We start from the raw sequence: 60,948 nt of genomic DNA, 5'->3' as shown, positions 1-60,948 counted from the left end.
CCAGATTTATGGAGACTCCAAAAGACACACATTTGAGTGTAGGAAAAAGAATTCTGAGATACATAGCAGGAACTAGAGATTGTGGCATAATGTATGCAAGCACATAAAATAAAGATTTGATTAGGTACACAGACAATGATTTTGCAGGTAGTTTAGATGATAGGAAGAGAACTTCTAGTTTTGTGTTCCATCTTGGTTCAGGTGTGATTTCATGGGCATCTAAGAAGCAGTCCATTGTGACACTTTCGTCAGTAGAAGCAGAATATGTAGCAGCATTAGTAGCATGTCAAGCAATGTGGTTAAGAAGAGTATTTGATGGACTCAAGCAAAAACAACAAGGATCAACAACAATATATTGTGACAACACCTCAGTAATTGCACTATCCAAGAATAGTGTGTTTCATCAAAAGAGCAAGCATATTGATACTAGATATCACTTTATTAGAGAACTTGTAAGTAATGGAGAAGTTCACTTGAAGCCTTGTAAATCTAGTGATCAATTGGCTGATATATTTACTAAGTCATTAGCAAAAGATGTGTTTGAGTTTCATAGAAGAAACTTGGCTGTTGTAAGCCGAGCTGAGACATAAACCAAAAGGCATTTTTGAGTTGTCATAAGTCATGTTTTAGTTTAGCAATCGTAATTAAGGGGGAGTGTTAAAATAAGATAATTACTCCCGCATGAGGAGTTGGCTAAACTTAGAGAGTCAGTTAACTGAGCATTGAGGGTTGAGTATTTGAGTGTTGAGTCAAGTCAAGTTAAGTGATAGATGACTTTTAGTGTGTGGTTGCATGTCAAGATATTTTAGGCAAGTCACTAGTTGGAAAAGGATAAATACCCTTCACTGGGTTCATTGTAAGCATCAAGTTTTGTGTGATCAATAGAAGAGCCGCAACTCGTGTGATTTGTGTGTGAATAAGTGTTTTGTCTCCTCTGCCTTTCCAACATTTACTTCTTCTTCTTCTTCTTCTTCTTTTCCTAGATATTTCTATATTTTTAGTAGTTGGGAATTTAGAAAATATCTCCTTATAATATTGATAATAATAAAATGTAAATTATAATATAAATATATTTATTTATATAATTATTAACTTCAGAGACATCATTTTACGTCTCTAAATTTATGAAAATATTATTTTTATTATTATATTAGTGTTAATATAATAATAATAATAAATTATAATATTAATTATATATTTTCTAATTATTATATTTAATTTTTAATAACAAATCTAAATAATAATAATAATATGTATTGGCACCTATTGAAGAATTTCAACGACATTTACCAATTTGATTGTGGATGTGATTGTTGATTCATATATGCTTATTGGTGTATACCAACCACATTTGTTAAAATAAGTGTGTTTTTGCTAGTATATTTTTAATATCAAATTTATTCATTAAATTTTAATAAAAAAGATATAACATATTAATATTATAAATTTTTATTTTAAATATTTGATAATTATTTTTTATTAATTTTTTATAAATCATTTAAAAATTAATTTACCTTAAATACTATAATTATATTCTTTGTCAAATAATATAATTATATTCTTTATTGAAGTCTTGTGCTTTATTAATGTCTATGCCCCTACCAACTACAGTGATAAAGGAAAATTCTAGGAATCCTTAATAAGGTTAAAGGAAGAGCAGTAGCACACTCGACTGTATCGTCAGTGGCTATTTCAATACTATTCTTCTCTCTTCTGAGAAGCGAGAAGGTTTTTTCATTCGGGATCCTTTCCACGAAAGAATGGAAGACTTTATAAGTGTCTGGGACCTTTTAGACATTGCTCTGAAAAAAGGCAAATACACGTGGACAAATAGGAGAAGTGGACTAGGACATATAGCAACCAAGCTCGATGGCTTCCTTATTCACAGGAACTAGCTTGTCAAAGGTATTGAATTCTCCTCTTCTATGTTGGCAATAAGATATTTTGACCACTGATCAATAGAGTTAAATATTGACTGCCCAAAACACTTCGGTCTAATCCCATTTCAATTCAACCCTGAGTGGCTCTAGAAAGAGGGAGTTCTAGATTTAATTAAGCAAGCCTGAGCTTCCCTAGTCAAGGGCTCCCCAACCATTTTTCGGGAGAGTAAGTTGAAATCCATAAAGACTAAGCTTAATTTCAAGCCTCGAGGACATGAAAATTTTGAATTACTAAGGCAACTAGAGATCCACCAAGCTTAAATGGAGTCAAGCCCAATCACAGAGGATAATATCGAAAAGGAAAAGCAAATAAGAAGTTAATTATATACCCTCAACAGGCAGGAGGAAGAGTATTGGTGCTTAAATTTGAGAAACCTTTGGTTAAAGGCAGGGGATCACAACACATCCTTCTTTCATAAACAAGCTAGGGTTCGGGAGACTAGAAATTGGGTTAAGGAAATAATTCTGGAAGGTAAACAAAACATTTACACCAGTTTCTTGAAATCAAGCATGAAGCATTTACCTTCTTCAAAAATTTATATTTTGAGGATAAAGGGAATGAGCTTGGTGAGGTGTGCTTATTCATATCTTTTATGCCCTCCATGGTCTCTGATCTTGAAAACCTCCAACTTATGAAGTGGATATACGAGGATGTAGTCACTAAAGCCATCTGGTCTCTTGATATGGACAAAGCCCTTGGTCTAAATGGTTTCCCAATATGCTTTTACCAATCTTGTTGGGCCCTCATCAAAATAGATCTAATGAGTATGTTGAATTCTTCAATAAGAAAAGGGAAGTTAGGTGGGAAAAATAATTTCTCATGTCTCGCTTGTATCCCAAAAGAAGCTAAGCCTTCTTCTTTCTCTCGACTTAGGCCATATCCCTATATAAATCATCCTATAAGATCCTAACCAAAAGCATAGGCAGTAGGATCATAAATCTTCTTCCTTCAATTATTTTAGAAAATCAAGGGGTTTTTTAAGGAATAGACAAATTATATATTATGTCATTCTTGTTAAAGAGGTCATTCAGTCCAGTAGGAAAAGTGGTGAACTTGGCATGGTTATAAAACTTGATATGATGAATGCCTTTGACTAGTTCTTACACTCTTTCCTTTCTTCATCTTGGAAAATCTTGGATTCAGTGGGGATTTCATCAATTGGATTAAAACATGCATTGGTAGACCCTACATTTCCCCTCTTGTTAATGACCACCCTTGCCATTTCTTCCCTTCCTCAAGGGGCCTTCGACAAGGATGTCCCCTTCCCCCCCCCTTTACATTCTTATTGCTAAAATTCTCAGTAGAAATATGGAACTCACCAGGTCTGAATGAAGGTTGAAAGGCCTCAGCATTGCTAATGACATCAAAGATGTAAATCATTCCCAAATTTCAAATGACACTCTCTTAATGGGAGGCGCATCCAACCAAATTGTAGGTTGGTTCAAACAAATCCTTAACAAATATCTAGATCTTTTAGGAGGCTTTATTAACAAAAAAAGGGGCTAGTAGTATGATTTGAACTGCCTCCCCCCCCACAGCACACACACATCCTGTCGGGGATTTCCAAGCTTCTATAATTCTCTTTAGTGACTGAGTGGCATTACTTTAAGTATCTCGGAATCTAGATCTCTCTTGGTTCTTCAAATTTTGATTTCTAAACCGATATCCTGAACAAATTTAAAAATAAAATGCAAGCCTGGGGTGCCTAATGGCTCTCAACAACTGGTTGGGCTATCTTAGTCAAATATGTTCTATCCTCTCTTCCAATCTACCTTTTCTCAGGTCTGCTAGCTTCTAAATCAGAGCTAACTCAAATGAGTATTTTAATTCGCATATTCCTTTAGCAAGGAGATAAAAACAGTGAAAAGAAATTCCATCTATTTCAGTGGAATATTGTTCGTCTTCCAAGTGCAAATGGAGGTTTTGTAGTGAGAGACCCCCTATATATAAATATGGCTCTTGGTGAAAAAATTATATGGAGTTGAATCGCCAATTCAAAAGAATGGTGGAAAATGGCATCTGTCCGAAAATATTTCAACAAAAATTGCTTGTTAAGGGTGTAATCAACTTCATGGGTTGGTCCTGGTTCTAAAATATGGGCCTTATGCAAGGAATCTTCCCCCCTTATTGTTGACATTCTTAGTTGGTGTGCTACAAATGGTGCTTGTATCAACATTTGGAATGAAAAATTCTTTCCTATGGGCCCTCTTAGATGATCTTAGATATCTGACACAATGGATGAAAGGAAATGGGTATCGAAAGCTAGAAGATAGATCAACATGGGACGAATAGGGTCAATGGAAAGGTTGGTTTAGGCTTGATATTCCTCCTCAATTGGAGTACTAATGGCTCAATCTTATACATCTTCTAAAAATCATGGCTCTTATCTAAGTTCATTTGAAGGATCATTCCATATGGACTAAAAGCCCTCTCCAAGAAGTCCCACTTTTCTCTATTCTTTGATGGGGCATCAAGAGGAAATCTGTCGGAGGCAGGAGTGAGATGGATCATTCTTGGTCCTGATGAAAAAATTGTTTCCCAATTCGTTTGGGGCCTTGAAATAGCTACAAACAATCAAGCATAATAGTTAGCCCTATGGAAGGGATTGGAGCTTGCAAATGAACACAAAATTTCTAGGATAATTTTTTTCAGGGAATCTATGCTTTCCATCTGCTAGTTTACGAAATCCAAGAAGGCCATCAGTTCTGAATCCTCAAAATTAAGTCAAAGAATCTATGCTTCAATATCTTAGTTTGAGTAAGTGGATTTATTTCATGTTTATACACATTCAAACTAGGTAGATGACGAGCTTGCTAAGAAAGGTGCCACTATGACCCAAATTATAATTGAAATGAATCAGAGGTTGGGCCTCTCCCCAATTCCTTAATAATGATGGGCTTATCAAGTTATATTATGATAAATTGAGAGAGATGTTCCCTCTCTTTTCTCCTCCCTCTGAACTCGATGGGATTCTCAAATAGTAATCAATTCCAACTCAAAGTGGATCTGTGGGCCCATCTCCATTTTTCTCTCTAGTCGACCTTCTCTCTTCTCTGACCTTGGATCTGCATGGTCTGTTCTTGGTGTTAATTGTCCTTGTATAGGTGGCATCACACTTAGGTGCCTCTCCTTCTCGGCGATCTTGCCGATTTATTCTTCCTTATTCTCGAGTTATAGTTGAACTCCTTGACTGTGACCTTCAGTGCTCTATGTTTGATAATGGAGTTAGTTATCACGTCCTTCCTTTCTCATGGCTTATTTTTCCTGTACTAGTGAGATTATCATGGAGATTTGGGTTTATACGCTACAAGATGACTCATTCCAGGGTCCTGGTTCAATTATATATCAAATCTCTTAGGCCTTTTGTCCTTAATCTGGCCTTACCTGGTCTCAAAAGACTCCTTTGAGTTTGGTTGTTGGTCTCGACTCCTCTACTCTCGCATTTTTTACGCCTGGTTTTAGAAGTTGGTGGAGTTAAATTCTTTTTGTTAGGTAGCATGGATTAGGGCCCTCTTTCTAATATGGTAAGCGACTCTTACCCTTAGGATAATCTCAATGCATTTGCAGTGATTGATATACTTTTAGATGCAACCCATGCCTTTCTTGCTTCAATTAAAAAACTTGAAGACACGGTTGAGAGGCAAAGGTGTTCCTTCAATCTCTTCTTGGAGGTTAAGTTGTTATCCCATCATATCAATATGGAGAATTCAATGGACGGGTTGAGAAAGGAAGTTAAATTTCTCAGTGCTTGTGTGGTTGCATTGGAAGTCTCCTCCACTCCATTTGAGAGGCTGGCAATTAGAGGTTATGGCTCTAAGAATCCTATAGAAATAAAGAGGACTTGTCACACCAGGGAATGTGAAGTGGTTAATCTTGGTCCATGGTGATCTTTAGCCTTGTTTTTTGAAGAGAGTTTCTGATATTTTGTGATTAATCAAGTTAAAACTATCATGTTATTATGATACTATGTAAACTTTGCCTCCTCCTTGGGTCCTTTTGCAGAGTATATAGTGGTAATCTTTTCTGTCTGAAATGGTTATTCAACCCAAGAGGTAGTAAATATTTTGTTTACTATGTTGAAGATTTACTTTTTGTCTCAGAAAATTGATATAGTGTTTTGGACCCAATCCCAACGTCTATTAATACAAACACTCTTACTTATTTCATTAGAATATATATATTCTCCATCAAATAATATAATTATATTCTTAATTCAAATTTAGTAATTTTTTTATTGATTATTTGTAAAACATTAATTTGAGCCAACAATTGGTTCTGTTACAGTCACATATCCAGATCCATATTTGAGTGAGAGAGTAGGCTGACCTATCCATGGTTAAAGCACTGGGATGGAATTGTCGTAGTAGTGGTATCCCCCGGGGGGGAGGTGGGGGCATTAGTAGTAGGCGAGATTGAAGGGACCAGAAAATATCCTTGTTGCTCCTTACTTCACGAATAAAGTTACCCGTCATACGACTTACCAATTTCACTTGCCCCTATAATGTTAGGTCGGCAGGCTCAGGTGGGATATCCCTGAGCTAGTAAGGTCCTGAACAACCACTTCTTGAACCATAGCACATTATACCACTAGCTTGGATGACCACATCTTTCATTATGATAAAGACATCCTAGAAACCATAACTACTCCTAACTACCACATGCATCATCATCCCTACTTTTGCCAAGCAGCAGGAGTGTCCCCTTCATTTCTGTATTGAATAATCCTGGGAACTTACCTACAAGCTACCCCTCATACAAATTACCAATTTCACTTGCCCCTATAATGTTAGGTCGACGGCCTCAGGTGGGATCTCCCTGAGCTAGTAAGGTCCTGAAAAACCACTTCTTGAACCATAGCACATTATACCACTAGCTTTGATGACCACATCTTTCATTTTGATGAAGACATCCTAGAAGCCATGATTGCTCCTAACTACCATTGGGATGATATGCATCATCATCCCTACTTTTGCCAAGCAGTAGGAGTGTCCCCTTCATTTCTGTAATGAATCATCCCGGGAACCTACCTACCTTTTTACAAGTACCTTACCTACCTTCTAGCTCAGGCTTTAAGGAAATAAGCAGCATAAGAAGGGCCATAGGCGTGCGTAACGAACCCTGGACAAAAGTCCTTCATTGTCTGGGCTTGTCAATGCCTATGTTGAGATAACTCTTACTTCTTCATAAACAAAGTCCGCTGCTTCTCTCGCTCAGCCACATGCGCTCTTTTTCTATCTGCGACTTATACAATAGGATCAATAAGTAGAATTGGTGGGGATAGCATGTCTTAAGGTATGTATTCTCCATAATATACATAACCCTATCAATGTTATGAGTTTGGTTGTTGGTCTTGACTCCTGTGCTCTCACATTTTTTACACATGGTTTGTGAAGTTGGTGGAGTTTAATTCTTTGTTTTAGGTATCATGGATTCGAGCCCTCATTGTAGGATGGCAAGGGACTTTGACCCTTAGAAGAATTTCAATGCATCTGCAATGATTGATAGACTTTTAGATGCAATCTAGACCTTTCTTACTTCAATTCAAAAACTTGAAGACATGGTCGAGAGGCAAAGGTGTTCCTTCTAGCTCTTCTTGGAGGCTAAGTTGTTATCCCATCATGTTGATATGGAGAATTCAGTGGACAAGTTGAGGAAGGAAGTTCATTTTCTCAGTGCTTGTGTGGCTGCGTTGGAAGTCTCCTCCATGCCCTTTGAGAGGCTGGCAATTGGAGGTTCTGGCTCTAGGGCTCCTGTAGAAAGAAAGAGGACCCGTCGCACTAGGGGGTGTGAAGTGATTAGTCGTGGTCCATGGTGATCTTTGGCCTTGTTTTTTGGAGAGAGTTTTTGTTATTTTGTGATTAGCCCCCTTGTTATTATTATAGTATGTAAATTTTGCTCCTTGTTGAGTCTTTTTGCAGAGTATATAGTGGCCATCTCTTGTGTTTGAAATGTTTATTCAACCCAAGAGACAATAAAGATTTGGTTTACTATATTGAAGATTTACTTTTTGTCTCACAAAATCGATATAAAAATTATAGAACCAATCCTGACTTTTATTAATACAAACACTCTTACTGATTTCATATATATATATATATATATATATATATATATATATTCTTCATCAAATAATATAATTGCTTTTTTAATTCAAATTTTTACTCAAATCATATATATATTCTTAATCAAATAATATAATTATTTTTTTAATTCAAGTTTAATAAATATTTTATTAATTAATTATAAATTAATATATATATATATATATATAATTTAAATAACATAATTATATTCATCCGCAAAATTCATAAGGCTCAAAAACTCAAAGGAAGATGCCAAATTTGAAAAGTGACCCCGAAACGATACAGATGTTTCCATTAGATATAATGTGTTCAACTCCGTAATCTTCGCCATCAAACGTTTATATATATTATTCTCTTCGCATACACAAATTATATATCTAAAAGTGGTTGTCTTTAGTTTTTCAAAGATTCTATCATGGAGATTTAGAACATTTCATTTGTACAACCTTTATTTTTAACTTTAGTTTTCCTTTTTTAATATACTTTAAAAAAGGCATTTATTAATTATGTATGTTGATAATTTAAAAATTAATAACGTTAAGATTCGCTAATCCACTATTAACTCGAAGGAGGACAAAGCTGGTTTCCATGGAGGGAAGGGTGGTGTAAGGTATAGCTCATTATAATGGAACAACTTTGTCACATTGCCCATCCCCGCTGAATCATGACAAGCACCCACGTATTACGAGAGGACCCACACGAGGGAATATTTGACTATAACACCGCAAAGTGTTTTTATATTTTCTTTTAAACTTATAAAAAAGTTTCTTTAGTTTTAAGAGTTAGTAACATTGATGAGTTATTTATTTATTAATATATGTGGTCGAGAAGAAGATATTGCAGATCCAAATTTAAATAATCACAAGTACTTCTTTCCAAACCGAATACTTGCTATTCGCTTCAATCTTTAATGAATATATGATTGCAGCAAAACAATTTCTTAGTATGTCCAACCAAAACTCCACGGTACATATTTTTTTTAATATGTCTGACCAAAATAAGTAAAGAAAATTTCTTTTAATACCTTTGTAATAACATAATTATATTCATCCACAAAATTCATAAGGCTCAAAAACTCAAAGGAAGATGCCAAACTTGAAAAGTGACCCCGAAACGATACAGATGTTTCCATTAGATATAATGGGTTCAACTCCGTAATCTTCGGCATCAAACGTTTATATATATATTATTGTCATACGCATACACAAATTATATATCTAAAAGTTGTTATCTTTAGTTTTCCAAAGATTCTACATGGAGATTTAGAACATTTCATTTGTACAACCTTTATTTAACTTTAGTTTTCCTTTTCTAATATACTTTAAAAAGGGCATTTATTAATTATGTATGTTGATAATTTAAAAATTAAAAACGTTAAGATTCGCTATTCCACTATTAACTCGAAGGAGGACAAAGCTGGTTTCCATGGAGGGAAGGGTGGTGTAAGGCATAGCTCATTATAATGGAACAACTTTATCACATTGCCCATCCCCGCCGAATCATGACAAGCACCCACGTATTACGAGAGGACCCACACGAGGGAATATTTGACTATAACACCGCAAAGTGTTTTTATATTTTCTTTTAAACGTATAAAAAAGTTTCTTTAGTTTTAAGAGTTAGAAACATTGATGAGTTATTTATTTATTAATATATGTGGTCGACAAGAAGATATTGCAGATCCAAATTTAAATAATCACAAGTACTTCTTTCAAAACCGAATACTTGCTATTTACTTCAATCTTTAATGAATATATGATTGCAGCAAAACAAATTTTTTAGTATGTCTAACCAAAACTCCACGGTACATATTTTTTTTAATATGTCTGACCAAAATAAGTAAAGAAAATTTCTTTTAATACCTTTGTTTCATCATAATACAATTAAAAACAATATCAAAAAGACAACCCTTTCTCGCTTACGACATATGTTTAAGATGAGAAATAGAGCCATTATGAAATAATCATTCCTTATTATTAGAGAAGAAAAACACAATAAAATATTTTTAATACACACAAAATGACGAGATATGTTTAAGATGAGACATAGAGCCATTATGAAATAATCATTCCTTATTATTAGAGAAGAAAAACACATAATAAAATATTTTTAATACACACAAAATGGGTGGCCAAATGATAAGGTTGCTTCTTGGAAACATAATGTTGGGGAATTCAAGATTGTTAAATTCTATTTTATGCGAATAAACATGAAAAATTGGCCAATCATATTTTTTTATTGGCTAATCATAGGAGCTTGGTCGGGAAGTAATTTAAACTGAAAATATTATTTCTATAAAATAAAAAGAAAGTTAATAAAATAAAAAAGTAAAGTTAGTTAAAATAAATTTTAATTAGGAATTAAATAAATATAGTATTACTATTACCACAAATTCCAAATTCCTTGCCGAAGGAAATTTCCAAAATGGGTTGGAGTATGCCTCCTTTCATACATAAGTTAAAAAAAAGCCTTTCAATAATTTTTTTAATCAAAGGAGTCAGCCATAACATGTATAGATTATAAGTATAGCCGCTAAGACAGATAATAATTAAGAAGCTTGAAAATAACTCGATGTTCGTGAGAAGAGAAATGAACCGCCGTACAAGTTACACGGTGGGGACCCGTGAGTATAAGTTACAGCGCTTGGATTCGGGCCCTCGTTCTAGGATGGCAAGCGACTTTTATCTTTAGAAGAATCTCAATGCATTTACAGTGATCGATAGACTTTTAGATGCAATCCAGGGCTTGCTTACTTCAATTCAAAAACTTGAAGATATGGTTGAAAGGCAAAGGTGTTCCTTGAGCTTTTCTAGGAGGCTAAGTTGTTATGGAAAATTCACTGGACGTGTTAAGGAAGGAAGTTCATTTTCTCAATGTTTGTGTGGTTGCGTTGAAAGTTTTCTCCAATCTATTTGAGACGCTGACAATTGAAGGTTCTGGCTCTAGGCTCTTGTAGAAAGAGGACCCATTACACTAGGGAGTGTAAAGTGGTTAGTAATGGTTCATGGTAATTTCTTACTTTACTTTTTGGAGAGAGTTTCTGTTATAATATTGGGAAATTCAAGAGTGTTAAATTCTATTTCATAGAAGTAATTTAAACCAAAAATATAGTATTACCATTACAACAAATTCCTAGACGAAGGAAACTTCCAAAAGAATGGGTTGGATTATATGTCCTTTCATACCTAACATAAGTTTAAAAAAAGGCCTTTCAATAAAAAAATTTAATCAAAGAAGGATTCAGCCATTACATGTATAGATTATAATTATAGTCACTAGGACAGATAATAATTAAGAGGCTTGAGAAGAGACATGAGACGCCGTACAAGTTACATGATGGGATCCGTTAGAATAAGTTAGAGCACATGGACCCGTGAGAATAAGAATCATAGTGTGCCCCTCCGACATCTTCCTAATCACGGCAGATTTCAAAATTATAAATGATACGAACACAAAATATTTGATGAAGGATACATATGTAATGCGGTGATGAACTATATTTTTAAGATATTTTAAAATACAAATATCATATATATATAAATTTAATTTGAATTTTAAGATATCGGAATTATATGTTTCTAAATTAAAATATCATTTTTAAAACATAAATGTCTATTTTTTTTAACATAATATCTAACTAATAATATAAACATTCTCACCGCATGAGCCTTCTAGGTTTTATTATGTGATACATAAATCCGAAAGAAAAATATTAAAAAGCTGCGTGAACAAGCTTCTTGATAAGTACGTTTAGAGAAGACGTTCCTTAAACTACACTGTCAGGTTTCCCTCCAGAGTATACGCCTTCTAAAAAATAATGAAGTTTGAATTATATTTTCTTTAAATTAGTTTTATTATTAATAATGTTAAGTTTTTTAAGTGTTAAAAGTGGGATAATTTAAGTGTTTTTTTGGCGTTAAAAGTGGAATAATTAGTAATTTGTTTTGAGTTAGTAATATTTAAGGTTTTGATATTATTGGGAATTTGATAATTATAAATATAATAAATTAATTTTAATTGATATATATAATTGGTGTTTTTTTTGTTTTATCTCTTTCAAATTAGTTAAATTTTTTAAAATCAAAATTATATATATAGATATATTATAAAAGATGATGGTTTAGTTTATTTGGGTTGAATTTGTGATATAATTTGTTCTTAATTGTGATTTTTTTGTTATTTAAAATATATTTTTGAATATATAAATGGATTTAATGTTTTAAAAGTTCCAGAAACAGAAATTTGTGCAAATTACATAACTCAAATTTACAATTTTCAGAAACCAGTGGTCTATTTTTTGGAAGCTTTTGCGGTGGGTTTATCCGTCTAATTTCTTTAAAATCCGGCAGAAATTTATTGAAATCATAAGTTTGATGAGTAACCCCCGCACAATCCAAGTGCCTATGAGTTTCTCAGGGTGCTGAATCTATATATATAGAGTAAAAAAACCAGTTTAAATAACACAAATCAGAATTTCATCTCAAATTTTTCCATCCAATTCCGACACTAAAAATCCAAAAAAACACACTAAACCAACTCCTTTAAGAAATCCCTTATAAATCTCAATAAAAAAATCATTTTTCCCATTTAAAATAAATGACAGCGTTAAAAAAAACTATTTTACCCAATTTAATGAAATGAAACTATTTTAATTCCTTGGCCGTTACCATGTACTTCTAAATCCAAGAAGTGAGAAACCGCTCTATTCGAAGAAGCAAAGTCTGCCCACATAACAAATCTTAACTAAATACTTTGACTAGACAATTTTTAGTGAATATAACTACGGAAATCACCATTTAAACAACATAGACATGTGTGATTGGATTTATGTTATATATATATAAAGATTACATAAGGATATCAGCACTAACGCTTAAATGCCGGTCACTGTCCACTGAATCGAAGTCCACATCGAGCTGTATAAACATGAGAAAGGTGGCAATTTTATCACTGATGCAACAATATTAGGACGCCACGCAGAGTACGGGGGAACAGCCCAAAAAGACACTTTTAAATATTCAATATACAATTTTTATATTATATATTTCAGTGTAATAAAAAAGGAATTTCTTGACGTCAAAATTTTGCTTAACCCTTAAGGACAGAAAATTTATGAGGTCACTTAAATTTTTCTGTAAAAATCTATCAGAGATTTTCTCTGGTATTCATGCCATTAACTGTGTTACAACACCACACTTACTCCCTCGCCATTAGGAGCCCTAATTAGTGCGGCCAGCGCGGACCTCAGGTTAGGTATCTGACTGCTGTGCCGCTTAAATGGGTGTGAGTCATAATTCGACGGGAAGTTAATCACTTCTTTACCGTTCGGCTGAATAAAAATCAGAGCGCACGTACAACGCAAAGCACACGAGTGTGTGCATACAAGCCCACCCAAGACTGTGGTTACAGTTTACCGTGGTGCGGTTAGTGCTTGAGTGGGAGAGTCGGTGAAGTTCCGGGCATCTCTCCCACGATTTATTCCAATCTGCATTATAGATTCGGCTGTTTGCTGGTCTCGGATTACACCAAACCCACAATCCATACATAGCCTTCAATTTCATATAAATTCTGCAACCCCTATGCATATACACGCATCGATTTAGAATTTGTCCGAGTCTACCCATTGCTGCGGCCCATAGAAGAGAGGATCCATCTACGTCTCTTAACACGTTAAGGTTCTTCGAGATAAGTTGAATTATGGAGGTGGGTCAGGAAGCTGGGCATGGCCGGCTGAGCTGCGACAGTAACAAGCTCAGCTACCAGATTTTCTCGGCGTTGGAGAACAATTTTTTGTTCGGCTACGACTGGGAAAAGGAGAGATTGCCTGGTGGAAAGGTCCGCATTCTGAGCATCGATGGTGGGGGAATGCGAGGCATCGTAGCGGGGCGCACACTGGCGTATCTGGAAGAGGCCCTGCAGAAGAAAACCGGTGATTCCGAGGCCCGAATTGCCGATTTCTTTGATGTGGTAATTGGCACCGGCGTCGGCGGACTCATCGCCGCCATGCTCTTCGCCAATGACGGCAGCGGCCGCCCGCTTTGCCGGGCGGAAGAAGTGTGGATGCTGCTGGCGGAGGAGGGGCGCCGGATGTTCAAGCCAACGTCGGGAGGGATCTTGGCTAAATTCCGGCGGAAGGGCGCCAATTTCTCCGGCAAGAGCATGGAACGTGTCCTGAAGCGCCTGTTCTCCGCCAAGGACGGGCGGAGCTTGACGCTCAAGGACACGCTGAAGCCAATACTGATTCCCTGCTACGATCTGTCCAGCGCCGCCCCCTTCCTATTCTCCCGCGCGGATGCACTCGAGACCGACAACTTTGACTTCCGTTTGTGGGAAATCTGTCGGGCAGCGGCGGCGGTGCCTGGTTTCTTTGAGCCCGTGCAGTTGAGCTCGGTCGACGGTCAGACAATCTGTACCGCGATCGACGCGGGATTGGTAATGAGCAATCCCACGGTGGCGGCCATAACGCATGTTGTGCATAACAAGCAGGAGTTTCCGTTGGTGGGAGGCGTTGAGGATTTGCTGGTGCTGTCCGTGGGAACGGGGCAGTTCGATCGGGCTTACACTTACGAGAAGGTGAGGAGATGGGGTGCCGACCAGTGGGCTAAACCGGTCATTACAACTGTGGGAGATGGAATTTCCGACACTGTCGATCACGCAATCAGCATGGCATTCGGCCAAAGCAGGCGCAATTACGTCCGGATTCAGGTAACCTAATAGTTGACAGTCGGGTATAAATTTTGAGGTTAAAAGGAAAAATATAAAGTGCATTGTAACTTTTTGTCCGACACGACAAAATTCAAGCCTGCACTTTGCAATGGCTTGTGCAGTCCATTTTTCTATTTATCCCCCCTTTTCCCTTTACTGAACAATATGTCGGTTATGGGATATACAGGGCAACGGATTCACGGAGAAATGCATGGGCGACACGGATGATCCGAGCGAGGCAAATGTGAAGATGCTGATGGAATTTGCAGATATGATGCTGAAGCAGAAGAGCTTGGAGTCTGTCCCTTTCGGAGGAAAACGAAAACTGTCCGTCAGCAATGCAGAGCGACTCGAATGTTTTGCGGACGAGCTCGTTTGTGAGCAGCGATCGAGAGTTTCGAGGCCGATTCCGACCGTAGTGCTGAAGCAAGCGACTCGTAGCCACTAACGACTCTGTGTGCTTAACACCATAGCCAGTCTCATCATTCTTATAAATTAACAGCATTCCTTTACTAGATTTGCAAGCAGTAATGGCCGCTGGCTTGCGATCAAATGTGAGATCCAGTACGAAAAAACATGATTTTGTATTGATATGAGATGAGTTGCAAAATTTACATATAGTCTGGCATATTTATGGCCGATCAAAAAACCATAGACATAACCAGTCTATAAAAAGTCGCCATAAAAACATCATTATGTTGGGACACCGAATCTAACTATTTACTAAGTCAGTTGATTTCTGAATGGAAGGATTTCTGAAGGGTTCTTGTAGGAGTAGTCTAAGGAGGCAGTAGAATGGCCTCTTTTCCGGCACCGGCCGGAAAATCGTCCGGCTCCGGCTGCCGGAAATCTCTCCCTCTTCCGCCACCATCTCTCCACCCGTTCTCCGCCACCCTCCCGGTCCGCCCTGACATTTCCCTGACATTCCTGACATTCCTGAGCTGTAATTACCTCGCGAAGTAATCCCATTCCCTCCATTCGAATTCAACACCCGAGCCCATTCCCTCCATTCGAATTGTGGTTTCGCTGTGCTCTGATCCTCTGCGAACTCCTTCCTCACTGCAGCTCGGAGGCCCCTTACTCTGGTTTCGCTGTCCTCTGATCCTCTGCGAACTCCTTCCGCATCGCAACACATCTACATCTACCTATTATGCCGAAGAATCAAGGTAAATGGTGGTAAATAATCCCTTGTCAAATTTGAAGTCGAGTTTGAAGTCGAGTGGGAAGGAAAACTTAGTCATGCGATATATCATCAATGCATTTTGAACCCTCAGCATTCTACGTCTACCTATTATTCCGAAGAACCAAAGTAAATAATCCCGTGTGAGATTTGAAGCACAACATCTACCTACTGTTCGGAAGAATCAAGGTAAATAATCCCTGGTCAAATTTGAAGCCGAGTGAGAAGGAAAACTTAGTCACGGAATATATCCGTGCGTTCAGAACCCTGAGCATTCAGTGCTGAGGAGTTTCAGACCTCCGGGGCCCTAGCTGGTTTAAGTGTTCATTGTTCTATCGGCCTTCAGTGTGTTGTCGTTTGAGTTGTAAGTTCGAAAGGGCCGAACAGCCCAACATCCATGCGAAAGGGCCGATTTCGCAGTGGATATTTGCCAGCGAGCGAGACCGAAACTCATTTCGATCCTGACCAATTGAATCTTGCAGAAAGAAACGAGGGCATGGTTTTGGGCCAAGTGATTTTAACCTAAAGGAACCCAAGGATAAGGGGGAGAAAGCTATCAGCTGTTGGTTACGAGGCGCAACACATGAGCTGTGGATAAAGGGCCAGCGTAGGCAAGATGTACATATTATCACAAGGGCCTGAGACTGAACGCTATTTCCCCATGGACTGTTACAGAATTCGGCGATAGCGCTATGGCGCATTTGGAAATGAATATTACGTTCAGGGCGGACCGGGAGGTTGGCGGAGAACGGGAGGAGCGATGGTGGTGGAAGAGGGGGAGATTTCCGCCAGCCGGAGCCGGACGATTTTCCGGCCGGTGCCGGAAAAGGGCCATTCTACTGCCTCCTTAGACTACTCCGTTTTTGTATATTGAAAGTTTGTTTTATTTTATCTTTTATTTAATATTTTATTTTTAAATAAACTGTAATCAATTTTCCTGACTTCCGCTGCCACTGTACATGCAAGTAGTTAATATTACTCACTGGTATAAAAACACTAAATTCATTGCACTTTAAATAAAATATTAAATTACTAAATGGAATATATCCAACATAATTACCGAATAGAATAATTTGGATAACCTCGATCAAATTTTCTGACTGGCACTCTCAATACAATAGTGAGAGAATATTCAAAAACTTACGAGCCAAATATACTAATATATATAATTTATACAAAAATCCAATATCCAATAACCTGCCAGCTAAATATATTAATAAATAAAATTTTTATATACAAATCTAAATTAAATAGACTTTATTCTAAATTAACATTCAACGTGTGGAAACTTAATATTTTTTAATTAAAAAGATTAATCAAAATTTTGATTATTTTTTATAATAAAATTAATAATTTTATTATAATTTAAATTCAAAATTGCAAATGTGAGATAAAAATTATTTAACGACATTTCATTAAAAATAAATAAAAAGTTAAATCATTGAACAATTAACTTTTCTTCATATTAAAAATATTAAAGGATTGTTTCAACTTTTCAATTGAGAATAAAATAGAAAGTTTTTGTCTTTTTAATTAAGGTGGAGGGATATGGGAAGCATACAGGTTTTTAAGAGTATTTAATGGTTAAGAGTATGTGTTTTCTTCTAAAAAGTTATCAGTTCAAAACTGTAAGGGTAGAGTATGTATGCCTTTTTAGACAGTGAAATAGCTACCTGAAAGTGGGTTTCTTGTTCCACAGACAAAAAGATCTTGTACACCAATTTAGTGTCTGACTTGATTGGATTGTGACTTTAAAATTAGATAATAATAATAATTATTCTTATCTCAATTATATAAAATATTTCAAAATTTAATTAAAAAAAATAAAATTAAATATTTTTGAATTAAAGATACTGTTGAAATTCAAAATATATTCCTTATAAATTATAAAATTCAACTTAATATATCCTAAAATTAAAACCAAATCCAAAACAAACCAAATAATAACATTTTCGCTGCCACCTAAATACACCCAGAAACCTATATAATAAAAATTCCTTATTAAAATATTTCTTCTTCTCTTCAGAGTCAAAGGATGTTCGTATTGTCGCACTTTGCTTTTCATTGTAAAGGGATGGTCCGAATTTTCACACGTGAAATCCAGTATAGCAGTGAAATTCAGAAGCCATCTCGTCAAAGTAAAGCTATATTTGGCGTGGCTCCTTTTGTCAAGTTGTGCCGACGGAAAATAATTGGCCCCTACAAAAATGCTACCAATTTCCTGTGATTAAAAATTCAAGAAAGGGCGTGGCCACTTCCAAAATACTATCGATTTATTGTGACGCAAGAGCGGAATGAATGAATCATGGCTGTGGCCATGTAGCAGAAGACTTACTGTTCAACGAGATTTCCATGGAATTTGTGAAACGACGAACCTGCAGAGTCCTGGGAATGTGGTTTAATAATTAAGAGGGGAAGTTTAGATCTTACAGGTCTCATGGTCCAATTTAAAGGAAGACTATTATAATCCAATCTTGAGAAAATTGCTCTGACAATATCTTTAAATGAAAGAAAAAAAAGATAAGAGAGCCATTCAATCTTAAACTGGATTAAGTTCAACAAAAAAATAATCTAATTCTGGACGTTGTTACTTAATAAAGTTCAGAATAAACAAACTAAAGATACTTGAAGTAAAATATGTCTTAGATTGAAGTAAAATATGTTTAATGTTTGATAGCATCTTTATGCAGCTATCTATGTTATAACGTTTTCAAAAGAATATGTGTTTTGAGGCGAGGAAAGATTCACATGGTGATGATTATATCTTTGATGTGGGGTATATCGTTTTTTAGTGTGACCCTTTTTTTCCAATAACGTGGGGTATATTGTTTTTATTGTAGTTTTATTTAATGTTGAAATATGATAAAGTATAGGAAAGTTTAAAAGTAAATTTTTATATAAAAAAAATACATGTTTTTTTGAAATTTTTATATAATATATTTATTATATAAAAAATTTGATAAATATATATGATTATCATTAATGTTTTTTTTAAATGGGAAATTCAATTAAAAAGAAGTAAAATGAAATTTTAGTAATTAAAGAGTTTATTTAAATGTAATTTTTTATTGAAAAAAAATGTGTTTAAAGTTGTGATTGTAGTTTTTAGTAAAGTGTTATGATGAGGTAGTTAATATTAAAAAATAGGATTTTTTTAGTTTGTAACTTGTCTCAGTGGAGAAGGGGAGGGAGCTTGTCACACCTTTATTTCAGTGGCAGTCTTTCAATCACACATAGGTGGGTGCGGCACCGTCGTACTTTTTCTTTTCACCAATACTCAAGTACTCGAACTATGCCTACTTCAACACTGCAACAAAAATACCATTATCATTCATCTTCTTCAATTATATGTATGAAGCGAAATCATCAAATAACACAAGTATACACATCTATACTTGGGAGGGGAAACTCCCAGTTAGTATGCCCAGTAATATATAAAATTTTCAAATATTATGTAAGTACAATATTTTACGAGTTTTTCCTGAGTTCGTGCAACCACCTATACACCTTGCCAAATTCACCCGACATTCATGCCCGAGTCGTGCAACATTGCCACCTGTCCACAATAATCTACCAGAAACCTCAGGTTCGTGTTGCCAAAAACTGTCGTGCAACACTTCATCGTTCAGACTTTCCTAGCTCCACCATTCGGCCCTGCCCAATGCTATCGTTCATCCTAGCCCAACTAGTCATTCCATCTTGTCAGTGTTGTTGTTCCACTGTCCCTAGTCCTTCGTTCATGCACACCCAACTCACTGTCCGCTCGTTTAACATTCATGTAGTGCTTCCTGCACTAAAACCCGTCGTTCCCACTGCTGCCTAACTCACCGTGTAGCGCTTTCTCGTTGAGCAAGCACATCGCCTAGGCCTGTGTCGGTGGCACTTCCGCCCCGTGCCCATGCCTGTTACTCGAGATGACTGCGGAACCCGAACTCCTACCCGACTTGTGACCTGAATTCTAAACTCGTCGTTCGTCTTCGGTTGCCTTTCCCTTTGCTCAATTCTGTTGTTGTATGAACTTTTTGATGGTCAAATGGTCTCCAAACTCCATCACACCATCTCTTACTTATACGCACTCCATCAAGTGTCATTTTCCCAAGAGACATGTCGGTTGGGGCTGCTCATGGGTCGGCTTGCCCATGTTTACTCTCGGTCGACTTGCTTACCAACACGTTACACCCCTTCACATATGAATCGTCTTGTCTATTCGTGGGTCGGCTTGCCCATACGCCTAATCAACCTCCAACTTGACTCTTCTACACATAGTACACCCGAGCCGACCAACACGTCCGCACTATGACTTGCCCGTCACACAACTCGTCTCGACCTCTCCACGACTCGCCTTGTGGTCACCCGTCGAACTTTGGTCGCAATTCGCTCATCACATGAGGTTTCCACCAATCGCTCGTTGCAATGGGCGAGCACCCACTATATGTGGGCACATCCATCACACTTAGTTGAACGACACCTCCAAGTCATACTAACCGCTCGCGCTCTACTCAATTTGCTCCAACACAGGCGCCTGTCTCACATGGGTGTGCCCGCTATGACCTGGTCGCACGACTCCCGACTCAAAGACCTGACATCCTCACCTATTTTAAATAAGGTTGTTGTCCTCGACAACACCATCATCATCTAAACTCCATAATGTTGCAAAGTGTCACTAGCTCCAACATTAGTGTCCATGATGCCCAACTCTTTTCTCCATTGCATAAACCTCCACCAAAGCTCATGACTCCAAAAACAAGAAAGCCTCCTCAATCCATGATCATCAACCACATCTGTTGCAATCTCCTCATGTGCTCCATCGTGGAAGGTTGGCCCCTCCGAATTAAGCTACATGCTCTCATTGCAACATATATCGTGTCAATCCATCATGTATCGCCATCATGATACTCCATCCAAAAAAAACATATCTCGATTTCCCTCGATACATCTATGACATAGCTCGGTGCGCTGCATGTCCCCATGACTCAAACTAGTTGGGTAGTTAATCTAACTGTCGCGCCCAAACCATGAGAATGCTCCTCTCATGCCACCATTGGTCCTTTCTCTAGCATTCTCTCACAACATCAACTCAATCAAGAATCCACCCAATCTCTATTCAAATGTAAAGTAAGCCATACCTAGGTCCATGAAGTAGTCTCCATCTCATCTACAACATGTTATCCATCAATGCTCCAAGTAAGCCATATCTAGGTCCATGAAGTAGTCCCCATCTCATCTGCAATATGTTGTCATCAATGTTAATGTCCATGTGTTTCTCATGGTGATGTCCCAATCAGCCACATCCATCCAAGCATCATCATCAAAATGTGTGAGAGGCCCTTTCCCCAAAGGCCCCTTTTTCAAGGTGGTGCAGTCCTTCTCATCATCAAGGCACTGCACACACCCATCTCCAAAGGTATAGTGCATAACAAGGGCAAGGAAGTTTCCTCCTTGACTATCATCCACTTAAGTGTTAGATTGATATCGCGTTCTCAAGTACTCATGCACATCAACAATCTCGTCCGATGTACATCCAAGCTTCTCAAGCTTGGCCTTTGTCAACTGAAATTCATATATGCCCATAACATACCTGTAAAAGTCCACAATGCTAGCTAGATCTCTACCTGCATATCCTTCTCCAACCTGTTCCTTAGAAGAAGTACTCGAACTTCCTCTCTCATCAACAACCTCATGGTGAAGTCTCCTAGTAGAAGATGCACCTGTCATTTTCTCCATGATGGGTGGAACTACCTTTCCACCTCCATCCTTTTTTTCCTTCATAGCTCTCGCAACAAAGTCAATCATCCGCTTCTCCTTCGTTACTTGAGTCACACATCCAAGTTCCCTTTGCTCCACATAGTCATGCTTCACATTCGAGTCCTTTGGATATAAAGTCATCGAAGCAATCCTTGGTCTATATCCCAAGCGACTCTTCCTTGTCATCGGAACGATCATGGTTTTCCCTCCAGCTATAATCAAGAGTATGTCATGGTCCACCATCGGTATGGCTTGTGCAACTACAAAGAAATCCTACCCCAAACCATATCATGATCATCCATATCAATCATTCTCAAATCCAACTTTCCAGACCACGAACCCACTCTCACTTGTGTGTTCTTAAAAACACCTATCACAACTTTCATGGTTGACTATAAGGCTTTGGTTCATTCGAGCAATCTGATCCTGGTCTAGCTTGAGTTCCATCAAGTTTCTCCTTCTTCGCATACTGCTCAAGTGCACCTACTTGGCACACATTGACCTCCTCCAATCTAAGTGACCCAACCATTTGCACATCATCCTGTGTGGCCCGATAGTATGCTCAAGTTTGTCAGTGTATTCAAGCTCAAGAAAGTCCCTCTTACTCTCTTCCTCACGTCCCTTAACTTTATCTTGCAACACGACACTTCTCTCCTTAGGCGAATTCGTTCATCCATGAGTTCTTGGAGTCTTTGGTCACCCTGTTGTATCTTCTCGTCAAGTTCTTCAAGTTCAGCAGCCTTCCATGAATATTGTTCAAGGCCTTCCGCACATCCACTATTCCATCTCCAATGTGCCCCAAGAGTTCCCACTCTTGCACAAGAGCTTCATAGTGTTGTTGCCTCTTGTCCTTCCAATAATCTGTCATGTCTTCAAGCTTTTGAAAAGCTCTCTCTGCCATCTTCCTTCGTTTAGCTTGGACCAAGCTCAATGCATTGTCCCTGCTCAACTGTCACACTACGACCAAATCCTAAGTACCCAACCTTCAATACCAACTGCAACCACTGTCATCGTATTCCTGGTTCACAATCTCAAATCAACCAAGGCCGCTTTGGTTTTTTGCTTCCTTCTTTCTTTATCTGTATTCCTTTTCCATTAGTTCATATATGGTCCGATTCTATTACTTCACATTGATTATTAAGGAGTCCCTTAAATTTCATTTTGAAATTCTCTTTTAATTTATTTATTTTTAAATAAATGATTTAATATCTAGAATAAACAATTTTATTGAAAGTCTTTTACTATTTAAAATTACAATTATATTACAATACAATATATTTTTAATATTAATTTATTCATTAAATTTTAATAAAAAATATAATCTATTAATAACATATATTTTTAAGTATTTAATAAATTATTTTTTATCAATTATTTATAAATCATTTAAAAATTTAATTTATTTTAAATAATATAATTATATTCTTTATCCAATAATATATCTATATTCATAATCTAAACTTAATAAAATCCTTTTATTAATTATTGATAAAGCATTAAAAAAACATGCTTTTAATTTACCTTAAATAATATAAATTATATTCTTTCTTTATTATTTATAAGTTATAAAACAATTTTTTTTAAGTAACTCGTTATCAATCATCTTTCCCACTCATCTATGGGGTTTGCATCATGAATAAATAATAAATAAAAAATAAATATTGATTTTGTAAAAAGATAAATATTTATGATTTTGTCTTTTTAAGATAAATATTTATTATTTTTATTATAATGTTTATAATGGATTGCAAATCAGATCATTGTATATAGTTTAAATTTAATTTGAATTATTATTTACAATATGTTTATTTACTTTTGAATTAAATATAAAGAATTTGTATTATTTTATTTAATAAAAATAAAGTTATTATTTTCTTTCCATAAAAGTAAAAAATGAAATTATTATTTTCGTTTAATAAAAGCGAAACCTAGTTTTATGTTATTGTATTATAGTTTTATATAAATAAATATATATCTAAAAAGATCAATAATAGAACATAATGTTTTTCAACTTGATTAGAAATTATTTTAATAAATATATTATAATAATATAAAATATTCTAAATAATATAATATGAATCTTTATTAATTTTACAATGAACCTGAAATCATATTAAAATAATTATTATAATAATATATATAATTTCACAGTAAATATATTTAATATTAATTTAAAAAAAAATAATTATTATAATAATACATATAATTTCACAATAAATATATTTAATATTGATTTTGAAAAAGATAAATAAAAATTTGTGTAATTTCTTAAAAACCAATAAATACACCATTTTTTAACCAAATATTACAATTTTTTATATTATGCTTAAAATAAATTTTTGTTATGATATAACATAATGCATCTACTTTCTTATTTATTAAATTGTTGATTTAAAAAAATTTTACGCTTTTTTCAGAGTAACGCTTATAAAAATTTTGAAAATTTAATGTTCGCTAATTATGTTGATTTATTTTTTTTTTGGTTATTTTTAAAATAACAAATTTGAAAATTTAATGTTCACTAATTAGATGGTTGGTTTATTACGAGGTCATATATTTATATAATATGTATTCTTCAATTGGAATTATTCATAGATGTGTAAATTCAACCTGATTGATAAGAAAATTTATTAATGTTATATAATTTTTTTTAATAAGGTATGTTTTAAGGTATTGTTTGATTTAAGATTATATTTGACATAAAATGTTTACTGCAATGATGATGATGATGATTAATGTCCACAGAGATCGATGAGGTCTATCAAACCTTAAAAAAGAAATTAGTTGAGACTTTTTAAAATATTATTTCTATAATCAAATAGAAGGGAGAGGAGCGTTTCGAGATCACTATAGTTATCTTGGCTGAACACATCAAGAAGGTTGGAAGTCTGGAAAATGTTTTGGAAATGAGAACGGATGTGAGTGAGGGCTAGACAATCCAAGAGAAAGTGCTTTTCATCTTCAATTCTCTTAGTGTCACACAACTAACAGATTCTTTCTTCCCAGGGTGTTTTGGGGATAGAACAATGCCCAGTTTCACTTTGAAGCTCATATGAGCTAGTACTTATCTTCGTAATGTTCATTTTCTTCTTAGCACTAGTGAAGACAAAGAGGTAATTCGGGTTAGTCAGAGTGGGGTTGATCACCTCTTATAGTACCTTAGCTTCATTTTCCCCTTAAGCTCCTTATCATCCCACAATTTATCCTTAAAGTTGGAAGTGAAAATATTTTTAATATTATCTTTATTCTCCAAGATGATCTCCTCCTTTACCCCCCAAGCGTGGGCATCCTTGTGCCAACCCTGCTTGAGTCGAAGGTGGAGGTTTTGGCAAGAGATATAAGCAATTTTGGGGGACCTCTTGGTTTCCATGTCATAAAGCTTCTTTTTACAGATCAGATACTGAAACAAAGTTATGCTTTCAATGGGGGAAAGGCTAGCTTCAGTCAAGAGGATAGGATAGGGAGTATTACCTTTAATATTGAGGTTGTATGTTATAAATTGATTTTGGACCGTCTTGATCTTCCTCCACGATTCTCCAGATATACTGCAACCCAAACTTCACATCCATATAAAACCATGGGGGTGATAAGAGTCTCGAATAAGAACTTGTTTTACTCCAAACTTAGAGATCAATCAACTTACAGTTGTTTTCAAGCTCATAATAAGCTTTCCAGCCACCAATAATTATTTTCTCAATGCTATAATTCCAATTGAGTTGATGATTAATGTCAATACCTAAGTATTTGTATGAAGAAACTTTCTCTAAGCAATTGTTATCGTAGGTGAAATTATCATGGTTAATCTTTTTGGACTTAATTATCATGACTTTAGTCTTGTCGGTATTAACAATCATACTTATCTTAGAGCAGTAATCATGGAGGATATTAAGTTGTTTGTTGAGATCCTCGTAGTTTTTGGCCAAAAGAACAATGCCATGAGCATAGAGGAGAAGAGTAATGACCATACCAGCGAGCTTTGTGCCAATGCAACCCGCAACTTCGAGACATGTTTCAAGTTTATCAATGTAAATACCAAAAAGTGTAGGGGATAAGGGACACCCTTGCTTAACGTCGATATTGCATTTAATTTTTTTAGACCATCCTTCAATGGCCTTAAGCTAGGAGACAATATTCCCTTGACACTTTTTTATGATGATACTATTAGTTTAAATATTAAGTTTAAAAATAATTTTAAATGGTTTAATATAGAAAGTTATTTATTTTTAATGTAAATATATAGAATGGATTAAGATTATAAAATAATGTAGTGTAGAAAATTTTAGGGATGAATATGTGGAAGTGGACTAATTTTTCATTTTTTCAAAAATTGATTCACCCAGATTTATAAATTTTAACCTAAATTTCCATTCTTAAAATAAATAAACAATTTATAGAAAACTGTTTTTCAAAAAACTTTATAGATAAAACGTGTGTGTGTGTGTGTGTATATATATATATATATGATTTAAAATTATAACTTCACTTTATTTTATATAATGTAATTAATATTCAATATGTTTATATTATAAAAAATGTTGGCATTATGACTAATGTGTTGTCCTTGATGGCAACCTACTTGATAAAAATGTCAACATGATGATTATGCAATGTGATAGAGAGAATGGACAAAGGTTGTCCTTGATGGCAACCTACTTGATAAATATGTCAACATGATAGTTATGCATATGCTGCAGGGATATGGGAAAAGGAATATCAGTTCAGATACAAAAATATGATAAAGGTGAAGTTTAGGAAAGTATACGCGGGTACTGTGAAGAAAAGTCATGTACATACGTATGTATGATGAAGAGAAATGCGTACAGTTTCCATGCCATGGTATTATGAATACCATGGGTGTTTACCATGGTGTTTGACCATAGTAATGAGCGCGACAACAAATATTTTATCTTGTCAAAGAATACCATCTACATTACTAAGGGATTGGCCTAAGGTATTATCTAAGGATCATACTATATAAGGAGATGGGGATCAAAGTGTTAAGTATGCATGTGATGGATTATTTATGAATGACATGATCTGAAATTGGAGTGGACCTGGGAAAATGGAGATGGATAAGATTTAATAGATTTGAAATGACCACATATTGAATAATTTGTTTATGGTTTGATAACTCTGTGATGATGATATTATGATGTGTGTCTGTAATAGTTTGCATGCCGAGATTTGGGTTTGAAATATGTTGTGTTGCAGTGAAGGTATGTATCAATGATTACAGATCTGTATGCGGGTTCGAGACTGAGAAGTCGCGTATATATCTGGATCTTCTACTGGGTAGTCACATATATATTCTGTAGTATGGACAGATCTGTATGCAGGTGTGGTGAATGATAAGTGTGTACATATGTAGATATGATTTATAAGAGTCACGTACATCTGCTAGGGTTTTGCAGTATGAGTTGTTAATGATGTTTGATCAGTTCTGTTATGTTTTTTGTTGTCTATCGATGAAGTCTCTCTTATGATAATCTATGTTTGATAGTGCTGGCTGGGTTGACTTGTTTATGGAATGATATGTTGACTAGGGATGATGCTATAGTATGATAATTTGTATCTGGTTCAGTGATTTGTGATGGGTGCATTATACGATTCAGTGATTGATGCAGTGTGATTGTGATTTAGACTCAGTTGTTCAGTAGTTTAAGATCTATATGTAGGTCCTCTTAAGGAGAAGTGCGTGCATACATGGGTATGACTTAGAATAATATCGTATGTATTCTTACATATGGTTGATCAAGGTATTGCAGTAGTAGCAATTGGATTTTGTGATGGGTAACAATCACTACTACATGTAGGGGGTTTTAAGACAATATTTAAGACAATATTTGAGTCAATTGTCTTAACTTAAGACAAAATGAAACTTGTGTATTGTCTTAAATATTGTCTCTAAGCGGGTGTCTCGAAATATAATGTCTCAAAAATTTGTCTCTATAAAGACAATATAGAACACATATTATTATTGTCTCTATAAAGACAATTTGATTTGTCTCTCTAGAGACAATTTCATTTGTGTCTCTTTAGAGATAATTACATTTTTGTCTTTTTAGAGACAATTCCATAATTCAAACTATTGTCTCTCTAGAGACAATATAAAAAATTATTTAAAAAATAAATGTCCATAATTTAAAAAAAAATAAATGTCCATAATTCAAACTATTGTATCTCTAGAGACAATATAAAAAATTATTTAAAAAAAATAAATGTCCATAATTCAAACTATTGTCTCTCTAGAGACAATATAAAAAATTATTCTAAAAAAAATAAATGTCCATAATTCAAACTATTGTCTCTCTAGAGACAATAAAAAAAATTATTTAAAAAAAATAAATGTCCATAATTCAAACTATTGTCTCTCTAGAGACAATATAAAAAATTATTTAAAAAAAAATAAATGTCAATAATTCAAACTATTGTCTCTCTAGAGACATTATAAAAGATTATTTAAAAAAAATAAATAAAATCATTTTGAATGTCTGCTGGTTATGCCTTCCATTATGTCTATCGATCCAAATAATTTTCTTAGCCTGAATAGAAGATTCTTCAACCACGCTTCTGTATTATGCTCTATAACCACGAGGCCTCTTGTTTTGGCCCCATTGTAGGAGAAGATCTCCTCGTTCTGCAACGCAATGCCTTGAGGGCTAGTTTTCTTGGCTAGTCTTTCTATCTTCACTCTTCTCACGGAACGGTTCCGGAATGGAGTTTACGTATTCGAGAGCTTTCTGGTGGTTCCCGTTGCTGCTTGTCGATGACCCTCCTTTTGTCCTTACTGTCTTTCCTTCCAAAAGGGTACTAGGATGGATCCCATTTAAAATCCTTCCATTCTCGAGGTTTTCTTCCTTCTTGCATAGTTTCACGTGTGTCTTTTTTGCATTACTCATCGGCATAGAATCCGCGCTAGCCCCTTGATATCTGCATAGAGGAATCACGGGCGTAACATAAATTTTTGGCCACAGATTTAGTTTGCAGGTTGAACAGGACAAAATATATGCAACAGAGCTTCATTTTAGAACATATAGGCCACCTTCAATTAGACTCCAAAAGTAAATCTGGTGCACATATTCATCAGTTGTTGGAATTGCAATTGTCTTCAACAGATAACTTGGCAGGGCTTAAAGACCACTAGAGTAAAGATATTCTTTCCAAATTTGGGAAATCATCCTTGATAAATGAGAGTAAAATAAATCTTCGCTAGAAAGGAAACCTAAAAATTCCGAGGAGATAATAAATAATATTTAATCAGATAAGAGAAAAACATTTCATTAAATCACTTAGCTCAAGAAATATACTAAGTATGGCTGGAATAAAGTGTCGTGGGAGAGACAGACAACTTTTAAGAAAAACGAAGAAACACCTTTTTTTGAAAAAAAAGAAAAGAAAGATAAGCTAGGCGAGTTGGTTGGCAAATGAAAAAAATGCGAGATGCCACTAAGGAAAAATATTCTAAGGAAGAAAATTTATAGAAATACTTTACTTTAGAATCAAGGGGAGAGGTTGTTGTTTCTTTGTGTATTTCAAGGGGCAAGCATATATTAGCTCAGGGGGAACTAGAGGATTCTATTCATGGCTGGGAGGAACTTGTATTTCCCATGTGTATTTCCAGTTGTTACATGGTTATAATTTCTAATTAGTGTTTTATTTACAGGTTTTATATATGAATATTCTGTTGAATTAAGTGAATGTATGAAATGGCATCAATATGATGAGAAGAAACAAAATAATCAGAGGGCGATGAATTATGTTGATTGTTGATTCCAATTTATTTGTAATAAGCAATGATAAGTGTGATAAATTTTGTTCAATTATAATACTTATGTCTGTACTATTGACAATGATATTTGTGAGGAATTGTAGCATTATTCATCATATTTAAATCAAAAACCAATATGTTTTTTCATAATATGTTAGTGCTAAAAGGAGCAGCTAGATATAAATTCCTTGGCGTATTATCTAACTATATGTGTTATTTTTGGTTTGTAAACCTTACCTAACTCTTTGACTAGGGATAGTTAGAGCTAATACAATTATCGAAAGAAGAGGGTTATGCGGAGAGTAAATGGGTTTATCCATTAAGGATAGTGTGGTTATTAGGTGAGATAGAAGGCGTGGAATATTTAATTAGTTAAATTATTGTTCATATGGAGAAGCATTTTTACATCACCAAGGAGTGTGTAGAGGGGGGTTATAGTGTAAGTACTAGCCAGTTGATTTCCTTACATTACTATGTTTTGTACACCAACTAGTGTCTAATGAACTCGGTTACATCTTTAGAAGCCAAGATAAACATTTACAGTAAGATTTTCATAAACTTATTTAACACTAGCATTGGATAGGAGCAATGAATGAGGAACATTATGCATGTATATAATAAAAGAAAAGAAAACAGTTCGGATTTTCCTGAATACTCGGTGCCATATCGAAGGAGATTAGAATTTGACTCATAGAACTATTATATAAAGCACCGAGAATCAAAATGACAACTGGAGTTGAAATTATGTCTATCAAGTAGAAAGAATTTATCTAAGATCACTCTTTCACATTTCCGCAAAATATAATGGATATCTTATGAACTTGGAAGTCATGGGGGTTATATCAATCCTTCCTTTTTCATTCTAAAACATTTACGCGACAAGATCAACGTACTTAGGGAGAGACAATAGTTAACAATAAACAAATTTTGTTGGTTGGGATTGAAAGACCGATTTGAAACTCAAATATCTCTACAAAAATTGTATTTTTCCCTTAGAGGAAGAACTCATAATTCAAATCATGTACAAGAATACACACTAGCTATAATTGTCCCATACAACTAAATATCTCTACAAAAAAAACAATGAAGGCATTAATCCCTTTTGATAAATATATTTGTTAAGAAGACAATTAAGTACAAAGACTCATCGTCTTTTCGGAGCTAGCTGAATATATTGTTTTTAGAAAATAAATTAACGACATAAAACCATTATAAAGTTAAATCTGTTCAAATTCCCTGGTAAGGGGAAACATTTGAACAGAGGGTCTTAACCCCTTAAACAAATACCAAATAACAAAGGGAAAATATGATGCTCATGACTCAATCTGATATGAACGGGGTAACCAGAGTATGAAGAATGTCATGAAAACTAACCTGTTGAGTTGCAAGCATGAGTCAAAATTTTAGGAGATCCTCAGGCGTGGAAGGCGTAAATGGAATTGAGCTTCTACACATACCTGCAGGAAAGAACACGAGAAAATAAATATGCCGAAAATGAAATGAAATCCATAACTTCATCGAACAAAGGACAATAGAGTAACAGAGGGTATTATAACTATTAGTTAAATCCATCATTATCTCTCGTGCTCTGTACCAAAAACAATAGAAAATTGTCAATAAGGAATTGTTACTGGTGTAACTCAAAAATAAAAGAGTATTGCTACTTCCATAACCAAAAATTTAACATTGAATCCCACTTAAAGCGAGATAGACTAGGCATACTAAAGTTAGGGATCATTTGACTAAATATAGATAATGAAAATTCAATTTGATGTATAAACAAACACCCAATACTCTGGTAAAAATTCATTATACCAGTGTGAAAGAGGATGCCACCCTAATGTAGCATGAATTTTATCATCAACCCTTTTGAAATAACCATTATAGTACATCAAAACCTAAATCAAAGTCTGACATAGTGAGTAGTTATACCTAGAAATCACAAAGGAGCGAAATCTAGTCTGAAATCCTAGAGTAGACTAGAACTGGAACCCATAAAATGAAATGTGTAAGACATAGTGATGCATATATATACAGAAAGGAGTATGTAAGCATATACAAATCATAGGGTAAGTAAATAAAATAAGGAACTGGTCTTCTAGAAAAATAAAAAGTAGTGGAATCCTACTAAAAACATGTAGAACGCTCCAGATACCCTCTTCTGAGAGAAAATATGCTCAATAAATAGGAAGGAGATCTCGTATATAATAAAAACAGAAGCATAACTTAACACAAGCACATTCTTGGCAACAAGATTGCAATTTCATAACCAAAACCAAAAGTCTAAAAACGAGGATTCGAACATTGTACCTGCATTCCTTGTTCAATGGGGGAAGGAGACGTGCCACCTCGATCTCTCGGACAAGCTCTTCGAAGGTGTGAAGGAGGCTTGTGACGATGGAAAGGGGCTTCTTGATAGGAGCCGCTGCTGCCCTGTTTTGGCCGCCTGGTTGTATGCTGCCCATGCCCGAACTGCGCCCCAAGCGGCATCCCCGCCCGTCTCGTCATCTGACTTGCAGCCTCTCCGTCCCGACGATTCGCAGGCATGTGTGAACAGTTTGCAGATCTCTGAAGACCCGGGGCATCAATATCCCCAGCCCCAATGCTTCTTGTGATCCAATACTCTGTTTCTGCGGCGTAAGGCTCCACCATGTTAGCTCGCTTAGTTGTTCGAACGCGTTCAATGTTTCCGCCCATGGGCACAATGCAGCCACGCCCCTCACTACAGTTTGAGCCCTGGAGAGAAACTGCACTAGCCCGTCTCACCATGGATGCACTAACTGCCTCAGGGCACTCCAGAAGATCAATGGCAGTCCAGGTAAGAATGGGCGTTACTCTGAGAGAACTAGCAGAATATACAACAAAGACTGTGAATTAATGGGGTTAACATGGTTACAAGCAAAGAACAAGACTGCATATATTCCCACTGTTTCTGCGGTGCTCAGGGCTCTCGTATACACTACCCACCCGGCCAACCAGTCACAGTGTAGTCCAGACCAAGAAAATATGCCCCTCGCCCTTGATTCTCTTCAGGTCGAAAACTCTTCTTCTTCTGCCATCAAACTCCACTTTGGTGGTGCTGCAACAATTTTCTACGCCACCACACTTCTCCTGCTTTCACAGTCCCTGTAGTCTGTCCTCATTCCCAAGCCTGCTCGGGCAGGTCTCGAACCTTTGACAGCCCAGTCCCTATGAGTTATTATAACAAAACCCTCAACCTTAGGCCAGAGAAACCTTTTAAAAATACATTACAGGGATAGTATTCCGTCCAGTTCACTATATGAAGGATGTTAACTAATATCCCTAGCCTAGTTCGACAAACAAACACATACCCGGTAGTGGGCGCCAAGAAACTGGTAGACCCAACCGCAATTCGGCATGACTCCAAGGACCCACACCATAGCCAACCAGGGCTGCACATTCAAGTAGAAAACAAGATGAGTATGTGATGACAAAACAAGAGAAAAGCTATAAAACTCAGAAACTATTTAAGTTTAACACCTAAAACGAATATGTGCTTACCTGAAGAGACTATCCAAGCTGGAAACCCTTTATGAAAACAGGGACTGTGTCTCAGCCCACATCGTGTTATACCACTGAAAAGAACCAATTTCGAAGGCAACCAGAAGTGGGTAGCTTGATCAAAGGCAAATTGTGGCGAGGTAAAGCAGCGGGCAGAGAACCATAACAGAGAAAGACAGAAGTGAACCATTTGAGGACTCAATGGATTAACACTCACGGCTCAACAACCCTGGGAGATCACCTCAAGACACACAATGTACCAGGATCTAACACCACGACCGTTGGATTTGGAAGAGGCATCTGCACCATAGAACTGATGCATATTCCCACGGAAGGATTCCAACTGGAGGCTCCTTGGCAGTTGAACCATAACCCTAGGCATACGACAACCAGGGTATTAATGTAAGGTTGAAAGGAGGCGGTATGGCCATAATTGCCATAGCACTTAAACATTTATGGAAGGTTAATAAAATATCAGGTTATACGTTAAATCACACCAATAAACGTGAAGTTGCCAACCGGATTATGGAACTTACAGTCATGTATAATGGTAAATTATATATGTGCTGAAAAACCATAGTCCAACATTTCATTGCAATTTAAATTAACGAATTACGCCATGTTCTTTTGAAAGTGAATAACCATAATGCTATTGGTAATTCATGGATTATTATTAATATAGACAAATTTTATTTTACTATAAGTTACCTTATTAGTTAGATGTGTGACATTAATACTTTTATTGTTTTTATTGTACCATTAAAAATAATAAAACTATGATTGAAATTACACTAATTTTATATATTTATATATTCTCTATCTATTTTACTGTTTACACTCAATTTAATAATAATAATTAATAATTAGCACATATTTAACTTTATATATCTAGTTTATTTTCACTTATCTTAATACTTAATATATTCTAATTTAAATCTTTTATGTTAAATTTATTAATAACAAACATATATTTAACTTAATTTGATTTCTTATAGGTTTAAGAATATTAAATTCCATAAGAATTTTAAAATGTTATGTTATTTTACATAGGTTAAGGTTCCATAAAAATAAGGTTTGAAGTTGCTTTTTTGAATTGACTTATTATTGATCTACTTGTTGTACTATAGGTAGTGTATCTATTTTATAGTAAGCAATAATTGTACTATAGGTAGTGTCTAGTAATTTTTTTAAGGAGCATTCATCAAAACAAAGAAATCTAATGAACCATAATAAATATCATATTTATTGAAGGGATTTTATCATCATAAATTACCAAAACGTAATTTGAGTGACTAATAAATTCTACTATTACAAATAGATAAAAAAAATTCATTCCACATTCATATACAATTCAAGGTGGAATGTGCTGCTATTCTTTAGTAATTACACCTTATTATATTGACATCTTTGCTTATGTAATGACTATCAATCCTTCACTCTTTATTTGATTATTGTGATTTATTGTAATTGTTTTGCATGTAGGTAAATTATTTAAATAGAAATGCCTCCAAAAAGGAAGGGTCAATCAACTAATTTTTATTTTTATTTTTTAATTTTTAATTTTTTTTTATGTATATTTTAAAACATCAAAGACTTATAATGTTCAAGATATTCCATATATACCTCATTTGAATGATGATGCTAATGAAGATATGAATGAAGAGTATTTTGTTGATATAGAAATTCTTGGCAATAAAAAGGAAGGACACAATGGTGAATCTAGTTGTTCGAGGAGGAAGGCCTTCTCAAAACATGAATTCCAAGAAGAGTGGATGATAGAACATCCTTGGGTGTATAGTATCAATGTTGAATATCACAAGACTCATATGAAGTGTAAAATTTGTGAGAAATACAAGGTTCAATGTCCACAGGGTATTGGAGATGGATTTAATACGATTCAATATGATGTTGTGAGAACTCATGCAAAATCCATTATTCATCAAACATCAACTCAGAGAAATTTGTATGACACTGAAAGGTTTGAAAATCCCATTAAAGAACACATCGTGGCTATAAGTGAGGCTAGTAAGGAAATGGTCAGAACTACCATTTAGTTAGCATATTTTATTGCAAAAAAAAATATTTCAATTTTTACTTATGAAGATCTTTGTCATATTCAAATGCATCTACAGACGCCTAATATGCCTTCTCGAGTGGAGTATTCTTCCTACATAAATAGAAAAGAAGCTACTAAATTTATTCACTCTATATCAAATTATCTTGAAGAGGTGCAAACTAGAAAAGTGTTAGAAAATCCCTTTTTCTCTATAATGTTAGATGAAAGTATAGACAATGGTTTGGAACAACACCTTGTTGTGTATTCTACATATCTAGATTTAAAAGGTTTGGGCCCTCTAGTCACACAATTTATGAAAATGATTATTGTTCCTAGTGGAAAAGGAAAGACTATATATGATACCATCGTTAATTTAAAGGAAACAAGGTAGTTGGAAAATGAGAAACTAATAGCGGTTTCGACTGATGGTGCTTCATCTATGGTTGGATGTGAAAATGGATTTGTCACACTGCTAAAGAATGATTTAGCAAATTTGATTGGAACTCATTGCATTTCACATATTGAAGCACTTGTAGCATCATATGCTTTGAAAAAGATACCTGAGTATTTGTATGTTGAGAAAATAACAAACAAGGTATACTCATGGGTTGGAAATTTAGCAAAGAGAAATAATAAGCTCATTTCCTTATTAGAGATAATGGAATTAGAATCCTTGCAGGTTCTTCAAATCCATGGGATTCTATGGCTCTCTATTTTGAGTGTGTAGAAGAGAGGAAGAAAGAATTCATTGTATCATAAGGCAAGGATTTTTTTAATTCAATTTGGTTTAAAAATGCTTGTTGATGTTTTGAAGGAGTTGAATGATCTAAACGAAAAATTTCAAGAAGATAATGTGGATGTCACATTTCTTGGAATAGCTATTAACCATGCACTAAATACTCTTAAAAGATATTTTTGTATACTAAATTCTTTTGTAGAAGGTGTTTTACATCTTACTAAATTTTTGAAAGACTCCAAAGATGGTTTCCTTGAAAATGTTGACAAAGAGGGGAATACCCATAGACATGATTTTTTGTATATTTCAATCCATGATGAACAATTGTCACAACCAATGGTAGCTTGCATTGAGGGCTCCCTTCAGAGTTGCATACAACTTACAAGAAATTATGTCCAAGCATTGATTGAGAGTTTCGATTCAAGATTTCCAGATCTTCATATTTTTAATCCAACAAGTTTGTTTAGTCCTTGTCATTACCCGTCAGATATTTATGTCAGAGAAAATAGTGTAAAGCATTGGCTTGAAATACTTTTTTCACATTTGCAACATAAAACATGTAATGAAGGTGAAAATGTACTAATGTTTGATATTACAACTTGTAAAAGAGAATTATATCAATTTATTGACGTGGTTTATTTGAATAGAGAAAGATTCTTAATGGAAGATGCATGGAAAGTATTTTCTCAAACAAAGATTGGCACTTTAGGTATCCAAATATGCTAAAATTATGGCAAGCAATGCTTGTCATACCAATGAGCACCGTCGCATGTGAATGAGGGTTCTCTAAGAAAAATATGATCAAAGATATAAGGATAATAAGACTATCAATTAACACACTTGATGCATTGATACATATATCATTAATAGGTCCTAACACGACAGAGGTGAAATGGGAACAAATTTATGAGATTTGGCAAGTTGCAAAGGAAAGAAGGCTTTTTGACATGTGAGGATTATTAAGTTATATGTTTTTTTACTTTGCACAAAGTTTATATATATATATATATATATATATATGACTTTTGTTGTCCTTTACTATATGTATATTTTTGATATGAAATTTTAATATTCTTTGTGTATTGATGGAAGGTGGAATACATTCATGAATAATTACATGGATGATGGCTACTATAAGAAGAAATTGAAGATATCATTTGAAAGTTTTTTCATGTGCTATTGTTATTGGTTGATGACACATGAAAAATTCCATCAAGTTTGAAAAATGTCCACATCTTACCAACCTTTTAGAAAACGTAGTAAAAGATGTGATGCATTTGGATTGAATCATTTTGGTACTATGGCATAGCTTTTCTCCCTTTATGCTTCTCAAGATGCATTTAAATATGAGGAGATTCTTTTGCACAAATATTCAATTCCCCTCTTTCTTTGGCTTTAATGCATACCTTTCATGCAACTAGAGGCATTTCATTGCTTTCATTATCATTGGAGCAATAGAATTTAGAAACTTGTAAGTTGTGACATTATTTTGGTGTAACTGGATTTTTTAGTAAACCATCATTTAGAATAGTATGTATATGTATCAATTAATAATTTATTTCCTAATTCCTTTCTCTTATTGGATGGATTTGAAAGCTAAACGTTGGTGGCATGCTATTTTTCCTTCTTAGGGTGTCATATATTTATATTTTGTATCAAATATTATATTAGATAATGTCAAAAATTATCTTTGAATTTTCATGGAACTTAGTATTATTATGAATCTAAATATTTAGGTGACAATATAATTTTTTGGTTTTAAATGATGATTTAATGATATGCAATGGATAACCATCAAGTATTTTACCTATGACTAATTATATACTTTCAATAAGAAAATGTGTTCTTCTATGCTGAGTCCACTGACATTTATACTTCTCGGATTCTTAACTGAGATGATCTCAAGGGCAAGACTCCTTGCCTTGGTGCAAAGGCTTCTAACAGTCGAGTCTTAATAACCTTCCGATTTCGTGCCAGCCAAATATTCCATAGCATATTGTGGGGAAGAATGTCCCAGACTCTCTTCACTGTGTTATTTTTCCTGTGCTGCCAGGGGTAGTTTTTTTTCCATTTGTAAAGAATTTCTCCTATGGTGTTTTGGGTGTTTCATGGGATTTGATTGTTATGAGACAAGTTCCTCCAGCAGTTGATGGCAAAAGGGCATTCAATAAAGAGATGATGCATTGATTCTTCAACAGCTAAGCAGTTAGGACAACGAGAGGGGCCATTAATTCCCCTCTTTTGCAAATTTTTGGCCGTGAGGGTTTTCCCTTTGAGGAGGGTCCAGAGAAAAAACTTGATTTTTAGAATTGCCTCGGATTTCCAAACCACCTTCTAGTGGTGCCAATTTGGCATGGGGTAGCTGATGTTGCAAATATAATGGTGAGCAACTTGGATGGTGTAAAAGGATCTGGATGGGTCCCAACGAAACACATCAAGATCGTTCTTTTTGACAGGGGCTATACTGTGAAAAAGGGATTGAAGGACAAAAAGACTTGCGTTAAGACTATTGGGTATGGCTGGGAAGGCCCAACCTGACCAAAGAAGGGTGTGAGGATCCCATTGGGAGATCTGGTCCAGGTAATGAATGCCTGTTCTTTCAAAAAAGGAAAGGATAGGGTGGACTCCCCCATGTCTGTTTATTGGTTGCTGACCCATGATTCTGTCTGCTCCAATATTGATGCTTGCACCTCCCTTGGGGATTTTTGAAGTATTTTGAGCAATTAGTGGAATTTCTCTCTTGCATAATCACCAAATTTTGGAGGATTCTCTATTGGGAATATCTCGATCAAGAAGCTGCTGTCTAGGAAAATTGAGGTATTTAATTTCCAGAACTTTTTTCCACCATGCTGGGAGTCCAGTAATGAGTCTCCAGACAATTTTGCCTCCAAAGGCTAAATTGAGAAATTTAGGAGATCTAATTCCAATAACTCCTCGGTCTTGGGGCTGGATCACCTGCTTCCAATTAATCAAGTTGAATTTCTTTTTATCATTTCCCCCCCCTGCCATAGGAATTGGCGAAGGACGATTTCTGTTTTGTTGTGGAAGGAGGCTGGAGCTTGAAGAAGAGAAAAATGATATAGGGGGAGAGAAGATATACCTGACTTAAGAAGAGTGAGGCGACCAGCTGGGTTGAGCCAAATAGATCCCCACTGCTACACTTTTCTTTTCATTTTGTCGACTACTGTGTCCTAGACTTCTACTCTCAAAGGTCCAGCACTTACAGGCATGCCCAAGTAAGAGAAGTGAGTCCAATCATACTTGCATGTGACTCCAAAGATGATGGCGATATTGTGAAGCACATGTACTATTGTGTTCCAGCCATATATGCAGCTTTTCAAATTATTTACCATTCCGCCAGAGTAGCTCATGTATTTGTAAGGGAGAGATTTGAAGCACTTGGATATTGTGGTGGAGGCCCCTCCAATCAGCAGGGTGTCATCAGCAAATTGTGAATGATTTATGTTCTTGACCCTGTCCCCAAATTTTATTCCTGTGATTAAGCCAACCCTCCGGCTGAAGTCCAACGCTTTGCTGAAGGATTCAGCCATTAGAATGAAGAGATAAGGTGAGAGGGTGCAACCTTGTCGGAGGCCTCTAGAGGATTGGAAAACTTCTCCAAGTCTGCCATTTACAAGAGGGGAGATCCATGGCCCCGAAATGCAGGCTCGAATGAGGTTGAGAAAGCGGTCATCAAATCCCATCTTCTTCAAAGCTGCCAAGAGGAAGGAGTGTCTCACTCTGTCAAATGCATTGGCCAGATCAAGCTTGAGGATAAACCCTTTCTCATTTCTGGTTTGACTCGAATGGATGGCTTCTTGCACAAGTAAAACGGAATCAGTTATTTGTTTGTTGGTTAAGAATCCCCCTTGATTTTTGGAAATGAGAGAAGGGAGCAAAGGCTTTAGGTGGGTAGCAATGATTTTTGTCAAGATTTTATAGGAGTTACAGAGTGATATGGGCCTGAAACGAGCAAAGGAAGATGGCCTGTTTTCTTTGGGGATGAGTGCTAGATGAGTAGCATTGGTATATCCTCCTATTTTTCCTTTTCATTGGATCCAATTGAGCATTTTTGTCAAGTCCTTTTTAATAATTCCCTAGAATGCTCGATAAAAGCAGATGGGAAAGCCATCCGGTCCTGGGGCTTTATCAAGTTGAAGAGTCCAGATTGATCTCCTGATTTCCTCCTCATCTATCTCCTTGCTTAAAATGTCATTCATTTCCCTGCTTATCCCTATTGGGAGATGCTGCAATAAATCTGTATAATCCTCTGCTTCCTTTGTTTCAATTAGCAGGTCTTGATAGTGATCTGTAGCAGCTCTTCGAATGGCTTCCTGAGTGCTTTTTCTATCACCTTCTGCATCTAGGATGGAGCTAACATTATTCCTTATCTTTCTGGCTGTCGTTTGCTTGTGAAAAAAAACTGAGTTCTTGTCACCCCCTTGTAACCATAATTGTCTCGACTTGAGCCTCCATTTTGTTTCCTCTTCTCTGTTAACTCGGTATAGCTGTAAGTAGAGTTCATTTTCCTGCTGTTTGTTCTCTTGGGAAAGGCCATTATCCTCTATTTCTCTTTGGATACTCTCCAGATTGTTCTTAATTTCTTTTTTTACCTTCTCTGGTTGTTGATACTTTGTTTTAGCCCATTCTTTGATGGCTTGTTTTGTTTTCCATAGTTTTGTTTCCCAAATGAAACCGGGAGAGCCTTCCACGTGTTGGATCCAAGAGCTGTAAACAATTCTTGCAACTGCTGGTATATCATTCCAGAGAGAACTATATCTGAATGGAATGGGCCCAAGTGGCCTATGATTTTCCAGCGTTAGAGTTATTGGGAAGTGGTCGGAGGCAGAGCACGTTAGAATGTTAGCATATCCGACGGAGAAAGCAGAGAGAAGTGTAATATTGATGAGAATTTTGTCCAACCGCTCCATGATGTTACCAGCACCCATCCTGCGGTTGTTCCAGGTGTATCTACGGTTTTTTGGAGGGACATCCATAAGATCATGCTCCTACATGATATTTTCCAACTGTATTCTATATGGATCAGGCGTAAAACTGCCTCCCCTTTTCTCATTGGCGTGGAGGATTAAATTAAAGTCACCTCCTAGAATAATGTTAGTGTTCTCTTCTGCGTCCAGACTGTCTTTTAGATCATGCCAACAACTATCCTTATCTCTGCAGTGATTTGGCACATAGATGTTGTAGATGATAATGGCTTGCTGATCTGCTTTATTTTCCAGAGTTGTTTTGATCCAGTGTTGATTTATTGTTTCCGAAATACAGTTCCATATACCTTGATTCCAAATTGTTGCTATTCCTCTTGAGGCTCCTCTTGCCTCACTAATGCTTCCTCTATACTGTCTCTGCTGCTCAATGACTTTATTCATTTCCTTGTGGTTTTGTTTTGTTTCTTGTAACATAATAATTCCTGGCTTCTGAGAAATGATAAGATCCCTTATGGCTGCTACCTTAGAGGGGTGCCCAAGTCCCCTGATGTTCCAAGATAATATTTTCATCATTGGATATGCGTATGCGGGGAGGTGCTCGCCCCCCTTGGTCCTTGTTGATTGCTTTTTTGTCATGCTGCCCCAGGATATAAGTTTCTATGGGTGTCTGCATTCCCATTGCTATGTCCTTTTGCGCGTTCTCATCCCTGTGCTGCTTAGCAGATTTCCTGCCTCAGCCAGGTTTCTTGGAGGGTTCACTAGAACCCCCGTGATCTTTAGATGAGCTTCTAGTGATTTTGTTGAGGGGAGGATCAAGAAGAGGCTAAGAGGAAATAATAAGAGGCAATGAGGATTCGATAGTGCCTTGGCGTTGGCTTTCAGGGAGAGGGGGCTCCTAAGGATCAGGAGGAGAGTGGGGGATGAGGGGTCTTCTTCCTCCAAAGATTCGAAGGGGTTTGATGTAGAGGGTAATGGTTGAGTCAAGATGGGAGGGGAGGAGAAGGATGCAGCTTGGATTTCTGGGGGAGGCTTTGGTTTTGGGCCAGACTGTTTGGGGTTTGCTTTCTTTTTTTTGACTTGTTCCCATGTGTCTTCACTGGCTTCAGCATTTTCATTCATTTCATTTTCTTTTAGTTTACTACACCTATTAGCAAAATGACCATATTCATGGCATACCTTACATTTGAACGGGATTTGTTCGTAGTCCAGCTGCTAAATATGGGTCCATTGGTCCACTTTGATCTTGATTGCTTCCGGAAGGCCCTTTCCTAAGTCGACTTCAACACAGATCCTTGCACATGCGTGCATGTTGTCCTTTGGTTTGCATCTGTCGATGTATTTTCTGACAGCGTTCCCAATGGCTTTGACCAATTCATTTCCCCAGCAATGAAGAGGGAGATGGGGCAAGCGAACCCAAACCGGGACTGCATTAGGTATATCCATTTCTGGGTCGAAGTTAAGGGACCATCTGTTCAGATAGAGACCTCTTGAATCCATGAAGTAGGGACCATTTCTAAAATGAGATTCTGGTCTTATTTGGTTTCAAAGAGGAATGTGTAGTAACCCCTTCCACATAATCTTATTGCGATTTTTCCTTGGATGTTCGCGTTCCAGTTGCGCTCCACCCATTTCTGTACAGCTCTGGGAGAGGGCCACAGGCCAGTAAATTGTCCAACCAGACCTCTCTCTGCTAGAGAGATTGCTGCCTTCCTTGGGAGACTAGGGGGAAGGGAGATTTCTGGGATGTCAGCTAGTTTCTTGACGAACTTTGAAGCTGTGGGTTTGTTTCGGATGGTAGCATTTTCAGAAATGAGAGAGGCGAAGATCTCAGCCTGGTCTTCATTGTCTTGCATCTGGGAGGGGTCGATCCCAGCCATGGAAAGGCCAGAAGGGAGCCAGTTGCAGCACTGGCCGGAGGAGGATGGTAGAGCCCGACTGCGGGGGTGCCGAGGGGAATACTGGAGGCCCAGCAGTAGGGGCTTCCAGGCGAGAGTCCTGCGGAGGGTCGCAGGAGGTGAGGTTGCAGGGGCGCGGGAACTCCGGTTCAAAATCTCGCACGTGATCAAAAGGTCGACATTGGAGCTTATACATTTTTGCGCCTTCTGGTGGTGTGAAATTTCTCCATGTCTCTATTATCAGGTTATGAAAATCAGGGTGATTCAGCCAAAAGGCTTCAAAGCGAAAGGGCTTGCGAACATTGTCTCCCAGTCTTTGCTAGTGAAGCCTAATAGGCCAATGGTCCAAGCCAGAGAGTGGCAATATAGAGGCCAAGAGATCCCCGCCAAGATGTATTGCATTATCAGAGATCAAGAATCTGTCTAACCGAGATGCAATTTGGTGGGCATCTGCACGCTTGTTGTTCCAAGTATAAACACCATTGTTGAATTCCATATCTATAAGCCTATTGTTATGAATGTAGTTTTTGAAGTGCGTGCTTTCACAGTCCAGCTTGATCCGTCCTCCTCTTTTTTCCTCCAATCTTGTAATCATGTTGAAGTCCCCTCCTGTGATCGAAAGTGGGTGGGATCTTTCTGAGTTGATCCGAGTTAGGGTGTTCAGTGTGTCTACTTTGTTTGTTGCCTCCTGGGGGAAGTAGACATTAGTTAAGTGTCCATGAACATTTGTCCCTGTTAAATGAAACTTGGCTTGAATAAAGTGCTTACTGACATGTATGTTGGTAAGTGTTATAGCTCTATCATCCCAAACAGTTGCTAGCCCTCCTGAGGCTCCCATGGCTTCCACTGCCACTTCTTTGCTTGGCTACGCTTTGGCAAGGATCTGATCCAACATTGTGGAATTACACTTGGTCTCATGCAAGAAGAAAATTTGAGGCTTTTCTTGTTGTAGAATGTTCTTTATTAATCGTCCCTTCCCCAGGCTGTTGAGCCCTCTGATGTTCCATGAGATGAGCTTCATGATTCACGATTGGGAAGGGGATTATAGTATTTGGTGAGCTTGGAGTATCTTCCAGATTCCACCAGCATCTCCCCTATGCGGATGGTTCTCTGAAGATCGGTTTTCCATCCTCGTTTCTTGTTGTCTTTGAAGATATTTCTTCCATCCCACTAACTACCAGTTTGGACGCCTAATGATCTTTGCTTCTGTGCTCTTGAGAGAATTACTTCTAAGTTCTCTAGCTGTCGCTCAGGAATTTTGTCATATTCCTTTTTCTTACAAGCCTGTTCAAGTCCCAGTATATCTAGATCTCCGATGTCGAATCTCGCCGGTTTCTCTTCCATGTGCTGTACTGTTTCCTGCTCTGCCTCTATATCATCTACAATCGTGAGCTGCATCTGAGTGATATCTACCTCCATACCTTGAGCAGTCCTTTTTTGCATGTTACTGGGAGAGGGCGTTTTGGTGTCCACGGGTTGCTTAGAAGTGAGGGATTTCTTTGAGCCTGATGGAGCAGAATGGGCGGAAGTCTTAGGAATGGCTTCAGGTTGTTTCTTATTATCTAAAATATGAACCTCTGGCTGGAGCAGGATTTCAAAGCTATTGCTTGTTGAAGGCAAGGAGGTGCTGGTGACAGGTTTTTTGACTGAGGTAGAGGGCTTTTTATGGGTCTCTTTGCGATTGGGAACTTTTGTGAACCCATCTGAGTCGGATTTGTCCATTGAAGGGGTGGTCATGGATTTCATATTGGAGGGACAGTCTTGGAATAAATGGCCCAGGGCGTGGCATTTTCGATAGCGGAATGGTACATGCTCGTAATCTATTGTTTGTAACCATTCATAATCATCATGGTAGAGGCTTACTGCGTCCGGGAGAGCTTTGCTAAGGTGCATGTATACACAGATCCGCACATAGGAGGTGTATCGCTTTAGCTTTGTCTCCTCTGCCACTTTGATGAATGTGCCTAAACCATTCCCAATGTCTCGCAAAGAGTCTTCGTCCCAACACTCCAGAGGGAGAGAATAAAGGCGCAACCACACTGGGGCCCAGCTCAGATCTTCTTTGTCCGGGTTAAAGTGCTCGATCCATCCTCTTAGGTATAGCCCTGCTGCGTTGAAGAAATATGGTCCTCCATCCAATACCCTGTTTCGGTCCTCCAGACAATTGAAAATGACAATAAAGAAGCCCTTAGGCCCTAATTGCAGTGTTATGTGCCCTTTTGGCTTCCATTTGGCTATGATCCAGCCGTGCAAAGCTTTCTCTGTTGGCCAAAGGCCTATGAACTTTCCTATCAAAGCATGATCCCTCATAAACTGGATCTGAGTGTTGATGCGCTGACTTGGGAGCTCGATTTTGGGTCTGTCAACTGCTACCGGCTTGCATGTGTTTAACGTCACTCGTGGTTCTTCATTTGTGTTGTTATTCGTTGGTGTATTTTCATTCTGTGTTGCTGTATCTTCTGGATGGTCCATCCTGACATTTTTAGTCTGTCGCAGGCCGTTTTCCGTATCAGCGGGGGGAGGCATCATGTCCTCCCCCTGAGGGGGTTCCATTGCGCGATAGCTGTTCCTTATTGTGTTGTAGCTGCCTTATGGCTGAAGGTTAATGGCAGAACAACACAGTCTGTGAAGGTCTGCCAGTTGCAGAGAAGCATCAAACCCTAAGCGCTCCACTCTCCATTTTCTTTTTTTTTGACATAAACGGTTAGTTTTTATTTAAAATTCGGCAAATCAGCTGCTGAGGACTTTAACACTGAAACCCTGTATTTCCTTGTTACAGTCGGCGGGGAAAGAATATTTTGCTTTTGAATAGTCCGCTGAATGAGTTACAGTGTGAATGCAGATAGAGGCTTGAAAAATAACCTGAATTGGTTTCAGAATAGTGCCTTGAAATTCCACTGCTTTTGCTTTCCGTGACGTAGCTCTTCTTCCTAGCTTGCAGAGAGGAGATCCAACGCGTCGGAGTGTCGGATCATCCCAAGAATCACTGTGTTTTCTTTTTGAAATGTGTGTCAGAGTGTTATATAGTGTTCAAGAATGACAAGAGCGGTAAATTGGCCTTGAAGAGGCCCTCGTGAACTCGCCAGCACCTACCTAGACACAGCAGTGAGTTCCAATGACGAACAGATATCGAAAATGCCACGATTGCATTCTGAATTTTCCCTTGTGGATGAGTCTGTGTTTCCTAACAGCAGCCAACTCAAAATGGTTCGGTCCCGAATTCTGGAGAATCTGAATCAGCGAAATTCTTAAAGGAACAGAGGCCCAGACAACTCCAAAATTAAGGAATGCTACAGTCCGATTCAACATCATTTACTAACAGAGATCTCCTGCTCCTGAGAGAGCCTAGGTTGGCTGCCAAGTCTGCCTGTGAGTTTAACTTCCTCAGAACATGATAGAAGGAGATTTTGTGGAACTTGGGCAACAGTAGTCTGATTTTTTTGAGGATGGGGGCTAACTGCACCTGAGAAGGGATCTTTTGAGAGTTCATAGCCTGTATAATTAGTCTGGAGTCTCCAAAGACTGAGATGGAGAGGAGATTCCTCTTGATAGCCAGATTTAGACCTTGCCACAGAGCAAGAGCCTCTGCTCTGTTGTTTGTTTCATGCCCCAGACCCCAAGCAAAGCACAGCTCAGTTGAGCCACCTGGGCTTAAGATAACTCCCCCGCCACCCACCTTTCCTGGGTTACCTTTAGAGGCCCCATCGAAGAATAGGCAGTGATCATCCAAAGCAAATCTCCATTTGATGAATTCCTATTCTTCCAGACAAATTTCCCAATGAGAAGGGGCTTTAGCAGGAGGAATGGATCTATTCTGATGATTTGGAACAAGCTCTTTTAACCATTGATCTTCCTCGCTGTCCAGAATCATGCCATTTCTTATGGTGGGTTTGGTTTCTAAGGCCTCCCCCAACAGAGCTTTGATCTTAGTGATAATTCTGACCAGGTTACAACTCTCCTCCCTAAATATTTTGTTGTTCCTCTCCAACCACAGTTTCCAGCATGTGAATTTGGGGATCCACATCCAGCCAGTCTTGAGAAGGACTTTTTTGGAGAGACAGAATGGGGATAACTTGGCCCAGTTTCTTAGCAGGTCCTGAATATTTCCTGGAAGCTCTATTTTGTCAGGTCCTAACATCAGGACACCCTTCCAAACTTCTTGAGCAAAGGGGCACAATAAGAACAGGTGGTTAGCCATTTCTTCATCCAATGCACAAAGAGGGCACCTGGAGGGACCTTCCATTCCACGCTTCCTCAGGTTATCTCTAGTGAGGATACTTTTATGTGCCAGAGTCCAGTAAAAGAAGTCAATTTTGGGGAGAGCGGGAAAAGACCAAATAAATTTCCATTGAGTTGGCTTTGGGGGGACACTAGGGACAACCATCATACTTTTGTAACCTTCTGCTGCTGGGTAAGAGCCTGAAGGAGAACCCCGCCCTCTTTTGTCCTTAGAAGAGGCCTTTAAGGGAGATTTTCCTTGGAGAAAATCCAACAATAAATTGGCTTCACCATCTGGCAAATGAGGGACCTCCCCCAAATTCCAACCATCCCATAGACTTTCTGCATCATTTGTCCAATTGGAGATGTCCCAAAGGGTTTCCAGATTGCTGGCCTAAAGCCAAGCTCTGATATTTTCCAGTTCTACCATCTGATTCAAGGGTTGATCTCCAAGAATCGAATCTTCCCAAATTTTTATTTTTTTCCCATTACCTGGGATCCAATAAAGCTTATGACTGAAAAGTTTCAAAGCTGTGAGACAGAGTTTGAAAACTGGTGATCCTTTGGAAATTCTAGGAGGCTGGTCCAAGCACCTCAAACGCTGCCCATGAAAACATTTTTTCCATAGAACTCTCTTGCTCCAACTAGGATTCCCAGAAACAATGTTCCAAATGAGCTTGGAGCCCAGAGCAAGATTTTGGGCTGCCAGATCTTGCATTTGGAGACCTCCTTCCAAGAATGGCTTCTTAATAGTGTCCCAATTAACTAAATGGAGCCTTCTTTCATTATTTTTCCCTCCCTCCCACATAAATCTTCTCAGGAGACCATCCACTTTACTAATAAAGGTTTTAGGGGCTAGTAGAATGGAGTTCTGATAAACTGGGAGACTTATGAGAACAGATTTCATAAGGATTACCTTCCCAACATTATTCAACCATGAGGCTCCCCAAGCTTGTATTCTGAGTTTTAGCTTGTCTAGCAGGGGCATCCAGTGAGCTACCTTAGGATTTGATTTGAAGATTGGGATCCCAAGACACTTAAATGAATCCCAGGTCAGGGTTCTTTCCATTTCTAATAGGCTTGCTATGTCTGTCAAATCTTTGATCGAGCAATTCCAGCCATAGATCGTGCTTTTTAGATAGTTAATCTTGCTGCCCAAAACCTCCCTATAAATGTCCAGCTCCTTCTTGAAGGTTCTAGCAGAATTTATGCTAGCTCCTCCAAGCAATAATGTATCATCAACAAACTGGGCATGATTTATGTCTTTAACATTGTGAGCCATTCTCAGGCCTGGCAGAGTTTGGATCTGTTCAAAGTAGTCTAGCTAGAAGCTGAGCACTGAAGCTTGAATGGCATAAAGAAGCAGGGAGAAAGGGAAACCTTGTCTTAGCCCCCTCGAGGCCTGGAAAAATTCCGTTGAATGACCATTAACCAGAGGCGCTATCCAAGGGGAGGCAATGCAAGCTTTCACCCAAGTTATGAGAACTTTTGAGAAGCCAAATTTCTCCATCACAGAAAACAAGAAATCATGTCTCACCCTGTCAAAGGCATTTGTCAAATCTAGCTTAATCACCATGCCTTTCTCTTTTCGATGACAGCTTGAATGAATTGCTTCTTGCACCAGCACAATATTGTCAAGAATCTTTCTCCCTTTTATGAATCCTCCTTGGTTTTCAGGGATGATGACCGGCATAATTTTCTTAATACGGTTGGCTATTATTTTTGTAATCAACTTATAACTTGTATTACACAAAGAGATGGGCCTGAATCTGCTGAAATCAGTGGCGCCTTTGTCTTTTGGAATCAAGGCAAGGAAGGCCGAGTTGGTACTGCCTCCAATCTTGGTGCAGGTCTGAGATTTATGGATCATTCTCAGAAGGTCTTTTTTAATTGTAGGCCAGCAAGTTAGGTAGAACCTTGCAGTGAACCCATCAGGGCCCGGGGCTTTATCTAGATCCATGCAATCCAAAGCTTCTTTAATCTCATTCATACTGATCGGAGCAATCAGCATAATATTTTTAGAATCTTGAACACAGTGAGGAATAAGATCAATCAGATAGGCTTGAGAATCGATAGGAGGGTCTTCCGGGGCAGAGTAAATATCTTTGAAGAAGGAGTGGGTTGCTCGCTTTATGCCTTCAGAATCTTTAACCACAGTGTTTTGATAGTGAATTTCATTTACTGTTTTGAAGTGCTTGCGTGCTTCAGCTTGCTTATGGAAGTAGCTTGTATTTTTGTCTCCGGCCTGTAATCAAAGATTTCTGGACTTCTGTCTCCAGAACTCTTCTTCATCCCTACTTGCTCTATGGAGATCCTTTTGCAGCTCTACTTCTTTTTGAAGAAGGATTTGAGTTACATCGGAATTCTCCATTTTTAATTGATGGCCTGCTAGACTATCACGCATCTCCTTTCTTTTGGCGGTGGGCGTTTTCAACCTTTTAGCCCACTCCTTGAGCTCCCTTTTAAGTCTCCTCATTTTTTCTTCCCACACAAAGAAAGGGGATCCTTGAACTTGCCGGTTCCAGGCCTCAGAGACCACCTCCTAGAATCCTTCTTGATGAATCCATAGAGAACTGAATCTAAAGTGAATGGGGCCAAGATTTCCATCCAAGGAGAGCTCAAGCAGAATGGGTTTATGGTCAGAGGTGTAGTTCGGAAGAATTTTAGAGGTGGCCATTAGACCACAAGTCAAGAAGGAGGATTGGACTAGAACTCTGTCCAGACGAGTAGAAATGTGGTCGGGGCCTATCCTTTTGTTTGACTAGGTGAATTTCCCAAATGTGGGCTTGATATCCTCCAATTCCCAATCTAAAATGAGGTCTTCAACCCATTCTCTAGCTGGGTCCCTGACCAGCGAGCCCCCCTTTTTCTCTTCTGCAGCTAGCGTAACATTCAAATCACCTGCAATAATAATATTTTCTAGGTTGTGCAAGAAAATATAGGACTGGAGCGAGTCCCAACAAATTTTTTCCTTAGATGGTAAGATCGGAGCATAAAGATTTAACATACTTACTTGGTGGCCAGATTCTTTATGGAGGAGCTTAGTGAGTAGCCAATGGGGGCAACATTCTTCGTGAATCAGATCATATTTGGAGCTGTCCCAAAAGGAGGCAATCCCTCTTGAGGCGCCTCTGACACTGACTGCTCTCCCTTGGCCTTTATACCAGAATGCTTTGCTTGCTAGGAGTAGAAGGTCCTCCAGTTTTGTCTCCTGGATGAGAAGGATTTCACCCGAGTACATCCTTACAATGTCTTTCAGAGCTTCTTCTTTCAACCTACTGCCTAACCCTCTACAATTCCAGGAGATATATTTCATTATTCACTGGCTTGGAAGGTTATGGCTCCTTTTGGAGCCTGACCATGCTTGTGCCTAGATCTGGTATTCATCATTCCTTTGAGAGTTTTCTGAGAGCCTTGGAGAACATCCAGATAAGTTTGTTCCTCTCTCTGTTTCTTCTTGGACTTTCGACCCCTGGCCGACTTGATAGGAGTGACTTGCGAGCTGTCTGAATCTGAGACTCCATCTTCTGAATCTCCCTCAGAATCGGAGCCCAGACTGATGTGCTCCTCGTTTTCTTCTTTTTCCCCTTGTTCATCCTCTGATGGAGGAAGAGTTGACTTTGCCTCTGCTTCTTTCACTTTCTTCGACGGGTCTTCTGGTTCCTCTTGGGTTCCAATGGCATCTGTCTTTACCCCAGAGGAAGAACCCTCTTTTGGAACTTCTTTGGCTTTTGGTTTAGGCCGGGGCTTCACCAATGGCCCTGAATTTTTCTTCTTAGTTGGTTTTGGGACTGCCTTTCCCTTTTTGATTTCTTTCCATCCTTCTTCATCCACTTTGCCCCCGGTTGGAGCTTTTGGGAAATTTCGTTGGAAGTGTCCATGTTCGTGACAGGTTCTGCATTTGAAAGGCAGTTGCTCGTAATCCAATTTTTGATAGTGATGCCATTCTCTGACTGTAAGTTTTACCGCTTCGGGCAGTCCAACTTCCAGATCGACTTCCACACAGATTCTTATGCAGGTATATTGGCCCTTGTTATTTGCTTTGTCAATGAAACAGCCTAGGCCATTTCCAATCTTCTGCAAGGTGTGATAGCTCCAGCAATGGATTAGAAGATTGGGAAGCTGGACCTAGACTGGGACCTCTTTAGGGGTATCGATTGAGGGATCGAAGTCGGGGGTCCACTTATTAAGATACAGACCCTGATTTCCCATAAAATACGGACCGTTTCTGAAAACCAAATCTCGATCTTCTTTGGAGGTGAACTGGAAAATGAAATACCCTCTTCCGACAACATAGCAGATCACATTGTTTTCCAGCTGGGGCCTCCAGTTGCGTTGGATCCAGTCATCTGTTGTTTTTGTAGAGGGCCAGCATCCCATAAATTTTCCTACCAACCCTCTGTCAGCTAGGGCTAGGGTGATTTTTATCGGTTGGTTTTCTAGCAAGGCAATCTTAGGAATTTCCTCCAGTTTTTTGATGAATTTCGGGACTTCTGGAATCAAACGTTTCTTCCCTTTCTGTGACAGCAATCTTCTGAAGAGATTGGTGGGGTGGGAGAAGGCTCCCCACCCCCAAGCGCACTCATGGCAGCGGCTACGCTCCTCTGCGATCGCAAAACCCAGACGCGGACACTGTGCCAGCAGCAACACTAGCCAGAGGAGGGAGGCAGAGCCTGATTGCGGGGATGCCGGGAAGGATTGAGAGCCCAACAGCAGGGGCTGCCAGGCAGGGGGCCTGCGGAGGGCCACAGGGGCCGAGGAAGCAGGGGCGCGGGAGCTCCAGTTCAGAACGCGCGCGCAGATCACCCTGAAACTCAGCGCTGCCCTCCATTTTCATTCGAAGTGAAATATCATATTAAACATAGGTTTGATCTAAAGTGGTCATTGTATTAAATATAAAGTTTTGTCTTAAAATATTTTTGTCTCAAAATGCTTTTGTCTTAAATATAAAGTTTTGTCTTAAATTGTTTTTGTCTTAAAATAATTTTGTCTTAAACTATTTTTGTCTTAAATATAAAGTTTTGTCTTTAAATTTTTGTCTCAAACTACTTTTGTCTTAAATATAAAGTTTTGTCTCAAAATATTTTCGTCTTAAATTATTTTTGTCTTAAATATAAAGTTTTGTCTTAAAATATTTTTGTTTCAAACTACTTTTGTCTTAAAATATTTTTGCCTTAAACTATTTTTGTCTTAAATATAAAGTTTTGTCTTAAAATATTTTTGTCTCAACCTATTTTTGTATTAAAGTCTATATTCAAGACAAATCAATTGATATTAATTTTTAATGTAAAATAACTAAATTAAAAAATGAGTTTTTGAGACAAAATATTTCTTTTGTCTTAAAAAAATGTCTCAAAAGTGCCCTTGGTGTAGTAGTGAATGATTGCCTTGGTATATTGATGTATCTGATGGTTTATATCTATTATGGTTTAATTTGATTCATTTGTGAGAAATGGTAGAAATTCAGTGATTTGATTGGTTCAATGATTAAGTGATTTGATACAGTGATTGGTTTTAGTATTTTTATTTGGTATTAGGCTTAAATAATGGTAGTGGGTCTAGTGTGACAATATGATGAAAGGTGGCCTACAAGTTTGATGTTTTGGGTTAGGTGGATCTAGTATGAAATATTATGAAACACGGTCCATAGAGGTATTGAGGGTTGGAGCATTCAGTAAGGAAGTTGAAGCTTCCTTCCAGTGATAGCTGGTGAATCTGATTAGGGGGTTGGAACTCCCTTCCGGTGGGTGCCGGTAATCGATATCAGGGGGTTGGAGCTCCCTTCCAATGGGTGCTGGAGGACAAGTGAAGGTTGTAGACTTCTGCATGTGGGTGTTTGCGTACTAGTATGAGTCTATGCCGATACATGATTATAAGATGTTTTCCTTTATAATAAAAGATGAAGACAAAGATGAGGACAACAATGATTTTCTCCCACATTGGGTTTCCACCTAAAAATCCTCGTTCCTCGTGTCGATGTGTTGATTATGTGTGATGGTTTATTTTTCTCTTACTGCTCATAGTTACTATTCAATCAAAGGCTAATTAAGTAATGACATACTGGTTAAAGTAGAAAAAATGATGAAATATAAGAAAATTTAAACAATTGGATATACGTTGTTTTCCTTCATCATAGTCACATACATATGCTATTTCACCTAATGACAATAGCGTACAAAAATCTGAATAAGAAATTGAAAGGTTAAAGTGAATTTTAAAATATTCATTCACCCCTCTCCCCCCCCCCCCCCACCTTCTCAGTATTTTTCCCAACAATTGTTATCAAAGTAAGTCACTTTAGTTCAAGCTTAACCGCTTGGAGTGGATCAAGGATGATGGGAAAGAATAAGATAACTCGAAGGAAGGAGTCAAAAAATTGTGGTAGTGATAGTGATATATCAGATGCAGTCACAGTTATAGATGTCAGCGAATATTCAGTTTTGGGAGCACCTCGCTTTCTATTGATCAAGAATGAAGAAGACGGTAACAAAGAATTATCACGTATGGGTTTTCGTTCTAATTGTGTTCAATTTCCTTGTCTATGTAATAATGATGATAGTGAAGATGACAATGAATCAATTGAACTTGCACTCATGGGTAAAAGTGAAAGTAAGAATTCTAAAGAGAAAACATATTCAAAAATGATGGCCCTAGAAGCAGAAGAACAAGGCAAGTCAGAAACAATGGACAATGAAGGTGTACCTATGCTAAGCAATGATAATTATCAACAATGGAAAGAAAATATGAAGTCTAATCTAATGAACCTTGATGTTTGGTATTTAGTATGCAATGGCTTCACCAAAATTCCTCCATTAGTCGAAGAAGTGCAAAAGAACAGTAAGGCATTAAGTGACATCATTAATAACATACCTGATTCAACATTAAATAGGGTTATGCATTATGCAACTGCAAAGGAAGTATGGGATAAGCTACATAGATCCATGAAGAAAAACCAAAGGAAGGTTGTTCATCAAGATAACTATCAGGTAATCTTATTTCTAATGTGTCAAAATATGAACATGATGATAAAACAACCTTTGTTATGTCAGATGGAGTTACTGATTCACAAGAAGACAGGTTAGAAGAAATTTTTGATCTTAGAAGAAAACATCATCTTTCTTTGAAAAATATTATTAATCTTAAAGATAAGTTGCATGCATATGATAACAGGGATCCTATTAAATCAGTAAATGTTGTTGTACAATCTAAACAATATTATGAAGGCCTTGAAGCTGAGATTGTCTCTCTAAGGGAAGATCTAGAAAAAGTAGATAAGTGAAATGAAGAGCTACTTCAGGCATTTGAAGAGCAAGAGAATGGGCTGAAGGAAGAGATTCTAAAATTAAAGGAGAAAGTGGAAGGAAGAAAGGTTGAAGAAGGAATGAAGAGGCAATATCTAGAAAAGGAAGAGAAATACCAAAGAATGGAGGTTGAGGTAAAAATTCTAAAACGTAAATTAGAAGAAAAGGATAAACATTTGAGATTTCAACGTAGTACTAACATTTTGGATAATATTCTTAGTATTCAAAGGTCTCCTGCCATTAAATGTGGTCTTGGTTTTCATGAAACTGTAAAAGGAGAATCTAGTTCACAGGCTTGTACAAGGATCTTGAAAGATAACATTATGAAATATGAAATTCCTATCAAAGAGATAAGAAGTCAACCAGATCAACATCCAAAGAAGATGAATTTTCAAAAGAAATCATTTGCTCCCAATAATAGAGACTTTAATCAATTCTCTCCTCTGATCAATAATGTTGAATGTTTTATATGTCATAATCATGGACATGTTGCAGCCAATTGCAGAAGAAGACTGTTTCGATCTCAAGCAAATAGTCACTTCACTGGAATATCATCAACTCCCAAGTACTCAAGTTTCTTTAAGGGATATTGTTTTTCTTGCAACATATTTGGTCACAAAGCTATTGATTGCAATAGAAGGAATATGAGACAAAAATATTATGATTCCTCTGCTCCCTTTTCTAGTCATATAAGATGTTATGCTTGTAACAAATTTGGGCATGTAGCAAAAGAATGTAGGAAAAAATAAATGAACCGCCAATGAAAACATGAAAAGTAATCAGATAATTTCAAAAGACCCAAGAAAGATGGATCCACCAACATTTCTCATAATAAGTAGAAAGAAGAAGAACATATAAGGTGTGGTCTTGCTCTCTGCTCGTTTGAAGATGAAGATGAATGGTACATAGACAGTGGATGCTCTCATCACATGAATGGAGATAAGAGTAAGATGGAGTCTCTCAGGAAAAACCAAGATGGTAAGGTTATTCTTGGAAATAGTGCTCCAACAAAATTTCTAGGAAAAGGTAGAGCCAGAATTAATAAACATAGAGGAGTAGCTGATACTTTATTAGTTCAAGGGATAAACGAGAATATTCTAAGTGTAGGTCAAATGGAAGATAAAGGAAATATAATTGTGTTTACATAACCATATGTAAGGTTATGGATGAAGAAACTATAAAAGTAATAGCAAGAGGATACAAAAATCCAGACAAATTATGTGTTTAAAGAATTGAATTCTCGCAGAAACGGGGAGGATTCAGACTCAGAGTAAAAGAAGATGATCTCTACTGTAGTACATTGCTCTTAAAATAATACTTCTCATAGAGACTGCAGAAGTAATGTGAGGGACATGACCTTATCAAGAGCAGGAGATGATTATTAGGTCCTAAGGATCAGTGATGTCTAATCACAAGGGGAACTATTCATATGTATATCTTGATATTCATATTACTTATATCATTGACAGTGCATCTGATGTAGTAATAGTGGAATAGGAACATACGGTACAAGCTCAGGGGGAATTGTGGCTATGAAAGTTCAATATTTTACTTTATGTATGCAGATCTCATAAGGGATAGTCACATATATACGTGAGTTTTGGTCTTGACACTCGTGTATTCTTATCTAAGATAAAGAAACTATGGGACAGACTCAGGGAGAAGTTCTAATATACATTAGTTAGTTATTATTTGGCTTTTAGTTTCTAATATTGGTTGGTTACAATTCATTGATGCTCAGATACTACTTAGGAATAGTATTATCTTATGATGGTTTATGAGTAGATGTAATATGACATTGTTGCTTTGGTTCTTTTGTTGGATTTATTGATTGATGAAGATGGATATGATTAGACCTGATAGTGAATAGTTGGCACAAATTTAGGGGGGAGCATTTACTATGTTTCTAATGGTGCATTGTTGGCATTATGATTTCTTGAGAATTCCTTGTTGCATGATGATGTGTAAATGTTGCTGAAGTCACATATGTTGTTATTCTGTCATTAATGATGATGAAGTCTTGGATGATGGTTATGTTAGGCCCCTATACTACTAGTGTAACCCCTTATTGTTATTAGTACAAGCCACTTATTATATTGATGTACCCATGTAGTGCCCATATTATTACTATTGTGCCCAATAGAAGCCCATTGTTGTTATTATTGTGCCCTTACATTATTATTGTTATGTCGGCTCTGATTATGTTATGACCCCTTAGACTCCTATATATAGAAATGAGGTCTTTTCACTTGGATCATCGAAGAATTCTTCATTTATGTAATGTAAAGGAGGTTTCCCCCTCGAAGAGGCTGAATTCTAAGGCGTTGATCTCTCTTTTATATCTTTTTGTGAGCTGGTTTCATAACATTTGGTATCAGAGCTTTGGATTCTAGGGTTTAGCTGCTCCAAATAAGTCATCGTGGCATTTTCGCTGTAACTTGTTTTCTACGACGTTTCAGAAGCTGAAAAAAAACCCATTTGAGAATACATCGCGCTGAAGCTCGGGTCCAAATTTCCGAGCTTTTTGCACTACATTTTTCGAGATATGATCTGAGGAAGTTGGCCTTTTTGCAGACTCCTGAATTACATTACAAACAGGTGACCTGGGGAAAATCGTCATAACTTTCTCTCTGAGCATCGGAATGAAATTTCGTAAGAAGGTGCATAAAGAGGACAGACTGTTGTTTCTTGTATATATTTTTTAGAGCCAAAGGTCGAAACAGTGACACGTGGCACTTCATACAAGTTTGCTCTTCTGTAAAGGTCTATAATTGGGTCATCTTGGGAGATTGTGCATAACTCTTTCTTGGAGAATCCAATTTGGATCAGACTGGTGGCATTGGAAAGAGGACATAGAGGGCTACTACAGGTTGCAATTTTAGAACTTAAAGATCTGAAAGTATAGAGTTACAGTCCTTTCAAGATCGAGCTCCTAAAATCAAGAAAAAGCAAGATGAGGAAGTTTGATGGCAAGGATCCGATAAATTGGATATTTCAGATGGAGCAATATTTTGATCTACATGGTGTACCACTGTTAAAAAAGGTATGTATTGCATCTTCATATTTAGAACCAGATCAATTTTTATGGTATGAAGGGCTTTGTTATTGTAAACAACTTGTTACGTGGTAAATTTTCACGGAGCAAATGATAGCACATTATGAGGATACAAAGAGCAACACCTTCTTTAGAGCAACACCACAACAATTGGAAAGAGTAAAAGGGCTTTGTGACATAGTGGAAAGCAAAATTATGGAAACTACGAAGCATACCCCTCACAAATATAAAGATAGAAGTGTTGTTTCTCCTACCCTTCCACAACCTACAAGGGTTACACCACAGCAATTGGAAGAAAAAAGAGAAAAAGGGCTTTGTTACAATTCTGATAGCAAATGCACTAAAGGTCATAAGTGTGCTGAGAAGAAATTATTTTACATAGAATATGAAGAGGAGGAAGAAAAGGATCAAGAAACATCAAAAGAAGAAGATATACGCCAGGACCCCACCCCAGAGAAAGAAGAAATGAATCAGACCATATCTTGTAAAGCATTGGCAAGAATTACCACTCCTAAAACTCTCAAGATAGAAGGAAATATCAAGAAGAAAAAGGTGCAAGAAGTGAAAGATCATGTCAAGAAAGAAGAAATGAATCCAACCATATCTTGTAATTCATTGGTTGAAATTACCACTCCTCAAACTATCAAGATAGAAGGACATATCAAGAAGAAAAATGTTCAAGAAGTGAAAGATCACATCGAGCATCAAGAAATGAATCCGACAATAGCTTGTAAAGGATTGGAAGAAATTACCACTCCTAAAACTCTAGAGATAGAAGGACATATCAAGAAGAAAAATGTTCAAGCAGTGAAAGATCACATCGAGCATCAACAACAAGTTCTCCAAATTTTAAAGGATAACGCCACTTCGGTGCAAAATCAAACGAAACAACAGGTAGATCAACATTGTAGTGAAAAATGTTTTGATGTAGGTGATTGGGTATTTTTACTGCTACATCTCAAGCAAGCTATTTATGAGAAGGAAATGTTGGCAATACTACATGCACTTAAAAAATGGCGACCTTACCGAATGGGAAGACTCTTCAAGGATGAGGATGTGGAAGCATTGTTTTGTGCTATTTCTATTATCCAACCAGATTGGATAAATGAAGCAAGGGATTAATGGAAGAAGGACGAAGAAGTATGGCCACTTATTCAAAATTTGCAAAAGATCCCAATTCAAACAATATTGCTAGAAATTGAAGAGGAAGGAAAAATCATATTGGAACCTGGAGCAGTCACAGAAACAAGAACTCGACAGCTACGAAATCAATCAATTTCAGAGTATCTCATCAAGTGGAAGAACTTACCCACTGAAGATTCCACATGGGAGGACAAGAATTTTATACAGAAGCATCAAGAACTACTCAAGCGTTGAGGACAACGCTTTTTGAAGGAGAGGGGCATGTTAGGCCCCTATACTACTAGTGTAACCCATTATTGTTATTAGTACAAGCCACTTATTATATTGATGTACCCATGTAGTGCCCATATTATTACTATTGTGCCCAATAGAAGCCCATTGTTGTTATTATTGTGCCCTTACATTATTATTGTTATGTCGGCTCTGATTATGTTATGACCCCTTAGACTCCTATATATAGAAATGAGGTCTTTTCATTTGGATCATCGAAGAATTGTTCATTTATGTAATGTAAAGGAGGTTTCCCCCTCGAAGAGGCTGAATTCTAAGGCGTTGATCTCTCTTTTCTATCTTTTTGTGAGCTGGTTTCATAACAGGTTATAGTTGCACTTAATGGAGTTAATTCTACATGAAGAGGATATGTATACCATGGTCCTTATTGACATTGGTTGATGATGATGAGTTTCACTCACTACTTATGTGTTGCTGTCATTATATCTTCAATGATGCATCAGTTGCACTTGAAAAGGAAAAGATGGTTATTATTGAATTTCAAGGGGCCTCTTGGAGACTTAAGAGTTGGGCCTTGTGGATTGGAGAAGGAGACATGAACACACATTTTTTTCACCAGTTTTCAAATCGTCGGAGGAACATTAATACTATATGGGAGAAGGTGTCTACTTCGAGGAACAAAGTTTTCACCATTACTCATATTCAGAGTGAGGTCGTGTTGTTCTTTGAGAAATTATTCTCTGCTCACTCGGGGGTCAAAACTGACAATCAACTCCGCGGATTGAGAATCACCCATTCATGCTCACAAAAGATAAAAACGCTACAATGGGTCATCCTGTTTCACTGGAGGAGAATGAAAAAGTCCTCAAATACTTTGCGAAAGATAAGTGCCCAGGCCTGGATGGTTGGACGATGTAATTGTTCTTAAGGTTCTTTGACATCATGGACATGGATCTACTTGATATGGTTGAGGAATTTCACATCTTAGGTCGCATCTCTGGGGTGATAAATTTCAACATTTATCATGCTCATCCCAAAATCCTCTTATCCTCTTTCTTTCTCGGATTTTCGGCCGATATCCCTATGTAATATCACATACAAAATTATTTCTAAAATTATTGTGGGCATGATGAAGGAGGTTCTCTCTCAATTTGTCTCTCAGGAGTAGCTCAAATTTCTCTCTAACAGGTTGATTCAATATGTGGTGGCTACAACACAAGAGTTCATACACTTGCTCTAGTCCAAAAATTTGTAGGCACTAGTTATGAAGCTAGACTTGCATAAGGCCTATGATTGTGTTGATTGGGATTTTTTGCGACTAGTCCTCACTAAAATAGGGCTCTCTATGAACAATGTTGATTGGAATATGGCCTACGTATCATCTGTTAATTTTACTGTTTTGATCAATGGTTTCCCATTGAGGTTCTTCCGGTCTGGTTGTGGTTTATGTCAAGGTTGTTCCTTATCTATGTTGATTTTTATTCTTGCCTTGGATGGCTTAAGTAAGAATATCGACGAGGCTTGATCTCTAGGCTTCTTTGGAGGAATTCAAATTACTCGATAAATTTTTGTTACATACATGTTCTTTGTTGATGATGTGATGACATAGTCTCATAAGAATAATGACATATATTGCATTACATTTTTTTAAGGTATTGTGATGCATCTTGTTTGGTTTCGAATGGTAGCAAATCCATCCTAATACACTCTTTTAGGGACATGGAGGAAATCGAGTAGATTGTTGGGTTCTTTGGGGTTTAAATCTCCAACTTGAAAGATGGTTTCACTTATTTGGGTTTTGGCTGCAACAAAACAAATATAGATGTGTCGATTGGAACTGGATTTCGACAAATTTGAAAACAAACTCTCTTTATGGTCGCACCAATGTCTATCTATGGGTGGTAGATATAGTTTGATGTAATCTATATTAAAATAATTAATGGTCTATTGGATGCATTTATTCTATCTACCTTTACATGTTTCCAAAAGAACCAACTCTATTATGGCACATTTTTTATGGGTAGGCTCTAAAGGTGTGCACAAATTTAATTTGGTTCATTTCAACTACATTACTAGAGAGGAATGCAGTGGCTAGGGTATATTGGATGTCAGTGTTTTTGGATGAGAATTATTAATTAAATCATTGTGGTGGGCTCTTTACTAGAAAGGAATTTGGTAGGACATTATTTTTGAAAAATATATGAAACGGTGGTCGATGATGGATTGGTATAAAAGCGGCATTGTGGTGGGCTCTTTACTAGAAAGGAATTTGGTAGGACATTATTTTTGAAAAATATATGAAACGGTGGTCGATGATGGATTGGTATAAAAGCGGTCATTTGGGAAATTTGGAGGGCGCAAAATGCTCTGATTTTTTATGGTATACATGTAAACATATCCAAAATTTGTTCCAACATTTTGAG

At 37.2% G+C, this 60,948-nt stretch overlaps 1 protein-coding gene and 2 pseudogenes across 1 annotated transcript; all 3 read left to right on the top strand.

The window, feature by feature from the left end:
• The first annotated feature begins 13,448 nt into the window (after positions 1-13,448).
• LOC149226631 (patatin-like protein 6) lies at positions 13,449-15,468 on the top strand. Its single transcript, XM_089375337.1, has 2 exons — positions 13,449-14,729; positions 14,917-15,468. Exons 1-2 carry the CDS (start codon positions 13,722-13,724, stop codon positions 15,175-15,177), a joined length of 1,269 nt encoding a protein of 422 aa, XP_089231463.1. The 5' UTR covers positions 13,449-13,721; the 3' UTR covers positions 15,178-15,468.
• A 10,061-nt stretch (positions 15,469-25,529) lies between these two features.
• Positions 25,530-32,554, top strand: LOC149226630 (putative GPI-anchored protein At4g28100 pseudogene; annotated as a pseudogene).
• A 26,796-nt stretch (positions 32,555-59,350) lies between these two features.
• LOC149226629 (luminal-binding protein 3 pseudogene) overlaps positions 59,351-60,948 on the top strand; it is a 4,708-nt pseudogene continuing 3,110 nt past the window's right edge.

Source organism: Pinus tabuliformis, chromosome J, assembly GCF_031772625.1.
Source record: "Pinus tabuliformis cultivar Carrire ecotype Pingquan chromosome J, CPIR1, whole genome shotgun sequence".
NCBI lineage: Eukaryota > Viridiplantae > Streptophyta > Pinopsida > Pinales > Pinaceae > Pinus > Pinus tabuliformis.
Note: the sequence above shows the minus strand (reverse complement) of the source record. Positions and strands in the feature narration are given on the sequence as shown.

What these genes read in the sequence shown, in the direction of transcription:
- LOC149226631 (XM_089375337.1), top strand. Translation starts at nt 13,722, where the DNA reads ATGGAGGTGGGTCAGGAAGCTGGGCATGGCCGGCTGAGCTGCGACAGT. An exon ending in GCAATTACGTCCGGATTCAG is followed by an intron (nt 14,730 to 14,916) that starts GTAACCTAATAG and finishes TGGGATATACAG; the next exon opens with GGCAACGGATTCACGGAGAA.